Genomic DNA, 72,089 nt, shown 5'->3' with positions numbered 1-72,089 from the left:
CTGAGACATTTTCTGTGAACAGTTTGGTCAAGAGAACTGAATTGTTTGAGATGGGAAATGAGGTTTGACTGTATCATGAATTCAGTGTTACCACAAATAACTGTTGTGTTTTGTTTGTTTGTTAATCCTCACCTGAGAATCTTTCTCCATTGATGTTTTTAGAGAGAGTGGAAGGCAGTGAGGGAGTGGGGTGGAGGAGAGAGAAAAACATTGTTGTGAGGGACAAGTCTATTGGCTGCCTCCTGAGCTCGCCCCCATTGGAGCTGAGGATCAAACCTGCACTAGGTACATGCTCTTGACCGGAAAACCCAAGACTCTTGGGTACATGGGTCAACACTGTAATTGGTGGCACACACTGGCCAGGGCAGAAATAACTGTATTTTAAGACAGAAAGTGCCAAATCCATTGCTGAGGTTTTTCAAAAATTGGAAGTGATTCAAGTTGAGATTTTTACATTTCTTAACCTGACTCTCTCTTTTTATTTTTATTTTTTAAAAATATTTTATTGATTTTTTACAGAGAGGAAGGGAGAGAGATAGAGAGTTAGAAACATCGATGAGAGAGAAACATCGATCAGCTGCCTCCTGCACACCTCCTACTGAGGATGTGCCCGCAACCAAGGTACATGCCCTTGACTAGAATTGAACCTGGGACCTTTCAGTCCCCAGGCCAATGCTCTATCCACTGAGCCAAACAGTTTAGGGCTTAACCTGACTCTCTTAATGTTAAGGATGTTAAGCACTTTCCCTAATCCCCTAGATCAGTGGTTCTCAACCTTCCTAATACCGTGACCCTTTAATACAGTTCCTCATGTTGTGGTGACCCCCAACCATAAAATTATTTTCGTTGCTACTTCATAACTGTAATTTTGCTGCTGTTATGAATTGTAATGTAAATATCTGATATGCAGGATGTATTTAGGCAATCCCTGTGAAAGGGTCGTTCGACCCCCAAAAGGGTCGCGACCCACAGGTTGAGAACTGCTGCCCTAGATAATAGGTGACTAAAGCTGAAACTTAGCCCAGGGACAGAGAATCTAGCAGGAAGCATTCTCACACTTTTGCAGTTACATGCAGACCCACAGTGATTAATGTGGATGTAGGTGACCTGTAGGGCTGGGGAAACGAAATCAATGGTTCCCTCAAAGATGATAGTTAACAGGGCAGGGCCATAAGACAAATAGTAATTTCTTTATTTATTTTTTACATGAAACCATATTTTCTCATCCACAGGAACTAATAGGTACTTAAGAATCATAATTGCTCTCTGACCAAGAGAATTGCTGAACGTGGATTCATATCCTCTTTGCTGTCAAGGACAGTAGTCTTCCAACGACTTTGATTGGCTGCATGTGGGCAGTGGAGCTCCTCTAGACACCTACCTCTATAGCTAAGGACCTCACAGGACACCAAGGGCTGACCTTAATCGATAAAGAGAATTTACACAGGAAGGCCAGTGAGATCTGAAGGTGCATCTGCTTCTCAGTGGAGAGGTTTCACAGAGCTCAACCTCCTGAAGAAACCCACCCACCTCAGTCCGTCCTTCATTCAGGGCCCAATGGCAATTGAAGCAGCTCTGGCAGTACTCCAGACAGAAATCAACTGTCCCATCTGCCTGGATGACCTGCGAGACCCTGTCACCATTGAATGTGGGCACAACTTCTGTCGCTCCTGCATCCAGCAGTCCTGGGCTGATGTGCAGGACAGGTTCCCTTGTCCTGTGTGTCGTCACCCATGCAAAGGCAGGCACATGAGGACCAACACCCAGCTGGGAAGGATGGTTGAGATCACCAAGCTCCTCCAGATCACCAGGGGCAAGATGAAGCAGCAAGAAGAGAGGCGCTTCTGCAAGAAGCACAACAAGTCTCTGACCCTCTTCTGTGAGGAGGACCGAGAGCTGTTGTGTCCCCTGTGCACTCAGCCTCCTGACCACCAGGGCCACCAGGTGAGGCCCGTGGAGGAGGCTGCCTCTCATCACAGGCAAAGGCTCAGCAGTTACATTGAGCCCCTGAAGAAGCAGGTGGCAGACGCTCAGAAATTAGTAGCCACCCAAGACAGGAAGCTATCAGAACTGAGAGAAAAGGTGGAAAACCGGAGAGCAAAGTTAGCCTCTGAATTTGAGAATCTGATACAATCTGTAGAACATGAGCAAGAGGCAGTTCTCTCAAGGGTAGCTGCAGAAGAGAAGCACATTCAACGGAATCTCATTGCAAACAAAACTGCATTTTCAGACCACATTTTCAAACTTAAAGTTCAACTAAAGGAGATGGCAGAGAAGAGTGTGATGTCAGATGTGAAAATGCTGATGAATATCAAGGGTGTCTTCCACCATTGTGAACACCTAGAACCTCCAGGTGTCTATTGCTTCCAGTTTAGGAGAGAAGAATTCAGTCTTCCTCCACAGTGTTCGGCCCTGCAGAAAATTATACAGAGATTTAGAGAAGAAATTACCCTGGATCCCGAAACTGCACATCCTCATCTGGTTGTGTCTGAGGATAAAAAGTCTGTGACATTTGTGAGGAAAAAGCAAAGAGTTCATAAAAATCCGAAGGGATTTGCAGTCGACCCAGTTGTCCTGGGTACTGAAGGGTTTGATTGTGGCCGACATTACTGGGAGGTCCAGGTGGATGACAAGCCTGAGTGGGCCGTGGGGGTCTGTAAAGACACCCTTTCCAAGGAGGAAAAGCAGCCCCTGCTCAGACAGGAGAATAGATGTTGGACGATTCAGCTGAAGGATGGTGACTATGTGGCACAAGGGCCTGTTCCTGTCACCCTTGTGCTGAAGGAAATGCCCAGAGGGATTGGCATCTATCTGGACTATGAGTTGGGTCAGGTTTCCTTTTACAGTTTGAATGACATGTCTCACATCCATTCCTTCAGGGATACATTTTCTGAAGTGCTAAAGCCTTACTTCTATGTCGGATGTGATCCCAAACCTCTTACTGTCTTTGCATTAAAAGATTAGGAAGGATGAACTGTCACTTAGTTTCATTTTCTTCCTGTGATTTACAGACGGCAGAATTTTTTTTAGTCATAATTTTATTTTAGTTTTATTTTTGAATGTATGTTTATTGATTTCAGAGAGGAAAGGAGAGGGAGAAGGAGAAAGAGATAGAAACATCAGTGATGAGAGAGAATCATTCATTGGCTGCCTCCTACATGCCCCCTACTATGGATCCAGCCCCCAACCGAGGCATGTGCCCTTGACTGAATTGAACCTGGGACCCTTCAGTCCACAGGCCAAAGATCTATCCACTGAGCGAAACCAGCTGGACCTTATTTTTATTTTATATATATACTAGAGGCCCAGTTCACAAAATTCGTGCGCAGGGAGGGGGTCCCTCAGCCCAGCCTGCACCTTCTTTAATCCAGGTCCATCGGACATTCCTCTCGCAATCCAGGACCAATGGCTTCTAACCGCTCACCTGCCTGCCTGCCTGACCACCCCTAACCCCTCTGCCTGCCTGCCTGATTGCCCCTAACTGCCCTCCCCTGCTAGTCTGATCGCCCCTAACTGCCTCTGCTTTGGCCCCCACCACCGTCATTTTGTCTGGAAGGAGGCCTGGATGACTGGAAGATGTCCAGTCAACCTGGTCTAATTAGCGTATTACCCTTTTATTAGTATAGATATATTTTAATCTATATTGTTGAAAGTAGTACATAGGTCTTTCTTTGTGTAGGTAGAATTTTGTATGAGTATCAGTGATTTAGCACCAAACATTTTTTTTTGTTTATTTTTAGAGAGGAATAGAGAGAGAGAGAGACATCAGTGTGAGAGGGGATCATTGATTGGTTGCCTCCAGATTGCACCCAGACTAGGGATTGAACCCCAATCTGTATGTGCCCTGACCCAGATCAAACCTGCCCACCCTTTGTTACATGGAACGATGCTCCAACTAACTGAGCTTCACTGTGCTGGGCTAGCACCAAAATTTTGTAAAAAGCACTTCTGTGACCTGAACACTTGGGATATGTCTCTATCTCTCTCTCTCTCTCTCTCTCTCTCTGTCTATCTTTTTCCACCCATTTTTCTTCAAGAGCAAGGTGTGTGGGAACAAATGGAAGTGTTAAATATTTGGAATATTGATTCATCAATTCTTTCTAAAGTGTTTCTGAAATTTTAGGACTCGAATGTATTGATTGTAAGTCACAGCTTCAATAAAGTTTTTGTATATTTACATGTATTACAAATTTTGTGTTTCAGGATTTGGCTTTATGCATAAGTACATTACATATTCCAGGTGGGAAAGAAGATAGAATGGCGGGACTCTCAGTGGGTTTCTAATATTTTTGCATGTGTTGAGAGTAAGGAATTGATTGCTTCCAACTATTTTTAAAATATGTTTTTATTGATTTCAGAGAGGAAGAGAGAGGAGGAGATAGAAAATTCAATAATGAGAGAAAATCATTGATCATCAGCCCACAACCCCGGCATGTGCCCTAGATCAGAATGGAACCCAGACCCTTCAGTCCACACGCTGATGCTCTTTCCACTAAGCAAAACCAGATAGAGCTTCCATCCATTATTATGGATATTTTTATTTTAATATTTATTTTTCCTTTTTTTGTTAATTTTCACATGAGGATATTTTCCCATTGATTTTTAGGGAGAGTGGTAGAGAGAGGGAAAGAGAGAGAAACATGTGAGAGAAACACATCAATTGGTTGCCTCCTGCATAAGCCCTGACCAGGGCCCTGGCCTAGGAGGAGTCTGGAACTAAGGTACATGCCCTTGATCTGAATCGAACCCTCGAATCTTTGGTTTGCAGGCCCAGGCTCTATCCACTGAGTCAAACCAGTTAGGGCTCAATAGTAAGTAAGTAAATAAATAAATATATAAATGGTGCTGAGAGGATCAAAAGAGAATAGCCAGGGTGCAAATTAGATCCTGCATATTAACAGAGATCATCCTTTCTGGACTGATGAAAGCATTGAAAATATGATTCTAGCTAACCCCTCCCTAGTGGGGGAGGAGCCACTGGACTTTGGCAGGCATTGTGTTAATAGGTAGGTCCGCCTAATGGTGTATATACACCAGGGTCAGGTCATGGCTCATGCAGTCCTGAGTAAGACTGTGTAGAAAGATCCTTGTGGGAGATTCGCCTTTCCCTTTTGGCATTACAGACCTGACCGCAGCTGTCTGCTCCTGGTAAGTCGTGATATGGGACCAAGTGAGTGTGGGAGGCTGGAGTGAAGTAGGACCACTGGGTTCCTGAGTGCCAGCTCTGTGCCCTGCTGAGAGACATGTACCTCCAAAGAGAATCCAAACACAGGATTGGCTTATTTTAAAACACATGAAATTAACTATGTTTTCCTGGTCCCGTCAGAACCTTAAGTCACCTAAATGCTCTTTAACATTTTAGATATCCAGGTCTGACCCCCTAGGAGTCAGGAATGGGAACGTTTGTATGGGGTAAAGCCAAGGCGAAGGTCCTCAAACACCCGCTGCACAGAGTTGCCCAGAGCCGTGGGTGGTAAAAACCCCGCTTTGGGTGCAGCTGCTCTCTATGGGGGCCTGGTCCTCACTTTGAAAGAAAATCCTATTTCATATTAAAGTTATTTTAGGACGAATGCTTTTATTATGGTTTGGGTCCTTTGGGGAGTTTTGTACTAAGTCATAGAATGCTTGCTAAAATTTCAGAAACCAGGATCCCAACCTGAACTAAGCAGGTGACAAAAGCCTCATGTTGCTGGCCCGGAGCTGCATGTGGACTACCTTCCATTATGTCTCAGGGAGGCCGGGTTTGTGTACAGGCGGAGATAGGTGAGAGTGTTTGTGTATAGGAGGGCAGGGGAGAGGTTAGAGCCATGGGCCTGAATCCCAGATACTCAGAACCAGTATTGATTTGATCTTCCTTAATCGGCCTGGAGAGAGCCACCCACAGTATAAGCAGGTGGCCCAAAGTCTCTCAATCCCTAAAGGAGACGCAGAGACCTGGCCAGTATTTTAGTTATTCAACAGCTTTAAACAGGGACTGAGGTGATCATTGGAGATATAGCCATGGCAAGGATCACAGGGAGGTTACAGTAATGGGGAATTGAGGTCATCCAAATGTGCGTGAATTTGCAACATGAGTTGAAAAAAATTCATGATACTGCTTTTACTGTTCCTCGACACTGTGGCAACCAAGGACACCAAACATGGAGGTCACTTCAGCCTCTTCTTGGTCTCTACTTAGATCAGTGCTGACTGTAGGGGAAGGCTCAATTATCTTGACTAGCTGTAGCTCACCAACTTCAAAGACTAATGTGTGTGTATCTGCTTCCCAGCTTTTTCTCACATTGAATTCCTGACCTTGAATTGCCTTCTATGCATGTGATAAATCAGTTTTCCTAGGTGGCTTGGAGTTCAGAGTAAATCTAATCTGCTCCGAATCCCACCGACTTAGGTACACAGTTGGATATATCCTGCATTTGAGAAGTGTAAATGAAAAGCAAGTAAATTTTGATATATAGTGGAGCCTGGGTTCCCTAACTTAATTCATCCTGGTAGCCTGTTGGAAAAACGATTTGTTCAAAAACTGAATCCTATTTCTCCCATTAGAAATAATGTAAATTGAATTAATACCAGCAGACCCTCAAATGATTCTCTGTTCTAACGTTTCTTATAAACACAGTACAGGTCTCATGTACTGTTTAATTTATAAATAAACACTTCTTAAATTGATCCAATCACCCCTACTATCCTGAAAGATTTTTTATATGAAGCTGTCTTGGAAATGCTATCACTGGCTTTTGTTTATCTAATTAACAACCAGTTTGTGTACCTTTTCAATTGCCCATGATTATTGTTTTGTGAGCACTTTCACACCCTTAGCAACATTAGCACTCTTTATTACTTTTTTTTTTTTACTCCTCACCCGAGGATATTTGCTCATTGGTTTTTAGAGAGAGTGGAAGAGAGAGGGAAAGAGAGAAAGAAACCTGAATGTGAGAGAAACACATTGATTGGTTGCCTCCTGCACATGCCACAACCAGGGCCAAGGCAGGGGAGGACCTTTGAAACAAGGTAGGGACCCTTGCCGAATGGAGTCTGACCAACCCTTAGGTCTGTAAGCCAATGCTCTACCTACTGAGCCAAACTGGATAGGGCTCAACAATAAAGATTTAAAAAAAAAAAAAAAGTGAGTACGGCCCTAGCCAGTTTGGTTCAGTGGATAGAGCATCTGCCTGCAGACTGAAGGGTCTCAGGTTCATTTCTGGTCAAGGGCATGTACCTTGGTTGCGGGCACACCGGAGGAGGCAACTTAACGATGTTGCTCTCTCATCGATGTTTCTCTATCCCTCTCCCTTCCTCTCTGTAAAAAAATCAATAAAATATTTTTTTAAAAAAATGAGGTAAGAGACTGTTGCATTAGTCATGGAAAAAAAAAAGTGTGGCCTAAGTCAGGATAGTTGTAAAAAAAAAAAAATTGTGAGTATGTAAGTAGGTAAATACCTGGTGCTGAGAGGACCAAGAGAGAATAGCCAGGGGGCGAATGAGATCATGCATATTAACAGCTTTAATCCTTTTTGGCCTCAGGAGTGCACTGAAAATCCCCTTAACCTGGTTAACCCCTCCCCCGTGGGGGACGAGCCAATAGACTTTGGTGGGCGTGGTTAATAAGTGGAGCCTTCTAATGGAGTATATATACCAGGTTCAGGTTAGGGCTCATGCAGTCCTGTGCCACGCTTTGTAGAGAGATCCTTGTTGGAGATTCAGCTTTCCCTTTTGGCATTTCAGGACGGAGAAGAGCAGTCTGCTGCTGGTGAGTCCGGAGATGGGACCAAGTGGGTGCGGGAGGCCGCAGTGAGGAAGACCTGTGGGTTCCTGAGCACCTGAGCAGTGCCCAGCTGAGAGACATGTACCTCTAAAGGGAACCCAAACTCGGGATTGGCTTATTTTAAAACACAAGCGGTTAATTATGTTTTCCTGGCCCCCCGTCCGAACCGTAAGTCACCTAAATGCCCTATCAAATTTTAGATATCCAGGTCTGACCCCCGAGGAGTCAGGAAGGGGAACATTTGTATGGGGTAAAGCCAAGGCGAAGGTCCTCAACACCCGCTGCACAGAGTTGCCCAGAGCCGTGGGCGCTAAAAACCTCGCTTTCTGTGCAACTGCCCTGGAAGGTCCCAGTCCGCACTTCACGGCGGAATTCTAATGCGGGTTCAGGTTATTTTAGGACCCATGCTTTCATTATGGTTCAGGGCCTTCCTAAGCCATCAAATGCTTTTGCTAAAATTTCAGAAACCAGGATCTCAACCTGAATGAAGGGGGTGACAAAGGCCTCACGGTGCTGGTCAGAAACTGCATGTGGACTTCCTTCCTTCCCTTATGTCTCAGGGAGGCCGGGTTTGTGTACAGGCGGAGATAGGTGAGAGTGTTTGTGTATAGGAGGACAGGGGTGAGGTTAGAGCCATGGGCCTGAATCCCAGATGATCAGAACCAGATTGATTTGATCTTCCTTAATCGGCCTGGAGAGAGCCACCCACAGTATAAGCAGGTGGTCCAATGTCATTCGGTCTCTAATGGAGACCCCGAGACCAGGCCGGTATTTAGTTATTTAACAGCTTTAGCCAGGGACTGGGGATACATGGCAACATTCACGGGGAGATGATAGTAATGGAGAATTGAAATCTTCCAAATGTGTGTTAATTTGCAACCTGAGTTGAAAAAATTCATGATACTGCCTTTACTGTTCCTTGATATTGTGGCAACCGAGGTGACCCAACGTGGAGGCCATTTCAGCCACTTGGTTTCTGCTAAGATCAGTGCCTTAAAGGATTTTTGTTTGGTTGTTTGTTTTTTGTTGTGTGTGTTTTTGTTTTTAATATACTTTATTGATTTTTTACAGAGAGGAAGGGATAGGGATAGAGAGTTGGAAATATCGATGAGAGAGAAACATCGATCAGCTGCCTCCTGCACATTGCCCACTGGGTACGTGCCCGCAACCAATGTACATGCCCTTAACTGGAATGGAACCTGGGATCCTTGAGTCCGCAGCCCGATGCTCTATCCACTGAGCCAAACTGGTTAGGGCTAAAAGGATTTTTTTAAAATATAAAACTGCCTTGGAAATGCTATCACTGGTTAACCGCTATCAGTTAATCCAATCAACAACAGTTCTTTTTAACCTTTTCAATAGCATGTGATTGTTTGTGAGCACTGTCACATCCCTAGCAAAGTTAGCACTCTATTCTCTTTTTTTTTCAATCCTCACCTGAGAGTATTATGTCATCCCTTTTTAGAGCATGGGAGAGAGAGAGAAAGACCTAGAGAAACCAGGATGTGAGAGAAACACATCCGTTGGTTGACTCCTCCAGGGCCCAGGAAGGGGAGGAGTCTGCAACCAAGCTAGGGGCCCTTGAATGGAATGGAACCCGAACCCTTAGGTCTGCAGGCTGAGGTTCTATCCACTGAATCAAACCGGATAGGGCTCAACCCTAGAGATTTTAAAAAATAAATAAATGCCCTGCTGGCATGGCTCAGTGGTTAAGTGTAGACCTATGGACCAAGAGGTCACTGGTTGGATTCCTGTCAGGGCCAACATCAGGGTTGTGGGCTCCATCCCCAATGGGGGGTGTGCAGGAGGCAGCAAAGCAATGATTCTCTCATCATTGATGTTTCTGTGTCTCTCTCCCTCTGCCTACCTCTCTGAAATCAATAAAAATGTATTTAAAAAAATACGTAAATAAATAAATGGTGTTGACAGGATCAAGAGAATACCAGGGGCAAATTAGATCATGCCTATTAACAGTTAATCCTCCTGGGCTTCAGGAAAGTACTGAAAATCCTCTTACTCTGGTTCATCCCTCCCCTCTGGGGGAGGGGCCACTGGACTTTGGTGGGCGTGGTTTATAACTGGGTCCTAATGGTGTATATATACCAGGGTCAGTCATGGCTCCTGCAGTCCTGTGCCAGACTGTCTAGAGAGCCTTGTGGGAGGTTCTCCTTTCGCTTTCGGCGCTTCGAACCGGACAAGAGCCGACTGCTGGTGAGTCCAGAGATGGGACCGAGTAGGTTCGCGAGGTCAGAGTGAAGGAAGACCTGTGTGTTCCTGAGGGCCTGCTCTGTGCCCCGCAGAGAGACACATACCTCCAAAGGGAATCCAAAGTGGGGTACCGCTTATTTAAAACACATGCGGTTACTTATGTTTTCCTGGTCCCTGCCGGAACCTTAAGTCACTTAAATGCTCTTCAAATTTTTAAATATCCAGATATGACCCCTAAGGGGTCAGGAACAGGAATGGGAACGTTTGTATGTGGTAAAGCCAAGGCAAAGGTCCTCAAACACCCGCTGCATAGAGTTGCCCAGAGCCGTGGGCGCTAAAAACCATGGTTTCTGTGCAGCGGCCCTGGAAGGGCCCATTGGGCACTTGGCCAGGGAATTCTCATGCGGATTCAGGTTATTTTAGGACCCATGTTTTCATTATGGTTCGGGGCCTTCCTAAGCCATCAAATGCTTTTGCTAAAATTATGGGAACCAGGATCCCAACCCGAACTGAGGGAGTGACATAGCCCCTAACGGTGCTGGCCAGGAGCCGCATGTGGACTTCCTTCCATTATGTCTCAGGGAGGGAGGGTCTGGGTAGAGGCGGCGATCGGTGGTTGTGATTTTGTACAGGAGGGCCTGGTGAGATTAGAGATATTGCCTGAGTCCCAGATGCTCAGACCCCGTGTTGACTGGACTTTCTTAACAGGCCTGCAGACACTCAGAGTACAAGCAGGTGACCCAAAATCTCTCAGTCCCTAAAGGAAACCCCGAGTCCTGGCCAGTATTTTCGTCATTCAACAGCTTTAGCCAGGGCAGCTGCACAGAAACGAAGGTTACATGCAGGTTACGGTAATGGGGAATTAAGGTCTTCCAAATGTGTGTTAATTTGCAGCCTGAGTTGTAAAAATTCATAATACTGCCTTTGCTGTTCGGTGACATTGTGGAAACCAAACTGACCCAACGTGGAGGCCATTCCAGCCTCTTCTTGGCCTCTACTAGGATCAGTGCTGACTGTAAGGGAAAGTTCAACTGTCTTCTCAACTGTTTAGGAAATGCTGTGACTGGCTATCTGCTTTTCACTTATCCAATCAACAAGTTTTTCTCCTTTTCAATTAGCTCTGATTGTTTTGTGAGCACTTTCACACCCTTAGCAACAGTAGTTATCTTTATTATTTTTGTAATACTCACCCAGGGATATTTTCCCATTGACTTTTTGAGAGAGGGAAATACAGAAACATGGATGTGAGAGAAACATGTTGATTGGTTGCCTCCTGAACATGCCCAGACCAGGTGCAGGGCCCAGAGGAGCCTGCAACCCAGGCACATGCCTTTAAATGGAATAAAACCTGGGACCCTTAGGGCCTCAGGCCAAAGCTCTATACACGGAGCCAAACCGAGGAAGCTTGCATTAGCTCTCTGGATGGTCACTTTAGGTTTTAAAATTGTGCTAATTATTGATTTAGCCAGAAACAAAAAAGCACACTTTCTTTCTTTCTTTCTTTCTTTCTTTCTTTCTTTCTTTCTTTCTTTCTTTCTTTCTTTCTTTTTGGTCTGAGACACTTTTTGTCATGCCAATGTGTCAGTATGAAAAAGCTGTCAGGTGGAAAACTGAAGCTTTGGTCGACAACTGAGACATTTTCTGTGAACAGTTTGGTCAAGAGAACTGAATTGTTTGAGATGGGAGATGAGGTTTGACTGTATCATGAATTCAGTGTTACCGCAAATAACTGTTGTGTTTTGTTTGTTTGTTAATCCTCACCTGAGAATCTTTTTCCATTGATGGTTTTAGAGAGAGTGGAAGGCAGTGAGGGAGTGGGGTGGAAGAGAAAGGGAAAAACATTGCTGTGAAAGACAAGTCTATTGGTTGCCTCCTGAGCTCGTCCCCATTGGAGCCGAGGATCAAACCTGCACTAGGTACATGCTCTTCACCAGAAAACCCAAGACTCTTATGTACATGGGTCAACACTGTAATCGGTGGCACACACTGGCCAGGGCAGAAATAACTATTTTAAGACAAAAAGTGTCAAATCTGTTGCTGAGGTTTTTCAAAAATTGGAAGTGATTCAAGTTGGGATTTTTACATTTCTTAACCTGATGTTCAGGACTTCCCCTAATCCCTTAGTTCAGTGGTCAGCAAACACATTAATCAACAGAGCCAGATATCAACAGTACAACGATTGAAATTTCTTTTGAGAGCCAAATTTTTTAATCTTAAACTATATAGGTAGGTATATTGTTATTAATTTAATTAGGGTACTCCTAAGGTTTAGGAAGAGCCACACTCAAAGGGCCAAAGAGCCGCATGTGGCTCGCGAGCCTCAGTTTGTGGACCATGGCCCTAGATAATAAGTGACTAAAGCTGAAACTTAGCCCAAGGACAGAGAATCTAGCAGGAAACATTCTCACACTTTTGCAGTTCCATGCAGACCACAGTGATTAATATGGGCGTAGGTGACCTGTCGGGCTGGGGAAAAGAAATCAATGGTTCCCTTAAAGGTGGCAGCTAACAAGGCAGGGCAACAAGACAAATAGTAAGTAGTCTTATTTTCTTCTTTTTACATGAAACCGTATTTTCTCATCCCCAGGAACCAATCGGTACTTAAGAGTCATCGTTGCTCCATGATCAAGAGAATTGCTGAACTTGGATTCATATCCTCTGAGCTGCCAAGGACAGTAGTCATCCAGCTACTTTGATTGTCTGCAGGTGGGCAGTGGAGCTCCTCTGGGCACCTACCTCTGTAGCTAAGGACCTCACAGGACACCAGGGGCTGACCTTAATTGACCAAGAGAAATGGCAGGTGAAGGAGCTGTGGCAAAACTCCAGACAGAAATCAACTGTCCCATCTGCCTGAGTAACCTGGAAGACCCTGTCACCATCGAATGTGGACACAACTTCTGTCGCTCCTGCATCCAGCGCACCTGGGCTGATCTGCAGGACAGGTTCCCTTGTCCTGTGTGCCGTCACCCATGCAAAGAGAGGCACCTGTGGAGCAACACCCAGCTGGGAAGGATGGTTGACATGGCCAAGCTCCTCCAGATCACCAGGGGCAAGATGAAGCAGCAAGAACAGAGGCGCTTATGCGAGAAGCACAACCAGGCCCTGACCCTCTTCTGCGAGGAGGACCTAAAGTTGTTGTGTCCCCTGTGCACTCAGCCCCCTGACCACCAGGGCCACCAGGTGAGGCCCATGGAGGAGGCTGCCTCTCATCACAGGCAAAGGCTCAGAAGTTACATTGAGCCCCTGAAGACGCAGCTGGCAGACCTTCAGAAACTATTAGCCAATCAAGACAGGCAACGATCAGAACTGAGAGAAAAGGTGGAAAAGCGGAGAGCGAAGTTAGCCTCTGAATATGACAGTGTGATAGCATCCATAGAGTGTGAGCAAGCGGCAGTTCTCTCAAGGCTAGCTGAACAAGAGAAGCACATTCTATGGAATCTCACTGCAAACAAAGCTGCATTTTCAGACCACATGTCCAAACTTAGAGTTCTACGAAAGGAGATGGCAGAGACGAGTGTGGTGTCAGATGTGAAATTGCTGATGAACATCAAGAGTGTCCTCCACCGCTGTGATAACCTAGAACCTCCAGGTGTCTATTGCTTGAAGTATAAGAGAGAAGAATTCAGTCTTCCTCCACAGTGTTCGGCCCTGCTGCAAATCATGCAGACATTTAGAGAAGAAGTTACTCTGGATCCCGAAACTGCACATCCTCATCTGGTTGTGTCTGAGGATAAAAAGTCTGTGACATTTGTGAGGAAAAAGCAAGGAGTTCGTCGGAATCCAAAGGGATTTGCAGATGACACAGTTGTCCTGGGTTCTGAAGGGTTTGACTGTGGCCGACATTACTGGGAGGTCCAGGTGGATGACAAGCCTGAGTGGGCCGTGGGGGTCTGTAAAGACACCCTTTCCAAGGAGAGAAAGCAGCCCCTGCTCAGACGGGAGAAGAGATGTTGGACGATTCAGCTGCAGGATGGTGACTATGTGGCTCGAGGGCCTGTTCCTGTCACCCTTGTGCTGCAGGAAATGCCCAGAGGGATTGGCATCTACCTGGACTATGAGTTGGGTCAGGTTTCCTTTTACAGTTTGAATGACATGTCTCACATCTATTCCTTCAGGGATACTTTTTCTGAGGTGCTAAAGCCTTACTTCTATGTCGGGTGTGATCCCAAACCTCTTACCATCTGTGCTTTAAGAGATTAGGAAGGATGAACTGTCCCTTTGGTTCATTTTCTTCCTGTAACTTATAGGCAGTAGGTAGAATTTTTTTAAATCATACTTTACTTTTATTTTTATTTCATATCTATTTTAAATATTGTTGAAAGTATTACATAGGTCCCTGTATAGGTAGAATTTTGTGCAACTATCAGTGATCTAGCATCAAAATTGTTTTTTGTTTGACTGATTTTTAGAGAGGAAAAGAGAGAAACATCAATGTGAGAGAGAATTATTTATTGGTTGCCTCCAGAATGGACCGAGATTGGAGACTGAACCCTAATCTAGGTATGTGCCCTGACTGGGAATCGAACCTGCCACCCTTTGGCTCATGGATGATGCTCCAACTAACTTAGCCACACTGGCCAGGGCTAGCACCAAAATTTTGTAAAAAGGCACTTCTGTGACTTCAACACTTGGGACTTTTCTCTCATTTTTTTCTCCCCATTTATCTTTAAGAGCAATGTGAATGGGAACAAATGGAAGTGTGGAATATTTGGAATAATGATTGATCAATTCTTTTAGAAGTGTTTCTGAAATTTTAGGACTAGAATGTTTTTTGTCTATGTTTTAGGATGCAGCTCTATGCGTAAGTTCCTTATACATTCCAAGTGGCAGAGACAATAGAATCATGGGGGGACTCAGTAGTTTGCAGTTATTTTATTTTTTTTATTTTATTGCTTCCAGTATTACAAAGGGTATTACATATGTCTTTTTTTTTTCCCCTGCCCTTGACAATCCCCTGCAGTTATTTTATTTTTGCATGTGTTGAGAGTAAGGTACTGATTGCTTCCAACTATTTTTTTAAATACATTTTGATAGATTTCAGAGAGGAAGGGAGAGAGAGATGGAAACATCAGTCATGAGAGAATCATTGATTGGCTACCTCCTGCACACCCGCTACTCGAATCAAGCCTGCATCCCAGGCATATGCCTTTGACAGGAATCGAACCTGGGATTCTTCAGTCCACAGACAGATGCTCTATCCACTGAGCCAAACCAAGCAGGTCTTCCAGCTACTTATAAGCCTATTTTTAAAAATGGTGTCTTGATCAGACTTTTAGGTCTCATCTTCTTTCATACTCTTTTCTCACACCTGAGACAGCTGAGAGTTCCAGGTGTTCCACCCTTTGGTGTAACTAGGAAGTTGAACCTTCCAAGGAGAGCAAGACTTATACACTGAAAACTATAAAACATTGCTGAAATTACAGACCTAAGTAAATTGAAAGATATCACATTCTCATGGATTGTTGGAAGTCTTTATATTACTAAGATAGTAATACTACCAAAAGCAATATACAGAATCATTGCCATCAAAACCCTAATGGTCATTTTAGGCAGAAATGGATAGCTGATAGAATTTATGTGGTGCTGTAAGAGACACCTAATAGACAAAATAATACTGGGGGGAAAAATAACAAAGTAGGAAGGAAGAGGTGAAATAAACGTCGATGTGAGAGTGCAACATTGATGGGCTGCCTCCTGCATGGCCCCCCACTGGGGTCGAGCCTGCAAGTGGGCATGTGCCCTTGACCAGGAATTGAATTGACAACTTCCTGGTTCATAGGATGATGTCCAATCAATTGAGCCACACCAGCCAGGCTAACCTTTCATTTTCTTGAGTCATGTATTATTATTATCGTATGTCCTTGAACCCTTACAGATACGAATCATAATCCGTAATGTTACAAATATATTTTGGCACTTTTGTTTAAAGTCAAACTTTTGACAGTGTTGTATGGCTTTGGGGTTTAAGGGAATATATATATAGTCTTCCTTCCTCAGAAATTAAATAAATATTTAAAATCTTCCTAAATGCCTTCAGTGTATTTTTATGCTTACACTTTAAAGGTGGGATTCAATATTATATGACACATGGAATATCAAGAATCAGAAGTAATAGCCAAGTCATCTATACAGATTAATTCCTTTAAAAAAAAAAATCCTCACTGGAGGACATGCTTAGAGAGTTAAAGATAGGAAGAGAGAGAAAAGCAACCATCAGATGGAACCCACAACCCAGTTCTAACCGACCAGAATCAAACTGACAATCTCAAGGTGCACAGTCAACTGAGCCACTCTGCTGGGCTTTTTTCTTTTGTTAGATTAATAATTTCATGCTTAATACAACCAGCAGATTAAAATAAAAGGAAATACAAGTGTAAAAATTAAACCAAAATTTGAAGTATGTTACACTTATCTGCCTAAGATACTCTAGTAGATCAAGGGCAAATGTGCCAAATGCTGTGATTAGGTTTATGCTAAATGTTCACAAGTCAGAAGGAAACCCAGGGGGCTGTTACCATCGTTTGCTGGTATCCCTGACAGTCTGGGAAGTTTAGTAATCTTTTCCCTATTAGACTAGTGGAGCCTAGAAAATCTCACTTGCAGTGTCTCACTGAAAAGCCTGTTCTTTCATCAACCTTAGATTGGGTGACAAGGGAGGCCTGAAAGAAGACCTCTGAGCCCAGCCGGTGGGCTCACTGGTTGAGCATTGACTTATGAACCAGGAGATCTCCAAGGCATGTCCAACCCATCTTGCTCAGTCCCAACCAGTCGGACCCCAGCAGCAAGCTAACATACTGGTTGGAGCATCTGCCCCCTGGTTGTCAGTGCATGTCATAGTGAACAGTTGGGTGGCCTTAGCATATCATTAGCAGATTATGGTTTCATTGGTTGAACAGACTACTGGACACATAGCATATTAGGCTTTTATTATATAGGATTATATAGGATATAATGAACATGGCAGCAGAGTAGGGTGCGTTGGATGTGGGGAGGATCCACTGTGGTATTAGAATGAGATTTAAGGGTGGGACCAGGAATCTGTGCTAGGCTGGAAGGTGGCAGAGAATGTGCACAATCCAGCAGGGGTGGGGACAGGCATCAGGAAACAAATAAAACTACCCTGGGGTCCGTCAGAGTGCAAGGATTCTTGCTCATAGGAGGACCCTGTGCCTCCTGCCCATGGGTCAGCAGCTCTGGGGGCTCCTGGTGGCCAACCTGTGATTAGCAGTGGCACACAGCAGGTTCTGGGTCTGGGCTTCCAGGTGAGACACAAGGAGGTGGATGGAAAGGCACATGGGATGGGCAGAAGAGCTGTCCTCTTCATCCTGGACTCAGCGCCTGGAGAGCTGGCCATGCAGGGTCAGCTGGGTGAGCACTGTGTTGTCTGCTCAGGGCATTGAGTTAGTCGTCTTGACAGACTGTACTTGAAGCATGGCAGCCTTGACTGGGCCTGTTCTCAGAGGCCCACTGACAACCATGTGGCACAACTGCCACCGCTCTTGCAATAACCTGGGAGAAGCTAAAAGCTTTCTCTCCCAGCCTTGTCTGCTGCTCACTATGCTGGGAGGAATTTTATTACCGACGAGAGGCTGGGGAGCGGGCCTAAGCCGGCAGTCGGACATCCTTAGCTCTGCTGCGGAGGCAGGAGAGGTTCCCACCACCACTGCTGCAATCGCCAGCCGTGAGCCCAATTTCTGGCTGAGAGGTGCTCCCCCTATGGGAGCACACCGACCATCAGGGGGCAGCTCCTGTGTTGAGCGCCTGCCCCCTGGTGGTCAGTGCGTGTCATAGTGCCTGTGGGAAACTGATATAGGGTTAAGCCTCGGACTGACCTGTTGGCAAAGTCACAAACAAGTCTCAGCTTAGAGGGCACAGTCCTCTTAGCATAATTAGGCTTGACCTTATAACACTCCCTAGATCTTATCTGGGAAGCTAATGGGCTGAGGGAAGTGCAGGAAGTGTAACTATGGTCAAAACAAGTGAAACTTCAAGAACTGTGTAACTATGGTAACTACCTACCTTGTTTACCTCTGACTATAAAAGGTTGGTGCGGCCTGAGCACCAGTGGAAGTCCTTCCTCTTGAGTTGGACTTACCCACCTGGTCCCTCAATATTCCCAGATTATCTCTTGTCTTTTCTCTTTCATTTGTGTGCGGCTCCTCTTCCAGATCCTGAACCCTGAACCACGCGGGACGTGGAGGGAAACATTTACCGACAAGTGACCAGTGGTTCTGCTGTTCAGTTGATTTGCATATTAGCCTTTTATTATATAGGATACCCTGACAGATCGCTGAGATTGCCAACTGATTCCAAATAGTAGCATGAGGAATGGCCCGAAGGGAAATACTATGAGTCTAGCTTTTTGGGGAGGACCTAGAGGGTTTGTCTGCAATAGAGTTTCCTACTGGGCTCACCTGTTCTTCCACAGAGCAGCTGCCTCAAAGAGGCAAAAGCCCAAAGAGTATTATTATACTCTATTATAAATACATTAAAGCTGCAGAATATTAGAGAGATTAAACTCTGGTTTTGAGCAATATATGCTCTTATTAGAAAATGAGCAGGCTGAAGCATCGAAAGCCTTAAAGTATAAAAATAAGATATTAGATCATTTTTGTTTCATACTCAAAGCTCTAATAAGTGAGATAGCAGAGGAAACAGCATCAGTCAGATTGACAATATTGATATTAAAGTACCCACAATAGCTATTAAATGATAAAAACTCCAGGGCATTTTAACTACAGAATGATGATTACAGGCTTTTGTCACATTACAGTCTACAAAACTATCAATTCATGATTAATTTGGTTCTAGATCCTGAAACAGCTACAGCCTAATTTTACTAAGGAGAAGAAAAACATTGAAATTTGGAAATACACCAGAAAACTATAATCAAAAGACATTCTGTCAGGGTAGCATCATTCAGAGCAAGAGATGGAGGGAGAACAACATCAAACATGACTGGGATATAAGAGTTTGTAAAAATTACCTTCCCAGAAGAAGGAGGAAGACACTAGCACAATAAGATTTATGCTATAGAATCTTCAGCTACAGAACTGTGATAGCTTTCCTGCACTAGTTACAGGGGCAATCTCGTTTCTGCTAAAAGTAAAACCCAGTATGACTGACATTTTTCTGGGTTAAAATTGGAAAGGTTTAATTTTAAGATTTGAATGGCAGGTTTCATATCTATTCTTCAAGTGATATATTTATCTTAATATTTAGCCTTATTTTATACTGGCTATAATTGATAACTTCTTGCAATCTGTACAGTAAGATTATGATGAAATATTTAAAAACTATTGTGCATTCTGCTTGATTTTATTTAGGAGAGAAGCTATATGCTGTATAATTCAATCAGTAAATATAGTCTTTACAAATCTTAATTGTCTTTACCACTTTTAAGTGGAAAACGCTTTTTCGGTGATTTTTTTTTTTAAAAAGTGTCATCTTGCTCAGCTGGCATAGCTCAGTGGTTGAGCATCGACCTATGAACCAGGAGGTCATGGTTCAATTCCTGGTCAGGGCACATGCCCCAGTTGCAGGCTCAATCCCTGGTGTGCGGTGTGCAGGAGGCAGCTGATCAATGATTCTCTCTCATCATTGATGTTTCTATCTCTCTCTCCCTCTCCCTTCCTCTCTGTAAAAAATCAATAAAATATATTAAAAAAAAGAAAAAAAAAAAAAAGAAGGCAGTCGCGATCTGGCCTCTTAAAAAAAATAAAATAAAATAAAATAAAATATCCATTTCTTCATTTTTTAATTGCCGAAGAACAGTCTCTCACTCATTTTGGAGAAACAACTTCAGTTGTTCAAATTCAGACCTTATTTCGTCTCTCCTATACTCTACCTTCTTCTTCAGTTCCAATGATTTTCTGGTTTGCATAGTTATCACTTTTTCAACTTGTTCCATTTCCTCCTTCCATGGTTCAATGCAGAACTCCAATTTTTCCCGATGATAGGGGGCAGCTTTTTCTATGGGCCAAATGTAATGATTCTGGTGATCACTGGAGAACCTGCACTGTGGACATAAAACCTCTAAGTCCTTTTGATAGAAAAAAACTCAAAACGTGATTGTGTTTTTTACATAAAAGCTCTTCTTGTTTCTTCCTCTTGCTTCTTCTTACCTGGAGTCGCTTAGCAATTTCAGTCAAACTGCCCAGCTGGGGGTTGCTTGCAAATTTCCTTTCTAGACAGCAAAATTGGCAAAAGGGGCAGGGGAAAGAATCAATTAGAACCTTCCAGGACATATTGATGCAGGAGAGACAGAAGTTATGACCACAATGAAGGGTCACTGGGTCTTTCAGTAGTCCGAACAGATGGGACATCTAGCCCCTGCTTGAAAGTTTGCCAGAGCTGTTTCAAACTCCACTGAACTGTAAACAAAGGTGGTGGTGGATAAGGCAATGTGTCCTTTAGGAAGGCCAGGCTTTAGCCTCAAGACAGCCAGCAGTGGATATCCCCCCGCAGGCCTCACAAACTGACAAGCGTGGTTTGACTGGCTTGGCAGATCGATGGCATCTTCTAGCTTGTCTACCCCTCTGCCACTTAGCTTTTGCCAAAGATACACCACAGGCTGCACCAAGTATGCACCACTTTTGCATCTTAGAACATATTGGCTGGACTGCTGCTCTTCCCATTCAGTGATATGAAGTCAAAGTTAACGACTTTCTTGTTCAAGAAAGTAGACTTGGGTCTAGGACAGGAATCCTTTCAACGGATGAGAAAAGACATTAAATTAAAAATATGATCCTACAATCACCAATGTATTAAAACATTCACACACAAGAATCATCAATGAATGCTAAAATCATTGGAAGTTCTTTGAAAAACAGGAATTCATATTTGTAAAGTTCACCTCACACATTTCTTATTAATCAAAAAACAACAAAAAATATTGAACAAATGGGCCTTATTAGCTTCCTGATGTGATGCAGTATTAAATACATAGCATTGTCTATAAAATATTCTTGCCCCAAATATTCCATTTCAAGCTAATTAAAGAAGTTCTAGATTTAAGGCTATAAAGCTATGACAAATGAAAGGTGCAGTCCCTGATTTAATCTTAAAAGTTAAACATTTTGAGGTCAAATATGAGAATTTTAGTACAGATATTACATCAGTATTGTTTTTAATTTATCACATTAATTATTATAGGTAAGAAATAAAATGTCCTTTTACTTAAGAAATATATATATGGGATGGGAGACATCTGTAATACTGTCAACAATAATAAGTGGTTGAGGGTCAACTTATGAACCAGGTCATGGTTTGATTCCCAGTCAGGGTACATGTCTGGGTTGTGGGCTTGATCAGTGTGGGGTGTGCAGGAGGCAGCTGATCAATGATTCTCTCTCATCACTGATGTTTCTATCTTTCTCTCTCTCCCCTTTCTCTCTGAAATCAATAAAAAAATATTTTAACAAAGAAAAGAAAAATATACTGAAACATAGTGGGGTAATCATCTTGGTGACAGAAACTTACTTTCAGAAGGTTCAATTTAAAAATGTATATACAGCAGGTCCTTGAATAACATTGTTTTGTTCAATGTTGTATTGTTATAATGTTGATGAGATGCCACAGGAACTTAATTCTTTCCTTTTAATATATATGTTTTATTTTACAGAAAGGAAACCAGAAGGATAGAGAGTTAGAACATCGATGAGAGAGAAACATTCATCAGCTGCCTCCTGCACGCCCCCTACTGGGACCCATCAGTCCGAAGGCAGACACTCCATCCACTGAGCCAAACTGGTTAGGGCCTTAATTCTTATTTATATTAATTAGCCTATGGTAAACTGGTTTTATTATATATCATTTTGCTTCAAATTACAGAACCTATCAACAACATTAAGTGAGAACTTACTGTATAAATAGAGAAAAAGCAACTATATAGCAAAAAGATAACAATTGGTAAATCTAGCCAAAAGGTATACACAGGTATATCTATGTTTACTGCAATCCATTCAACTTTTATGTAGGTTTAAAAATTTCAACATAAAAAGTTAGGGAGAAAATGTCCTGGCTTGTTTTTAAGATACCCACCTACACCTCTTTTAAGCCAATCAAATTCCTCCAAGCTTCTGAGCCATTAACACAGTATTCTTTCCCTTCTCACACTAACACTTTCTCAACTTTTGCTTTTACTCTCCCTTTCCTCATAACCCTATAATATGGGTATGACTTTGACATTTGAACTTGGCTTTGTCTTGGTGACCTAGCAAGTTCTTTTACTATACAGATTTTCTCTTCCTACCAGCAGAATAGGAAAAATGAAATAGTTGTATAAAATCTCCATCAATAAAAGCTATTATAACAACACACTACAGGAGGCAGTGTTTCACAACATAAGGGCTAACAGTAAAAGGATATTGACTCCCGGATATTTACTGAGTATTTTTAAGAAAATGCATGGTTTTCTTTTTGAATGCCATTTCTTTAACCTATAAAAGGGAGATTACGCCTTTTAAAAATAAGGATATCATATAAATGCCAGCTAATACATGCCTACTGTTCTTTGCCAATGAAGACCTATTTTACATTTCAATAGATTCAAATATAGCCCATACATTGCATTTGATTAGTGCTTTTAAATGCTGTTCAGTGTAGAATAGTGTCCCCTGCCTCCACCTTTGTCCTCCAGACTCTCTCAAGTTTTTTTTTAATGTAGTTCATATTTTTATAAGCTATTGCTTCTTGATATATTTTAACTCACCCTTCAAGCCTTCACTTTTTAACTAATTAACTCTTTCCTCTATTTAAGCCTGTCAATTACCAAGAGGCAGGACCAAGTGCTCCATGCTTAACTAACCATTCAGAGTGCTTCATACCTTATTATACCTTATTATCTTCTTCTGGCTATGGTCTTCTGAAGTACTGGGCAGTTATTACTTTTTTAATGTTTTATTTTTCGTCAACCTTATTTCCATTCTGTGTCATGCTATTCTTCCTACTCATAAACCACACTGCTTATCCTTTCCTCACTTCCTTCTTGGGACTAAGGTTTGCTCCTTTGGGAGACTCAGATCAAAAGATGGTTTTTTATATGTGAGGCACTAAAGGCAGATCTTTCATACAGTCACTAATTCAATTAAGCTCTTAGAACAACCTTATAAGTTAGGAGCTACCATCCTCAATTAGAGCTGTAAAAATTGAGTCAATAATAATTTGAATATACAGTGCTGCCATTTAACATATGTACAATAAAAAGTATTGTAAGACTATCTTTTTTTAAAAATATATTTTATTGATTTTTTACAGAGAGAAAGGGAGAGAGATAGTTAGAAACATCGATGAGAGAGAAACATCGATCAGCTGCCTCTTGCACATCTCCTACTGGGGATGTGCCCGCAACCCAGGTACATGCCCTTGACCGGAATCGAACCTGGGACCTTTCAGTCCGCAGGCCGACGCTCTATCCACTGAGCCAAACCGGTTTCGGCAAGACTATCTTATAAAAGGCAAAAATCTCTAAGAAATCTAGCTAAATCCACATACCTATACCATAAAGTGTTACTTTTTTTACATTACACATTACATATATGTTAATTTACTTACATATAAAGAGAAGTTCCAGAATGTTAAAATACACTCAGCTTTTGATAAATACCAACACAGAACTACATCAAATAAAGCCTTAAGTCTCTTCCAAATTAGTCTCCCTACCTGCCCACACTATGTGTAATGATAGGTATTAAGGCTTTGGTGACTTTTAATCCTTACAACATTTTGATCAATGAGGGACTGCACATACAGGATGGGGCAAACATAGGTTTATAGTTGTGAGTATGTTAAAGTTTATTTTTGTATTATTATTTATTACTAGAGGCCTGTTGCACAAAGAGATTCGTGCAATAGGCCTTCCCTTCTGGCTGTGAGCACAGGTTTTCCTCCGGCACCCGGCACCCAGGCCTTCGCTCCAGCTGGAGCCGCCTTCAGTCTTCTGTCTTCCATCTTCTGTCTTTGTGGCTCCGGCTCACCTTCAGTCTTCCCTCTGCTGCTTGGAGCCTACGTATGCAAATTAACCGCCATCTTTGTTGGCGGTTAATTTGCATATCGTGCTGATTAGCCAATGGGAGGTGTAGCGAAGGTACAGTCAATGACCATGTTTGTCTATTATTAGATAGGAGGATTGTATTATTTCCCTTAAGAACAACTATAACCCTACTTTTGCTCCACCCTGTATTATGGTGGTCCCATAAGATTATAATGGAGCTGAAAATTTCTTATAGCCATTAGCACAAGGCATTACACAAATACCACTGTGTCACAACTGTCTATAGTATTCAGTATAGTAACATGATGTACAATTTATAGTCTAGGAGCTAGAGGAACAGATTTTGTCACCCCAAAATATGCCTCTTTGGCATAAGGATTATTGCAGGCTAGTTAATTTTAAGAAAGAGTGCACTTAGGAGAAGCTCAGAAAACAAAATAAAAGTTACCCTTTGAAAAAGATATTTACATTTGTAAGGGAAACCTTCATTTGTAGATGTGTCTACCTGGGCTGGGCTAGGATGACTTTAGCTCTAGGAATTTTTATCAGTGCAGAAGACAATGACTTAAATCTACACAACAATCGTACCCGCATTAATCCTTTTACTGTACCCTCCCATAATTGACCCCCCCCGCCCCCCCCTCATCTTTTGTTTCCAGTTATTTTGGTGAGTTACTCCTCAGTTTTCCTGGGTCTCTCCCATGTATATAGCAGGTATACATATTAAGAAAAATGGGCACATGAACCAGGCTAAAAGCCTTGAATTTTCTCTACTCTTTGCGTGGGCTGCACATAGCAACTTCCTTCTTAAGAGGAAAGTTTGAAAAGACAGGAGGAAAAGAGTAACTCTGTCCTGGAGAAAAATGACAAACACTACCTCAGCCAGGTGATCAAGGTCAAGATCAAGAGTGAAAAGTCATGTTGAACCCAGCTGGTGTGGCTCAGTGGTTGAGTGTCAACCCATGAACTACGAGGTCACCATTGGATTCCTGGTCAGGGCATATATCCAGGTTGCAGGCTCAGTCCCCAGTGTGGGGTGTGCAGGAGGCAGCTGATCAATGATTCTCTATCATCATTGATGTTTCCCTCTCTCTCTCTCTCTCTCTGAAATAAATAAAAGTATATATATTTTTAAAAGTCATGTTGATAGTACACCCCCTTAATATGATGTGATGAGAAAGGTACTTTACCTCTTGTGGTCTTCCTCCTCAAAATCCACAACCCTAGTGTAACTACGAGAAAAACATCAAACTCCCCAAATAGGGGGACGTTCTACAAAATACTCCTCAACACCGTCAAGATCATAAAAAACAGGGAAAGCGAGAAAGAGTCAAGAGGAGCTTAATGAAACATGACAACTAAACGTAAAGTGCTCGGTGGGATCTTGGAACAAAAAAAGGCATAAGGGAAAAGCTAGGAAATCTGAGTAAAATATGGATTTCAGTTACTGACAATGTATCAGTACTGGTCCATTAGTTGTGACAATGTGCCATACACATATAAGATGTAATAATAAGGGAAACTGTATGTGTGGGGGCGGATATGGAAGCTCTCTGTACTATCTTTGCAAATCTTCTGTAAATCCATAACTCTTCTAAAAGGAAGTTTACTTTTTAAATTGGAAAAGAAAAGATGGGGAGTGCATGGAATTGGAGGTGAGGTTGCATAGAGTAGTCAGAGGTTAGAAAATAGAGGCTGAGAGATATTTTATGAAACTTGCCCAATATCATGCAGCTAGTAAATTGCAGAGCATAATGGGAAAGCTAAAATCAAAAGAGAAAATATGTAACTGCTAGATATTCACTCCAAGTATCATTGTGCCCTCCATTTCCCAAGCTCCTATACTAGCGGTTCTCAACCTGTGGGTTGCGACCCCTTTGGCGGTCGAACGACCCTTTCACAGGGGTCGCCTAAGACCATCCTGCATATCAGATATTTACATTACGATTCATAACAATAGCAATATTACAGTTATGAAGTAGCAACGAAAATAATTTTATGGTTGGGTCACAACATGAGGAACTGTAATCAAAGGGCCAGAAGGTTGAGAACCACTGTCTTATACAAATCAGCCTTCCCCACTTTTCATAAATCAGGCCATTAACAAAATAGACCATGAAGTGAACACAACTGGTTTCAAAGGCACTGCTACCATTCTACTCCTTTTTCTACCTTAAAACACAAATGGTGCCTCCAATTAATTGGGCTAAACTGATCTCTCTAAGTGCAAATATAATCCCTTTATCTTCCAGTTTAAAACATTCCCCTGGTTCTTTATGAAAATTGTCCTCAAACCTTAGCTTGCCTATTACCTGTAGGTCTGGTTAAAAGGTTGCTGGGCCACAATCCCCAGCAATTCCGTTTGACTCAGTTGGTGTGCAGTATTTCTAAAAAAAAGTTCCCAGGTGATGCTGCTGGCCTTTCGAACCTTACTTTGTGAACCACTGCTTAAACACAACCTAAAACAAAAAAACTGTGGTAGCTTGCTAGCCCGGTTTCAATCATTGCCATACGGGATGATTCTTGACTTGCCTAACCGAGCTCATCTGTGAATTTGTAATGATGATTCTTAACTAAGATCTCTGGGAGGACTAAGGGATGTTTACATTGGCCAAGAGGTGGAGGTAATGTAGGACAATGTAGGGTTCTCCAATGGTGGCTACTACTCCCTTCGCCCCCCCCCCCCCCCCCTTATCCTCTCTCCTCCCCAACTTTCCTCCACCAACCACAGCCATTCTTTGGCGATAACATGGCAATTCTCAAATTATTGTTCAGATCAAAATCTCCTTGTCTAATTAACTAAACGTTAATTAAATGTTCTGATTCCACAGGTCTGGGAACGGTAGATTTCACAAGATCTTTGCCAGGCCGAGGAGACCGACTCGTGGACCAGCGTGACTTCGAGTTCTGGCGCCCATTCGCCTCCACTGTGCTCAGCTGCGCCCCAGACAGCCGCCCGGCGCTGCAGGCTCCCGCTGACGGCCCAGGACTGAGTCGGTGCAGGAACCCAGTGCAACGCAGGACTGACACCAACCACCGGGTGTCGGGTGTCGGGTGTCGGGGGTTCCCAGTCGGGGCGCACACTGGGCCTGTGCGCTGATTGGCGGTTCCCCTGAAAGTGGGCAGGTAATAGACACGCGCCTGCGCAGTGACTCTGAGGGGGGGTGGGGGTGGGGGGTGGGGAAGCGCGGGAAGAGAACTGGAGCACAGGTGTCTGGAGTTGTTGGCTGGAATTGGCCATTTCACTCCCAGAGAATGGCAGGCTTTCCAGATTCTTCCGGAGCAACTTGAGGATAGAAGTAAGGTTCCCAGGTTGGTTTTAAAGCCGCCACCGCCACCCGCTCCTGCTCTCAGACACGAGGGGATGGGTAACCGGGGGTGGAGGCGCTGGTTCCCTGGGCCTGTGGTGGTTGGTAAGAGGCGGTAAACCTGGAAATGAAGTGGGGACAGTCGCCCGATGGGTCAGTTTGCCTATCAGTGGATGAGTGGGTGGGTCGGCCCCACCCCGCGGAATTATGCCACGCGTCACCTCTGAGATCTTCTGAGGACGTGACATTTAAGGTGAAAGTTGAGTTTTTGTGTTGGTTACATGACACAATGATAACATTTTAAGTATATTGTGCTAAAATAAATAAAATGCTAGTATTTTTAATGCTAACATTTTAAAAGAAGGTAAAATTTGTCCTGGTAGATGTGATAGAGTGTAGGCCTGGGCACTGTGGGGTCACTGGTTCCATTCCCTGTCAAGGGCTCATAGCGAGGTTGCAGGTTCGATTTCTAGGGTGCATGGGGGAGGCAACCCCATGTGTGTCTCTCTCTCACATCGATGCTTCTTTCTTCCTTCCTTTCTCTCTCTCCTCCTCCTCTCCTTTCCCTCCATCCCTTCCACTCTAAAAAGCAATGGAAAAAATATCCTCGGGCGAGGATTAACAACATATTTTTAAAGGTAAAATTTGAGGAATGAATTTGAGCGAACTGGACAAATTTGCGGATGGAAGTCTTCAAGGATGAAGGAAGAGCCAGTGAGAAGGCTCTTAACTCTAAAGAACTTGGTGTTTGAGGGACTGACTAAAAGAAGTTGATTTGGCTGACACCTCAAGGGGAAGTGAGGTGCGGGAAGTAGAAAAGATTAGAAACGGCTTTTGTGAGGCTGATGAGATAAGCAAAAAATGCTGCTGCAAGACCATTTAGGCAAAGTTGAGGATTTTGATCTTTAAAGGAAACACGTGGAGCATTTTAAATAGTTAAAGGCTATACAAGCATACCTCAGAGATATGGGTTTGGTTCCAGACCAATGTAATAAAGCAAGTATTGCAATAAAATAATCTTTATTGGTGGTGGAGGGTCTTGCCTTCAGTTTGTGTAAAAAAAAAAAAATGCAACACTTATGAAACACAATAAAGCAAAGTCTGCCTGTAATAAAATTTGAAATTTGAATGGATTACTAGCTACAATTCAGAAAACAGATCTTTTGGTGCCTTTAAGAAGTCCAAGAAGTAGTGCTTGGTGAGTAGTTAAATACTGGTGTGAATTAGAGACTCCACAATAGATAAAGTTGTGACGTGACGTCTAAACCTTTTGACTTGCTGGTGGCAGCAACTGCCTCTCTTTTTGTTTGTTCTTTTACTGTAGGGTGAGTATATGTTACTATAAGCTACAAAAATATGAGTCATTGCTCAAGACAGGAGTCCCTTGGTTGTGACACTGAATTCTGAAAGGCTGCTGTGCTTTGTAGGGTATAGCATAATTCAACTGGATGTAGCCAGCCTACCTGCTGGATGCTAATTACCCCAATGAGTTGATTGTTCTACATTGGATTCTTCCTCTGGATCCATTGTGTTTAAAGAATCATTTTCTTCCCTATAAGACTAGCTCAGAAGCAATCTTATTTTCATCCCTACTCCTCCTGTAAAAACGGAAACTGTTCGAAGTTGACCAGTGATCTAGTTTCTTAGCTAAGGAATATTTTTCAGGCCATTTTTCAGGCCTGTTACTCTCTGAGATGCTTTGTAATCTTCGTCTCTGAATACCCCCTCTTGTGTTAGCAGTTGCGCTCTCTTTCCTGCCCCTCATGCTGATAGGTAAAGGTCTTCAAGGGCATCTGATAAACTTAAAATGTAGCATGAAACATGCATGTGGATGTGTATCTGTATGTGTACACACAACCAGTCTAGGTCCTGCTGCATGTAGAGAGGAAGCTAAAGAGCAGTGGATAAAGCCTGGCTTTGGAATCAGGCTCCCAGGAGTTCAAATCCAAGCTCTGCCCTTTGGCAGGTTATCTTTTTGTGCCTGTTTTCTCATCTAGTAAAAAAAGATTGGGGGCAATAACAGTACAACTTGCCTCTTAGAGTTGTACTAAATGACTTTTCACAAGTTAACACTTGGAACAGTGTCTGGCATAGTAAATGTAGTGTAAAAATAAGTAAAATGTGTTTATTTATGTATGTATATATGAACATACACATTATAAATTCATCTAAAAATGTCTATTTCTGTTCCTCTTGGGGCAGAAGGGAGATTTAGAGGGAGCTGGTGTGTCACCTTTTGCTTTATATCATTTGTAAGTTTCTTCTCCCCCTCCCCTCTCCCTGGCTCTTTTGATGCTATATTGTGTATTGGTTTATATGATTTTAAAGCCACTTGTTTATGACTTATGTGAAGTTGTTTTAATCTACTCGTTTATGACGAAGGGAAAAAAGTGGCTTTGATATAAGAACGAAGTAAGTTGTGCCAGGATGTCATCATTGCATATCTATGTCATTGATAAGCAGTCCGAAGCCCAGCTTCTGTGGGGACCCGCTGGGGGATTATCATAAGAACACATGAAAAGCCACTATGGCAAGGGGACATTTAGACTATAAATACTGAGAGTTTGTGAGGACTGTTTGAGTTTTGGTTTGGGTGAGGCAACTATTCACTAACCTAAAAACTCTCTGAAGATCCTTGGGGCATTTGCTCCTGTCCTGGGGAGGTACTCCTTGAAGACATTGTTGATAAACCCACATTAACCTGGTGAAAGAGGTAAGCCCACCTACCAGCACTGATGTCTTTATACCCTAGCAACATGCTCTAGCAACAGGGATCTTTTACTTCCACCCTGCCACCTGGAAATCAGCCCTTTGGTTGGTGGTTGCTGACTCTCAGAGTGCCTCCTCCTTTTAAAAAAGACACACTTCATATGAAATTTAGACTTCATTCCTTCACCTCCCCTTGCCTGGAAAAATAGTGTGATTAATCTGTCATTTGTTTGGAGTATGCTATTTTTCTATTTGGCTTTACTAATATAGCATATTTGGCTTTATTAATAGCATATCCTGTATGCTATTGGCTTGTGAAATTATGATTCCCACACCATCCTATGCTAAATTAATTTTTGGCAAAGACAAAAAATAGTTTCTGGAGCAAAATTTTGCTACCTTCCCAAAAGAAGAAAACCCATACCATTATTAGAGTAGTTTGAAATATTCTGCTTAAATATGACAAACAAAAAGGGATTTTAGTTTATATATGTACTGTTTTTCTCTTTAAAAAATAGTTAAAGCATAAAAAGAAGAAAACAAACAAGAAATAGTTAAAACAAAAAATACTTTTTAAGTTTCCTTAAAAGGAGGGAAGCTTTGGTTGGGAGGGAATGAATCTAAACTTTGTTCAATTGAATCATACACATTTTCAGGTTGCAGGTCAGGAAACTTTTTTTATTCCATTACGAAATATGTGGTTTTAGTAAAAAAATTTAAAACTCCTCTTATATCATAGTGGTTAAAAGCATATTTTGGAAGACATGTGGAGTTGTGTCCCAAATATATCAGTTTACCAGCTGTGATTTTAGATTACTCTTAATTTAAAAAAATTACGTGTGTGTGTGTGTGTGTGTGTGTTTATTTATTGATTTTAAGAGGAAGGGAGAGGGGGAGAGAGGTGGAAACATCAGTGATGAGAGAGAGTCATTGATCAGCTGCCTCCTGTGTGCCCCCTACTGGGGATAGAGCAGGCAACCCGGGCATGTGCCCTTGACCAGAATTGAACCAGGCATCCTTCAGTCCACAGGCTGACGCTTTATCAACTGAGCCAAACCAACCAGGTACTCATTTCTAAGTCTGTTTCCTCTTCTAAAGATGGGCAAAGGAATACTCAATCCTCCCAGGATTACAGGAAACTATTTTGCAGAGGCTGAGGCCCTTTCTTCTGTTCCCGCCTCCTTTCCCTTCCTTTCTAACAAGTGCACTTTTTACATTAAACAACAACAAAACCCTGAATAATTTAAAAAGAGAGGCTCAGATACTTTAAAAACAGAACTATAAAAATTATAATTTATACAATGCCGTGCACAATCTCATCGGAGGGAAGAATGAATATATATATATTTTAGAGGCCCAGTGCACAAAAATTTGTGCACTGGTGTCGGGGGGTGGGGGGTCCCCTCAGCCTGGCCTGTGCCCTCCTGAAGTCTGGGACCCCTTGGGGGATGACCACCTGCTGGCTTAGGCCCGCTCCCTGGGGGATTGGGCCTAAGCTGGCAGTCAGACATCCCTCTGGCAGCCTGGGAGCCCTTGGGGAATGTCCACTTGACAGGAGGGAGCAGGTCTAAGCTGCAGTCGGACATCCTTAGTGCTGCTGAGGAGGTGGGAGAGGCTCCCACCACCACTGCTGTACTGGCAGCCATCAGCCTGGCTTGTGGCTGAGCAGAGCTCCCCCTGTGAGAGCGTACTGACCACCAGAGGGCAGCTCCTGCATTGAGCGTCTGCCCCCTGGTGGTCATTGTGTGTCATAGTGACCAGTCATTCCAGTCTTTCTGCTGTTAGGGTCAATTTGCATATTGCCCTTTTATTATATAGGATAGAGGTCTGGTGCATGGGTTGGGGCTGGCTGGTTTGCCCTGAAGGGTGTCCCGGATCAGGGTGTAGGTCCCACTGGGATGTCTGGCCAGTCTGAGTGAGGGGCTGAGCGCTGTTTTCAGGCTGGTCACACCCCCTTCAGGGTGGGGGGTCCTGCTGGGATGCCTGGCCAGTCTGGGTGAGTGGCTGATGGCTGTTTGCAGGCTGGCCAAGCCCCCCCAGTGGGGACCCTCACCCCATGAAGGTGTGGCCATCCTGGGTGAGGGACTGATGGCTGTTTGCAGGCTGGCCACAGCCCCCAGCCACCCAAGCTCCCATTGGAGGCTGGCTGGAAGCAGGTATCTGGGATTTATTTATTTTCTATAATTGAAACTTTGTTGCCTTGAGCAGAGCCCACAGCTGGCCAAGGCAGGTGGGAAGCTTGGCTTCCTCCATTGCTGGGGCAACCAAGCCTCCTGCTTGCTCCAGCTCCGTGGCTGCTGGCCGCCATCTTCTTTGGGTTAATTTGCATATAGTCACTCTGATTGGCTGGTGGGTGTGGCTTGGGGTGTAGCAGAGGTGCAGCCAATTTGCATGTTTCTCTTTTATTAGATTAGATATATATATGTGTGTGTGTGTGTGTGTGTGTGTGTGTGTGTGTGTGTATATATATGTATGTCAAATTCCAATTTTAGAATTTATTTTTTCATTTTTCAAAGCTAATGTTGTTAAAAGTTTACCAAATAATGAATAATTGGAAATATTTTTGCTTTGTTTTAGTGCAATATTTGAACTTCTCATCCCACATATGGCTCAGTTTATGCAAGTTGTATTTAGTTAAGCATTAACATTATTTGAGTTATGAAACACATTGTCCACAACCTACTGGAGGAGAAAATAAAATAGTGTGAAAACTGACAAACTGATGCATTCTACCAGGCAGCATTACATTAAAAATAGGAAAACCAAGAAATGGCTGCATACTAAAATATTCCTTTACTATTACCCATTAAAGTTAAAAAGTTAGAAGGCGTGCTCCTCCTCCTGGGAGCATGCTCAAGCCTTACTCTTCCTCCTTTTCTTTCCCCACAGGTGTGCATCTCCTAGACTCTGAGAGACCCCATGAGACTTGCAACCAGGGGAGCAATGGACAGCTAACCCTCCTCTACCTGTCTCCAAGGCCCCCTTTTCTCTGACTTCCCAGTGAGCCAAAGCACCACTGCCTAGGCTCTCTCCTGTTGCTTCGTCTATCCTAAGCCCTTCCTTGTTTCACTGTCTCCAGCTTTAATAAACATATTCTCAAAATCCAAACAAACAAAAATACTTAGAATGTTACACAGTCACTTACCTAGCAAGTGCCACAAAACAGTTAATCTGAGGTATAAGAACTTGCAAAAATAGAGTATTGTGCCAAGCAGATGTGGCTCAATGGTTGAGCATCGACCTATGAACCAGGAGGTCATGGTTCATTTCTAGGTCAGGGCACCTGCCTAGGTTGCCGGCTCAATTCCCAGTGTGGGGCATGCAGGAGGTAGACGTTTAATGAGTCTCTCTCATCATTGATGTTTCTATTTCTCTCCCTCTCCCTTTCTCTTTTAAATCAATAAAATTATTTTTAAAAATAGAGTATTATAATAATCCTAATAGTATAAGAGATAGTTGTAGGTAGTTCTTAAGTATACACTCAGATGACAAACTTCCAGATGAAACTGATAGGACTTTTCTGTAGAGCAATTATCAACCTCACTAGCTCTAACCAAGACTCCTTGGAATCCAATCATTTGAATTTATAGTAAGATGTGAACTCAGCTGTAAAAAGCCAGGGCTAGAATTCAGTGTTCTTCTTTTTTTAAAAAAAAATATATATTTTATTGATTTTTTACAGAGAGGAAGGGAGAGGGATAGAGAGTTAGAAACATCGATGAGAGAGAAACATCGATCAGCTGCCTCCTGCACACCCCCCACTGGGGATGTGTCTGCAACCAAGGTACATGCCCTTGACTGGAATTGAACCTGGGACCTTTCAGTCTGCAGGCCGACGTCCTATCCACTGAGCCAAACCAGTCAGGTGAATTCAGTGTTCTTTCCATGAACACTCTCCCAGGTGGAAGCCAAAAATGAGAAATGGGATAAGATCTAGGGAGTTTAGGGAGTGAAGTCATTTTGGGAAGTGAGAAGAAGGGAAAAATCAAAAGGCTGGAACTCAGCCTCCACTATGCCTAAAATAAGGCTCTTATTAGTGACAGGATTAGTATTACTAATTTTTTCCTTTTGCCTCAGGCTATAACATGGTTTAATTGATCCAATTTTTCCCCCTAAAAGTTTGGTATTTTGTTCATCCTACTTGATTTTTATCTTTTTCAATAATGCTGTAAAAATATTACTAATCTTTATTACTAAGGCTTTTGGCACACCCTTATATTTTTTACCTACTCATTTTAGTCCTGGGTTTTCAAAGGAGAGTGAAAATGATGCAAGAATAGGACCAAAAACTTATTTCAGAGTTTGGAAGGAACTGAGCCAAGAAAGAAGGGATCAAAATTTATAATCGTTCTTTGGTCTATCACTCCATCTGCTCTACTTTACTGACTCTCCTCACAGCCCCAGGCTAGGGTGGCGCCATTACCGCTGATCTTGGTTAAACTATGTAAAATCTCTTTTCTTTTGTATTCTGAAAATATTAGCTATTACAAAGATCTTTTAATAGAAAAATAATAAAACACCAAATCATAAAGATGGTTAAGTTTAAAGTACACATATTAGACACGCCTCTGATCTATGGCTCCACCTTGCCAGTGAGTAAAATATGATTCCATTGTCATGGACTTATTCTGTTATGCACTTTCAGCATACAAACCACTGGTTGTTGAGTTTTTATAGATTTTGAGAATCTTTGCCCTTACTCTGATAATCTAGAATTAAGTTAAAAATCTTCTGTGGCAGGATACATGATAAGGCTGTTCAGTCTAAAATGCTTTAATTAAAAGGAACAAACAGTGGAATACAAATAAATGTCAGGGAACATTTCTATCATGCTGTGCTCTGTACTCTGAACATTTCTTATACAAACTAAGGACAACTAGACACTCAAATCACTGAGTTTTGTGTTTTTTTAATATGCACTGAGTGGCCAGATTATTGTGACCGGCCAGATTATTATGACCACCCCATCACAATGAAGTGAATTAGTTATGCAAATAATAATAATAATAATAATAATACCTTGAGAGTATTTGCTTAAGAAGTTTTCAATATTCAGTATTTTTGGAAGTGTCAACGAAGTACTGATGGGGTGGTCATAATAATCTGGCCACTCAGTATATATGTGTGTGTGTTTGTGTGTGTGTGTGTGTGTGTGTGTGTGTGTGTGTATACACACACACTAGAGGCCCGGTGCACAAAAATTCGTGCACTCAGGGGGGTCCCTCAGCCCGGCCTGTGTTCTCTTACAGTCCAGGACCCCTTGGGGGATGTCTGATTGACAGCTTAGGCCCGCTTCCCAGGGGATCAGGTCTAAGCTGGCAGTCAGACACCCCTCTGGCAGCCCAGGAGCCCTTGGGGAATATCCAACTAACGGCTTAGGCCTGCTCCCTGCTGTTAGTCGGACATCCTTAGTGCTACCACGGAGGTGGGAGAGGCTCCCGCCACCGCTGCTGCACTGGCCAGCCATGGGCCAGCTTCTGGCTGAGTGGTCCTTCCCCTGTGGAAGTGCACTGACCACCAGGGGACAACTCCTGCATTGAGCCCCCGGGTGGTTAGTGTGTGTCATAGCAATTGGTCCTTTTGCCATTAGGATCAATTTGCATATTACCTTTTTATTATATAGGATTTTATTGATTTCAAAGAGGAAGGGAGAGGGAGAGTTAGAAACATCAATGATGAGAGAGAATTACTGATCTGCTGTCTCTTGCACGCCCCCTATTGGGAATTGAGTCCATAATCCAGGCATCTGTCTTTGACTGGAATCAGGACCCTTTAGTCTGCACACTAATGCTTTATCCACTGAGCCAAACCAGCTAGGGCTCACTGGGTGTTTTTTTTATTATTATTATTAATAAATATATTTCTTTGTTGATTTCATAGAGAAAGGGAGAAGGGGAGAGAGAGAGAGAAGCATCAATGATGAGAATCATTGATTGGCTGCCTCTAGCAGGTCCCTTACTAGGGTTTGAACCCGGAACCCAGGCATGTGCCCTTGGCCGGAATCAAACCTGGGACTCTTCAGTCCGCAGGCCAATGCGCTATCCACTGAGCCAAACCAGCTAGGGCTCACTGGGTGTTTTATTGCACAATTATTTAAGTGGTTTGAGCAGAAATCTATAACCATTACTTTACAATGGTATAGGTGGATTTTAACTTTGTAGATGTATCTGAACTATATATTATTTTTCTTTTTGTACAAAATATATAAACAGATCAATAAGTACATGTTTTAAACATAAAGATAATTGATAATAGCTTATGTTTCTACTAAAATGCATTTGTGTAGAAGAATTATAATTTATCCAGAAAATAATTTAGAACTTCCCCAAATATCTAATTTAAATAAGAGGCAATACATTTTAGGAAACATCTTTTGTTTGTATGTAAATTTATTCACAGTGCTTTTTACAAGCACCTTCCATTCTAAAATACATCATTAATAAGCTATGAAAGGGAGATAAACTCCATGAAGTCAGAATTTCTATATCAGGTTCTTTATCAATCCCAACCTTTTATTTTTGCACAATAAAAGTTAATAGTTTATGGCTCCTCCTACTTTTGTACAAAGTAAAAATTTTAATCATGATATGAATTTGTAAATTTTATACCTGAATTAACTTATAGCAAAATAATAGAAATGTTATGACACCGAGTTAACAGTCTTTCAATAAATACAAATTAAGAGCATATTCAATAATTTGGGAACATCTAATTATCCATACAATTCAGAATTAGACAGGGTACTGTCCTTGTTGGGTAATCATTCATATTCCTAAATTCCTCTGATTTTTTTTTTTTTAACAAGTCTCACCACCACAGGTTGAACAGCACCACAACAGAGCCTAGCAGAATGATGAACACTCATGTTAGATATTGTCCAGCTGGGACTTCATTGGCATAACTATATTTTAAATGTCAACTTTAAGTGAGCCTTTTAAGAAACTACTGGTATACAAGTGAATCAAGGACAATAAACAGAACTTCAAAGGAAATCAAACACTGGCTTCTTGTAATTACATGATGAGAAAAAGATTCAGAAATGAACATTTCAGTTTTAAAATAAAATGAGCTACAATCAGTATTTCAAACGTCTTTTTACAACTTTAAGTGAATATTATTCAAAATAAAAATTCTTTCATAAACATTAAAGGCTATAATATAAAACTGGTAGCAATTAATAGCTTCTTTCTTAGTCTTTTTATATAAGTAACCGATGAACCAATTATTTTCTCTTCTGCAAAGCCAAATAGTCTTTGAAATTGATTCCAGATTTAGCATTTTAAAAAATAATCATTCAAACATATACAACATTATTTTAATATTTTTGAGGATTATAGGACTATGAAAGCCAAATTTTATATTCTTGCACTTTTTACTATTCAAAAGTCCAAAGACATTACAAAGTATTTTTCTTGCTAACCCATGTAAGAATTATAATGTGCAGAAAAGATGAGAGATTTTTTTATGCAGGTAATAACTGTGCTTCAGACTGTAATTGCTTTTCAATTCATGTTATTTTCCCTCTAAAAAGAAAACAGAAGAGAATCTTATGAAACTAATAAGATATCCCAGGTCCTTTCAAAGGATTCCTTTTCATATAGGAACAAGCAAGCACACGATTGTGTGGGTGGGTATTTTTCCTTCAATCCTCTTCTTCTGGCAGACCGGGTGAAGTCAGTAAAAGAAGATCTATATTTGAAAAGCAAAGGAAAAAGAACATATCAGAATAAGAAATGCAATCCAGCACACTAATTTACCCATGCTTATTTTTTTCAAATAGGCAGAGTTATGAAAATTTCATAATTTCAATAGAATAAAGGACAAAAACGCTCGATAATCTTAATAGACAAAGAAAAAACAGTTAATAAAACCCAACACTCTTCTTTCATGATAAAAACATTCAACACTAGGAATAGAAGGGAACCCCTTCAAATTGATAAAGAACATCTACAAAGACCCATAGTTAACTTCACGCTTAATAGTGAAAGACAGATTGCTTTCCATGTAAGATAAGGACTGAGACAAGGATGCCTGTTCTCACCACTTCTATTGAGCATTGTATGGGAGGTTCTAGTTAGGACTGCTAGGCAAGGAAAAGAAATAAAATACATTTAGATCAGAAATGAAGAAAGAAGTAAAACTATCGCTACTTGCATATAACATGCTTGTACATAGCAAATCCTAAGGAACATAATGAATCAATAATTTAATTAAGGTTACAGGGTATAAGATCAACAGCCATAAATTAATCATATATCTACTAGAGGCCCGATTCGTGCACTGGTGGGGTCCCTCGGCGTGGCCTGCGGGGATTGGGCCAAAACTGGCAGTCCCACGCCGCCTGCCACTTCAGCTCATCCGGGCCCCGCTGTGCCTGCCTGCTATGCCAGCCGTGGGCTCATGCCCAGTCAGTCCCGATCAGGAGAGGCTGGGGCTGCCATAGCAGCGCTCACCAGCCGTGAGCCCTATGTCTGGTGCCCTGTCAGGTCAGCTAAGTGGTGCTCCCACTGTGGGAGCACACTGACCACCAGGGGTCAGCTCCTGCATTGAGCATCTTCCCTTTGGTGGTCAGTGTGCATCATAGCAACTGGTCAACCGGTTGTGCATGGGTAGGGTCCCTAGACTTGGCCGGCGATTAGGGCCAACCGGGCCTTCCTTTTCCCAGCTGCTGGCTGCCAGTCAGGGCCTTCCTTCATTTTGTGCTGCCCCCTGGTGGTCAGCACACATTATAGCGAGTGGTCTATCTGTGTATCTACAAATAAATACATCTAAGTTTAGTGACCTGTAAAGAGACAAGGTAATATACAATTTGCATATTAGCCTTTTATTATATAGGATTAGCAATGAATACTTAAAAATGACATGAAGAAAATTTCATTTATAATACCAGCAAAAGAATAAAACACTTAGGAATAAATTAAACATCAAATGTGTAAAACTTGCATTCTAAAAATTATAAAACAGCCCTAGTTGGTTTGGCTCAGTGGATAGAGCAATAGCCTGCGGACTGAGGGTGCTGGGTTCGACTTTGATCAAGGGCACATGCCTGGTTGCAGGCTCAATCCCCAGTAGGGGGCATGCAGGAGGCAGCTGATCATGATTCTCTCCCATTGAAGTTTCTGTCTCTCTCCCTCTCCCTCTCCCTTCCTCTCTGAAATCAATAAAAATATGTTAAAAAAAATAAAAATTATAAAACATTTTGTGTGTGTGTTTTTTTTAAATGTTTTTATTGATTTTAGAGAGGGAGGAAGAAAGAGGGAGAAAGAGAAACATTGATTGGTTTCCTCCATTACCTACCTTGACCAGTGACTGAACCTGCAACCTGGGCATGTGCCCTGACTGGGAATCGAACCAGCAACCTTTCAGTGCACAGGACAATGCTCAACCAACTGAGCTATACCAGCCAGGCATAAAACATTGTTGAAAGAAATTAAAGTAGATATGAATAAATGGGAATATATATGCCATGTTATAGATTTAAAAATTTAATTGCCAACATAACTATACTTGCCATATTTATATACAGATTCAACACAATCCCTATCCAAATTACAGCTGGCTCTTTGCAGACATTGACAAGCTGATCCTAACATTCATATGGAAATTCTAGGGAACCAGAATAATCAAAGCAATCTTGAAGAATCCCAAAATTGGAGGATTCACAGTCTCAGCTTAAAAAATTGCTACAGCCCAGCCAGAGTGGCTCAGTGGTTGGCCTGTGAACCAGGAGGTCATGGTTCAATTTCAGGTCAGGGCTTGATCCCTAGAAGGTGGCATGCAGGAGGCAGTCAATTGATATTTCTGTTTCTCTTTCCCTTTCCCCTCTCTGAAGTCAATAAAAACATTTTGTAAAAAGAAAAATCATATTATCTAGCAATTTAACTCTTAGCCTTAGGAATATATACAAGAGAATTGAAAATATATGTTTTGTGCATATATTACAAATTTGCACATGAATGTTCTTAGTAGAACTGTTCTTAATAGCCAAATAATGAGAACAATAGGTGACAGGATAAACAAAATATGATTTTTCTATATGATAAAATTTTATTGTCATTAAAAAAGAATTATGTACTGATACATGCTACTACATGGATTGACCTTGAAAACAGTATGGTAAGTGAAAGATGGTATTGTTCAAAATAAATAAAATATAAGTATTTATCAATAGAGTCAAGTTAAATAAATTAAGGCTGTCCATACAATGAAATACCAGTCATTCAAAACAACTATCTGTGTATCTACAAATAAATGCATCTAAGTTTAGTGACCTGTAAAGAGGCAAGGTAATGAATACATTCCACATTTCATATGATACATACATATATATAAGATACATACATATATGTGTGTATGACATACACATACACACACACAATTTTTGTATACATAAAATGTTACTGTTGCCCTAACTGGTGTGGCTCAGTTGGGTGGAGCATCGTCCCATGCACTGAAGAGTCAAGGGTTTGATTCTCGGTCAGGGCACATTCCCAGGTTGTGAATTCAATCCCTGGTCGGGGTGGGTACTGGAAGCAACCAATTGATGTTTCTCTCTCACATAGATATTCATCTCCTCCCTTCGTCTGTAAAATCAATAAAAACATATCCTTGAGTGAAGATTAAAAAAATGTTACTGTTGGAGAAAAATGAGGAGTAAATGTAAAGTTGAAAGCTCTAACACAATTTCAATATAAATAAAATATGAAACCAAAAAACCTCAAAGTCCCCTCCCAAAGTTACTTGGGCCAGTGTAATGAGAAAAGTTGTATGTGGTACTCATGCACATGCACTCCTCCCACCCCAACCCCAAATGAAGTGACATTTGATTAAAGTCTAGATTGAGTAGAAATAACTAAGTAAAGATAAGAAAAAGCCTATCCTAGATTCTAGACAGAGAAGATAATGTGTGAAGGCCCTGAAAAGGAACAGGACACCTTTGGTAAACTCTCATAGCCACAGTGAGTCAGATAGAATTGGAGAGGTAGAGAAGTGCTTGATTGTGCAGTTTTATAGGTTACATTAAGAATTCTATTTCAAGATCTAGAGACAGAAGCATGGAACAGACTGTTGAATCTCAGAGGGAAGGTGGGGGTTGGTGGGTGGGTGAGGAGAGATTAACCAAATAACTTATATGCATAACCTATGGACACAGATAATAGTACAGTGAAGACTTGATGCAGGGGAGAGGGTAGAAGGGGTTGATGGGGAAAAAAAGGGGGGGGGGACATCTGTAATACTTCTAACAATAAAGATATATTTTTTAAGAAAAACAATTCTAGCCCTAGCTGGTTTGGCTCAGTGGATAGAGCCTGTGGACCAAAGGGTCCCGTGTTCAATTCCAGTCAAGGCATGTACCTTGATTTCAGGTTCCTCCCGGCCCTGGCCCTGGTCTGGGCTCCTGCAGGAGGCAACCAATTGATGTGTTTCTCTCATATCAATATTTCCCTCTGTCTTTCCCTCTCTCTTTCACTCTCTCTAAAAATCAATGGAAAAATATCCTCCGTGAGGATTAGGAAAAAAAAAAGAATTCTATTTTATTTTATTTTTTAAAATATTTTTTTATTGATTTCAGAGAGAAAGGGAGAGGGAGAGATAGCAACACCAATGATGAAAGAATCATTGATTGAACTATCTCTTGCATGCCCCCTACTGGGGCTGGAGCCCTCAATCCCTTGACCAGAATCGAACCTGGGACCCTTCAGTCCACAGGTGATGATCTATCCACTGAGCCAAACCGGCTAAGGCAAAAATTCTATTTTAATCCTAAGAGTAATGAGAAATCACTAAAGGGTCTTAAGCTGTATGAAGCTATAATATGAGGAATAGATAAAAGAGGAGCAAAAGTGGATGTGAGGAGTTTGGTGCAAAGTAGACAGTAGTTAGGCTTCCTCTCTCTAAGAATGTGCTCACGTGAGGATTAAAACAACAATAATAGCCCTAACCGGTTTGGCTCAGTGGATAGAGTGTCGGCCTGCGGACTGAAGGGTCCTGGGTTCGATTCCGGTCAAGGGCATGTACCTTGGCTGCGGGCACATTCCCAGTGGGGGGTGTGCAGGAGGCAGCTGATCGATGTTTCTGACTCTCTATCCCTCTCCCTTCCTCTCTGTAAAAAATCAATAAAATATATATTAAATAAATAAATAAATAAATAAATAAATAAATAAATAAAATAATAAAGAATCTTAGCGGGGAAAGGGAAGACTAGAGAAGACCAATCAGTGGATATGGAGAGAGGGGGTCAATATTCTGGAAAGCCTATTAGGTTGCAATAGTGGCAGTGGACTGAAAAATTTCAGAGGGAAGGTGGGGTGAGGAGTGGGAGGGGAGTGATTAACTGGGGAACTTATATGCATATACTGGTATGCATAGCCCATGGACACAGACAATAGAGTGGTGTAGTCCTGGAAGGGGCAGGTATGGGGTGGAGAGGTTCAATGGGAAAAAACACACAAAGCAACAAAGGGGACATTTGTAATACTTTAAACAATAAAGATAAACAAACAAACAAAAAATACATCCAAGTAAAAAATGTTGAAGTACTTAATTAAGAATGATTGTTTTTTTCTAAGTCACCTAAAAAGCAATAAATACTCCTTTGCTATTATATAAGAACTAGAGGCCCGGTGCATAAAATTTGTGCAGGGGGGGGGGGCAGGCGGGAGGCCCCTTAGCCAGGCTTGCGCCCTCTCACAGTCCGGGAGCCATCAGTTGGACATCCTTAGCGCTGCCATGGAGTCAGGAGAGGCTCCTGCCACCGCTGCTGCGTTCACCAGCTGTGAGCCCAGCTTCTGGCTGAGCAGCGCTCTCCCTGTGGGAGCGCACTGACCACCAGGGGGCAGCTCCTGTGTTAAGCGCCTGTCCTCTGGCGGTCAGTGCACGTCATAGCGCCGTTTGGTCTATTTGCATATTAGCCTTTTATTATATAAGATAATGTATTTTTCAAATATATTATTTTATTTTTTTAATATATTTTATTGATTTTTTTACAGAAAGGAAGTGAGGGGATAGAGAGTTGGAAACATCGATGAGAGAGAAACATCGATCAGCTGCCTCCTGCACACCTCCCACTGGGGATGTGCCCGCAACCAAGGTACATGCCCCCGACTGGAATCAAACCCGGGACCCTTCAGTCGCAGGCCGATGCTCTATCTACTGAGCCAGACCAGTCAGGGCTCAAATATATTATTGCTATATAATAATAAAGTTAACCGAATAGTCTAGGTCACTAATTGAATACACAACTGAGGACAAAGTAAAGACAAAAGATTTATGCTAAGAAGAAATTTTAGACCCCTGAACAACTTGATAGGGAGCTGCTACTTTAAGTAAATATTTGCAGAAAGAATTATTACAGACTTTGTAATGAAAATCAGTTTCCAAGGTGAAGAAAACTTTGAAATGAGGATTTAGTTCATCATATACATCAGTACATATGCAGAAATATGCATTTATTAACATAACAACTATACTATATTTTTTATATTCAATACATAATATATATTATCATTAAGGCATCATAATCTTTATACAAAAGTTTTATCTTATCAGTAAATTAAAAACTTTAGGGATTTTCTCTGAGCAGGGTCTTTGGACACTGGACTGTGATTGAGAAAACAATAATTTTCTGTTTAATTTTAAGGAAGATATACCAGATATTATAGCCCATGAAGGAATCCCCTATACTTAACGCTACTTTCAGGCCATTCACACACTGTAAAGATGTATACTCTAAACTTTAGGGGCCCTATCTTATCTTCAATGTGCTCACATTCAAATATGAATAAAATTTGACAAAATAAAGAAGAATATGATAATTGTCAACAGTCTGGCCCAAATAAACTTATCACACAAACAAAAAAGAAGAATATGATCAATGGCTTTTAAAAATATAGTGGTATTTTTCCACCATCTTGGACCCTATGGAGGCCTGCTGGGAACAGGACTTCTATAAGGACAACTATGGAAGGCTGTGGTCCAAGGCCATTTTTGCTGGCTAGAAGCGGGGTCTCCGGGACCAGAGGGAGCACACAGCTCTTCTAAAAATTGAAGGTGTTTATGCTGGAGATGAAACAGAATTCTATCTAAGTACAACACAGTGACTCCTGGTGGCAAACCAAACAAAACCAGAGTAATCTGGGGAAAGGTAACTCATGCTCATGGAAACAGTGGCATGGTTCTTGCTAAATTCAGAAGCCACCTTCCTGCTAAGGCCATTGGACACAGAATCTGTGTAATGCTGTACCCCTCAAGGATTTAAACTTACTGAAAATAAATAAAATGGATTTGTTTCCTGTGCTTTGGTTTAAAAAAATTATATGGTGGTAAAAAACAAAATAAAACCTACTGATTAAAATGCTGTGATTGTTAAGAGAGTAGAAGATTATTTTACGTTAGTTGGATCAGGGTGGGCCTTGTATAGAAAATGGGATTTGAAAAGAACCCCAGGGGATGGAAAGTGTTATAATTTGATGAGATCAAGGAAGCAATTAATTCCTGGAGGAGGAAACACTTCCAGCAGAGATAGGAAATCAAAGTTCAGTTTGGCAGTTAGTATTAGGAGATAAAAAGATGAAAATGTGTGATGGGATCTAATGATGGCAAGTTTTAAATGCTAAAATAATAAAAGTTTCATTTCACTTCTTTTTTTTTTTTTTTTAAGGGAAAGTGTGAACTTCTTTTTTTTTTTTTTTAAATATATTTTATTGGTTTTTTTACGGAGAGGAAGGGAGAAGGATAGAGAGTTAGAAACATCGATGAGAGAGAAACATCGATCAGCTGCCTCCTGCACACCCCCAACTGGGGATGTGCCCGCAACCAAGGTACATGCCTTGACCAGAATCGAACCTGGGACCCTTCAGTCCACTGAGCCAAACCGGTCAGGGCTCATTTCATTTCTTTTAGCAACATTTGTGGAATGCCTGCTATATTTTGGGCACTTTTTTTTGGCTGAAGATACAAAGGTAAATACAGCCATTGTTGATAGTTTAGGTAAGCTACTCCATGTTACTGCTGCCTCAGCATTCCTTTTGTTTGGCTTAGAGGCCTGCAAAGACCTTAGATGAGACTAGCTCCCTTATACAAATACATGTCCTGGACAGCAGTCACAGAGTCACAAGCAAATGTAAGTTCCTGATTTTGACTTCTCCAACAGCCCTTGTGATCAATAGGCTCCCCTGCCTCCTAGGGCAAGTATACTTTATGTATCTCTTAGATAAGACCCTTTTGGTACTTACCAAAACCCATCTCTTTTTATTTGAATTTACCAATCCAACCCTAGTTCAGGAATGCCAACACACTCTATCCACAAACTCTAATACAGGCATGTGCCCCAGCCCCCTATCTTTAGCTCTTGCTTTTGCTGGCTGTCTCCATTCTGCCTTGGCCTCCCCATTTGGCCCCTCCAGGCATGCCATGAGTAATACTTTACTGCAATTTATCTCTAGTCAGCTGTTGAATTAAGGCTTACCATTCTGTACTCTGGGTGCTCCACTTAACAATGTTAATTTAACAAAGTCAGAACACCACACTCTGCCTTCTGCCTTCAGGAAATTTACAGCACACTGAGGGCAGAGGGGAAGAATGCAGTCAGTTATTAACACATTACTACTATAATGCAGTGAGTCAAGTACTCTGACAGAAGTACACAAATGGTGCTGAGAGAAAAAGTGGGCATCAAAAACAATTGGTAAGATTTCTTGAAGGATGAATTGATAATGAAGGAAAGAAAAAAGGACATTGAAGGCAGAAGTGCAGCAAGAGGTGAAGAATTGATTGACTTTAAAGTAATGGTAATAATAAAAATTTTAGCCACTATCTATTTAGCACTTAGTATGTGCTAGGGATGCTTATGATAAGGTTCAGTACCATTGCTAGCTCCCTCTTACGGGTCTGGAAGTGGAGGGAGACTTAGAAAGGATAAGTGGCTTACCAATGATCACCAGTGAGTGAGCTATATGACCAGAAAGTCTAAAACAGTCTCAATTCTTTCTTATTCCCTTTGGGAGAGGGAGGGGGAGAAGCGGTGACAGATGATGCTGAAGAGGTACAATTTGTAAGGTGCTTTTTGTTAAATATGGGAGTTCTAATTTTCTGAAGGCTACAGGGACACATAAGGATTTTAATCTTGGATTTAGTTTGGAAAGATCAGATGATAAAAATAGACTTTCCAGAACCAGAACTGGAGGCTGGAGTGATCAGTTAAAGTATTGAAGTCATGCTGGGGAGATATAACAGGCACTAAGACAGTAGTAATCGAGATGAAGAGAAGGGAACATTGAAAAATAAATATTTCAAGCCTAGCCAGCATGGCTCAGTGCTTGAGCATTGATCTATGAACTAGGAGGTCATGGTTTGGTTCGATTCCCTGCCAGGGCATATGCGCAGGTTGCGGGCTTGATCCCCAATGTGGGGCATGCAGGAGGCAGCTGATCGATGATTCTCTCTCGTCATTGATGTTTTTCTCTCCCTCTCCTTTCTTCTTTTTCTAAAATCAATAAAAACATATTTTTAAAATATTTCAAGGTAGAAATGATAATCCTGGTAAGCCAACTAGAATTAAATATTAGGGCACTGTGTTCAGATAATTACATTGAGACAGTAACATGTGTATTTCATAGAATATGGTATCTTACATAGTAAACATCTAAATATGGTATCTTTACAATTCTCCAAATCTTGAGAAAACAGGAGAAATATTTTAGTGGGAGGAATTGAAGAATTTACTTTTAGGTGTTCATTTACATTAATTGGATCAGGGTGGGCTCATATAGAGAATGGGATTTGAAGAGAACCCTATGCGGGGAAAAGGTTTAAACTTGATGAGATGAGCCCTGCTAAAGTGGAGATTCTGTGCTGAAGGCAAAGTTGGCTTTCAGTTCAGCCAAAAAGGCAGAATGGAGCAAGAAGGGCCAAAACAATAGGACACTTGTGAAAAGAAAGGGGAGGCAGGCCAGGTCAAGGAAGTAGGAGGTCCATAACTTTGAGAGGTAAGAATAAGGCAGAAAATAGAGAACAAGACATTTTGAATGGTAATCAAGGATAGCAATTATAAAATTGTATACCTGAAACCTATATAATTTTGTTAACCAATGGCACACCAATAAATTAAAAAGAAATTTAAAAAACAGGGGCAAGAGAATATTATCTGGTCTCAATTTATAAAAGGTAACTTGACCAAATTTCTTTTCATAGCATTACTTCTGGTAAGTGAAAATGGGCAAGAGAGTGGGAAGATTTTGACTTTACATACTTTCATACTGTTAGAAAAAATTTTACACCATGAAAATGTATTATAATTATTAAAAAGCTAGATGGAGCATGTACTAATAGGGTATGTAGTTATCTAAAGTACACATTTAAATAAAAGTATTACTGTAGTAAGATTTCACTGTTGGAAAGGGCAAATCATTAGAGTCTAAAACCCTACTCCATTTTCCACTCTAGCTCTCATATTAACCTGTAAGCTTGGCATTCCTGACACCCTTTCTCTTGCTTTCCTCCACTCTAATTCACTTATGCTGAAATATTTCTGTGAGAAAAAAATAAAAATCAAGAAAATGAATTGTATGCAGCGTAGGTTTTCTATTTGATTAAGTCTATTTCTTTTTAATTGTTAGGAAATCTTACTGAGGATCGCTGAAGAGGACTCTAGGAGCTGAAAAAGTTGATATTCAAGGTAGTAGAACGTTCCTATTAAGTGAGTTGAAAGTCTAAACCATTGTAAAGGGTTAATCTGGAAAAATTCCGGTTAACTGTTTACCTTACCTATTCTTTTACACTTTTACTTGACCCTAACTGAATCAAGTAGCCCCATGTGATTTTATCTAAAGCGTGCAGGAAACAGAGGGGAATAAATGAAAGGGCTGTTCTGCCTCAGAGTTCCACTACCTCAGTCTAGTGTGCCTTTACCCAGTATACAAGTTGTCAAAGATGTTTTGTTGCAAGATATATAAAAAGCGTGCAAAGATGTAGGACAGTGAGAATTGTGCTACCAAATTTGAAGGTAGCACTTGTGATAACACTGGTTCAGCAAGATCTTGGAAAATTATCTAATGTTTATCTTGCATTGGTTCTTATACTATCTCTGGATTCCAAAATAAGGCTTTTATATCTTCTTCAAAGAACTGTGGCTGGAATGTAGGACTAGTCTAAACACTGACAAAATGAATGCTGTAAGCTGAGCAGTTCTTTAAGGGAATCAGCCTAATTTTATAAAGGGTTGCTATTATTAAATGTTTTATATGGCCTCCACTGAAATTTCCCTTTGGTTTACAAATTTGGTTTGTAGGTCAGAATTTTTCCTTAACTTTGACAATTCAAATTTCCCAACTCTATCATGTTTACTTGAAACACTAGTTTTTATGGCATGCGGTTTGTAGAGAAAGCCAATATAACCTGCGGCTAACTAAGGGCTTTTATTCGCAGTTATGTAAGGTATCTTGCTCTGTATATGCAGGAATTCCCTTGCTATTGTGAAATAGCTCCTCTCCCCTTTGTTATTTGTGGGGGAGTGCTGGGAAAATCTTGAACTTCTCCACTCCTCCTCAGCACAAATTTTACCATTAATTTTTAGATGTGAGAGAGAAATGCATTATTAACACACAGCAAAGGATTCTTTAAAAATAAAATCCTTTTAAAGCATGTTTGAGCCTCTACTAATTGTTTTCTCAGGAACTTATTGTATCTTTATGGATTCTTCCACCAAATTTATTTTTCAAATGTTGATAGCAATAGTAATTTGTTATAGATTACAGGCATAGAGAACTTGGCGTTTTGTCTTAGTTCTCATGATAAATGCTTACTAGTGAAATGCTCATTACTGAATTGCTCTTCCTTCTTTTAATGTTCTACTCAGGACTTTCACTGGGTTTGAAAACCACATATTAAACAATAGGTATATTTCTTTCATGAATAATGCCATAAACACTACAATCTATTGGTCAACTAAATAAGCAAATTCAGCAATTGCCTATGTGTTAACCAGCCGAGGAATATTTCTATGGCATTTTTTTAAAGGAAGAATATACTTAATGACTTAACTAGCTTAAAATAATTACAATGGAATGCCAAGTTATTTATTTTTGGTATGAAATAACTTAAACTTTGGGCAGTGTTTGAAGTTGAGTGATTCAGATGGTATTACTGGTGGTGGTGGTGGTGTAAAATCATAGGTCTTTTAATTATCTTTTTTTTTTTTTTTCAATGAAAAAGAAGGGGGAGGAGCAAAAATCTATTTGGAATTTATCCTTAAAGATGCAACCATCACGACCAGTCCTGTGAGTGAGGCTGTAAAGTTGCTGTGCCATTAATATTAAGTTGATTTTACAGATGAAAAGAAATATTTTCAGGAAAAATAAACTGCATATTGAGGCTAGCACATCATTCACCTAGTGTTGTTGGGCAAATACACCCATATGCTGAAGCACACAGTGGCCTTAATGGGAAATATACTTGTTCCGGATAACTAAGGAGCTATTAAATGTTTTTCAAAACACATATTTAAATAGATACTTTTATAATTATATTATCCTGGTGCCTGATATTTAAATAATAATGGTCAAACATACATAATAGTATTAATCCCCATATAACTCTCATTCGGATTCAACTATTATCAAGATTTTCCTCATCTATCCCATTAAATTATTTTTAATCATCATGTCATTTCACTCTTTTTTTAAATAATTCTTTATTGTTGAAAGTATTACATATGTCTCCCCTTTCCCCCAGTTGGTCCCCTCCAGCTTATTTCACTCTTTCATCTGTTAGCATGCATCTCTTACACTGACATTACCATAAAGCATTATCACCTGTAACAAAATATGAATACACATTCTTTGGTACCTATTTTCAGTCTGGAATGCTGCCTAAATGTAGGAAAGCTATTTTCCATCAGAAATACCTCAGGGGAAGGGCACTCGTGAATGGAGAGGCATACATCTCCTCTGATGGCAGCTGAGTCTGTGTAGTTTTCTTCTCATTGCCAAATTAGCTGAGGGGATAAAAAGAGAAGTATTAGGAGCATTTTTCTGAAAATGAACTGTTGTTTAGTCTGGGGGATGCAAGAGAATATTTAGAATTCAAACTATAGTGTGATTTGCTACTTGTTCAGATGTGATTATGATATAAAAAATTAATGTGATGCAAATACACAAGGTATATTCCCAGCAGTTCATGTTTATAGCAATATCCTCCTCCTTCTACACGTCTTCTTCCTAAATGCTCCTGGACCTTTTATTTTATGTAGTGAATTAATCACAAATGTTTTACAAGAACATTATCCAAGGTGTTACATATTTCAGAAAAGTAGAAATGGTTTGAATAGCAATTGCTGTAAACATTAAGAAGGAATGCTTTCTGAGTTTCTAATTAGGAACATTTTTCTTATGTATGTAAAAGGGCACACCAGGGGATTCCATTTGAAATAACCTCAGTGATCAAACTTCTGATTAACTAAAAGGCAGAGACTGACTTTTTAACCAGTTACTTACCATTTTCTGTCCTAAATGGAGAATTACATTATCAAGTGAATAATGGAACATATTTGGATATAAATATAACTACCTTTCTATTTATATTTAGGATTGCTTGTTCCTGAGTCAGAAAACGTCCTAATATTTTTTCTTGCCAGTGCTTTGAAACCTTAGATATTTGGTTTTGAAGTAAAAGCACATTAAAATAACTGTTTACTAAATTTCTGTTGGATAAGAACAACGCAAATGATATCATTTTTGAAAAATATGTCAAGTAAATTAATATTTATCTTGACCATACATATTTTTGACACTTTTGGGTTTATTAGCTTAATAATACTAAATTGTACTTTCTTGTTTTAAGTGACACATCAAATTATATAACTGGAAATAATAGCTATTGATCCATTTTAAGAATTCATCTACAATTTGCCACATTATGATTTTTATATGCTGTGAATTCAGTTAACATTGACCCATTGCAGCCAGCAACATGCTCTTTTAATAAATTGCTTGGGATTTGCATTTTACCTAAAAATCTATAATAGACCAAACATTTCCGTTCCTTTTTACTTGTAAGAACAACATATCTACAAAAGCTAAGGGGTCTTTACATTAGAAAAATAGTGGTAAAATATTTACCATCATTTTAATATCCCGCAATTTTTTAAATATCCAAATAATGGACCTAACAAGATAGAAAGAATACTTCTGAAGTCCTACACAACCCCAGTACCCTCAAGCACACCTAAGAGATTTTCAACATAAACATAATCATGCTCAGAGACTCATGAACAACAACAGGCATAAAAACAAGTTACTCTTACAAATATATCAAAGTCTTACCTGGTCTCTGTCCATTGATAAGAAGAAGACTCATCATAACAATTAAAAATACAAAAAGTAATTGTTGAAATCTCATTTTTCTGCCACACTAAAATGGAGCAGTAGCTCTCAAAGTAAATCAAACTCCTTTGAACAGCCTGTGCAATATCTGTGTGGCTCTTCTCACATTCTAATGACAAACCTCGGAGAACTGCCAGCTGCCTTTTCCAGAAAGGTTAATGATCACATCAGACAAGGTTACTGGTGTGTTGTGCTGCGGTCAGAGCCTCCCCCGGCCCCAAACCCCTCCTCCACTCCCCTCCTCCTTCCCCTCTGCCACGCCCCTTCATTTCCATAAGCAAATATTGGTGAAATAAACCATTCAAGTGTGCTGTAACTTCAGTGGAAGCCTCCTCTGGAAGCTTTTAGGAGAGACTGATTTAATTCCATCTGGATTTGGCGAAATATGTAAAACTAGGCATGGCTTTGCCTCCTCCCCTCAACACTTGCATCTGTTTAAACTCTGTGTTGCCCATATTGGTCCCACGTGCAGAAACCAGTGGCAATGACAGGAAGTCTCTCCTTTGTCCTTTTTCAGAAGGAATTCTGAAGCTCTAACTCGACTCCCAAATGCTTTGTGGCAGAATGTGCTGAATTGCTCTCCCATTACCAAATCTACGGCAAAGTGGTGCCTATTCATCTTAAATCTCTAAAATGCTTAATCTATGCGGGTTTATATCAATAAACATTCCTGGGGTTTAGAATGTTCTGCAATCAATCTGAAAAGAATTTATACTTTTATTTTGTAAAGTGCCATTTAAAAAGTAATGATCATTTTTATCTGCAGTATGTCTAGGATTTTTAAAAAAAGGAAGTGTAGACAAGTCACAAACTCATGAAATCTGTGTTCTGTTAAAAATTTTATATGTGGTGAAATACCAGGCTAACAGAATAGCACGGTCACAGAAATCAGAGCTCTCCCGACACATTCAGAAGGCACAAAAACCATCAGTGTTGTCTTCTCACACATGCACCAACATCTCTTCTTGCTTAAAGTGCTTCCTTCTCCGTGATGAACTGAAGTTACTATACTTACTATAAAGTAAACCAAAAGAATCATGAAGAGACACTTTTGAAACACTTGTAGAGCCAAAACACCAAATCTAGAGCATATGCAGCATATGAACTATCAGCAATTTGTGACATTTGGTCTCTTTAGATTCAGGTAGTTGGTACACAACCCTGGGCTTACTGAGTTTTGAAATTAATGTATGATTTGTCTTGATCTTGCAAGTCAGTTTGTAAAATTCCCTGCCTGCCTAATGTGGATACGAAAGGGGCCATATACTGAACCTGACAAGCTCAGGGAGGCCTACATAGTGCCTGACCAAAGCAGTTCTTGGTGGGTTGTCACGTGCTCGGCCGGTATTTTCCCCTAACAAAGGTCAATCTTTACCTCAACTGAGCCTGCCTGTTGCCTTTTTTTTTTTTTTTTTTCATCTACAATAACATACCTGATAATGTACCTTTGGAATATCAAAGTAATTTCCTTTTTTTTTCTGAACCCCTCAAAGCACAACCACTGCACCAGAGCAGAGACCACAAATCCTCTCATTGTTATTATTATCATGTCAGTTGTTAACTGTTAACCACTCTATACCCACCTAAGTAAAAGAAGCATGTGTCTACCCTCTTCCTTTTTATCCTTTCCCAGAGATTTCCCAGCTTTGCTTTCTCTCCCCTCCCTTATCTATCACTAATGCACTTCATGTAAACCCCCTTCCGTCTTCCCCTTTGATTCTGATGTATAAAATAAGTGGTAATACTGCCATTTCCTGGAGCATTTTCTCAATCCATTGAGATTCTGCTTCCTGGCAATTGTCAGTTTGTCTCAAATAAACTCATAAAAAATTCTTATAGATTTGGATGTTTCTTATATTTGTGGTAGGCAGTTAGACAGACATGAACAGTGCAAGGATGATGGGCCAGGTCCAGAAGGTTACCAGGGAGGAAATTCCTGGGTGCCTAGCAAAGGACAATTGTAGGTGGGACCTCATCCCCAGGGTGACCTTTCCTCCCCTAGTATATCACTGGTCATTCGGTTTGGACCCCCTGATCTTTTCTACAATAGAGATAACATCTAGGCCTCAGTTGTATTTCAGCTTCAGGCCCAGATAAGCAGCAAAACCAGACACCCCCTCCCCTCCCAACACGCCCCCTCCTACACCCCCCCCCCCCCGCCCCAGCTGACCTCAGAACCAGACTAATTGAATAATGAGCCCCTGCCCAGGCGCTGACCAATAAATCACAACCCTGAAAGGACACACCTGGAAAGCTGCTGAATATTCTATTGAGATCTTCCCCTAGGACCTCCCCTAAAATCTCTACCTTTAAAACCCTTAAGACAGCCCTAGCCGATTTGGCTCCGTGGCTAGAGCATCGGCCAGGGGACTGAAGGGTCCTGAGTTAGATTCCTGTCAAGGACACACATCTTGATTGCAGGCTCAATCTGGCCAGGGTGCATATGGGAGGCAAACAATGGATGTGTTTCTCTCATCTCTCTCTCTCTCTCTCTCTCTCTCTCTCTCTCTCTCTCTCTCTCTCTTTCTCTCTCTCTCTCTCCCCCCCCCCCCCCTTCCCTTCCACTCTCTCCAAGCATCAATGGAAAAATATCCTCAGGTGAGGATTAACAAAAAAACCACCACCACTACCACCAAAAAACAAAATACCCTTAGGACAGAGGGAGGATCCAGTGCACTGTCCCTCCAGGAGTACACAGACGCCTTTTCCTTCCCCTCCCTAACCTGCCTCCACAGACATATCACCTTTACCTTCCTTACCGCTAAGCTCCTTACCTCTATAACTTATTTCCTAAGCCTATTTCTTCTAGGAATTACTTCTTCCTCTGTGATTTTCCCAATGAATGTTCTCTTATAGTTTGAATCTTGGCTTTGAATTCTTTTCCTAGCCAGAACTCCAGTACCAAGGTTGCTGAACCCAGGTCCCGGTCTGATCCCATGTGTCTAACACCTGGTGCTGTTTTTGCCACCCACAACACCTTGTCACTAGCTATGCATGCACCTCATAAAAGGCAATAGCATTCAGAAATTCTTAAAATCCAAAGAATATTTGCCTGTTTGGAGACTGGAAGCATAATGTTAAAGGGTACTATATTACCATGCTGTATTTGTGCATCACTACATACAGTTGAATATAACACTTTGGACTCATAAAAATGTTTTATGAATGGCAAACAGTGCCTCAGATCATTACTTCCCCTGCAAGGTTCTCTGTACAGTCACAATGGAAAACAGTAAGCTAACAAGGTTGAGTGTTAAATCAATCAAACTAACGAAGACCAGTATAGATTTTAACAATATAATTTCAAGACAAGTTTTAAATCTACTCAAAGGTTAGGTTATCTATGGATAAAGCAGTGACCACCACAGACTGCACACATAGATTACAATGTTTATATTTTATTATCAGAAGATCAACGATGAACTAAAATGTGCCGAATATAAGCAAATACTGTGTAAGACATCTCCAGAGGGTGCAGCAAAGTGTTGTATTCGTCATGTAACCACTTTGAAGATCAATTTTCTCATTAAAAAAATGAGATAAAATACCTGGTTTCCCTCTTACAAGAGTTGTAAAGGTTTAGCAAGATAATGGATTAAGTTTATGAAAGTTAATAGATTATTTATGTATACATTTTAAAATTATTCTTTCAAAAAACAACTTAAGGAAGATGATGGTGATGATGTTTAAGCAGTTGATTGCTGGAGTATAGTAGTAAAGTGTTATAAAATTGAGGGGTAAACTGTAATTCTAAACATTGAAGGACAATAACAAATGATCCAGCATTTCTATGGAATGCAAGTCAACAATTGCGGTAAATCATTCATGTTAGTATTGAGCAACCGGGCATGGCAGAATCTTGGTAGCAAAGTGGTAAGTCAAAACGATGCAAGTGGCTCTGCAAACAGGATGTTTGGCCTGCAACCAGATGAAAATGATAAATCATCTTTGTTTATGTGAACAGAAGCCCTAACTTCCACCCCAACTACAGTAAAGGTCAGCCTCTTTGAGAGTAATGCACTGTCCCTCTGGGCCAGGTGCCATGCAAAAATGCATCACATATATTACAGCACTTAATATTCCTCAAAACATTCTGAAACATTATTTCCTGTTTACTAAATGAGAAAACTATCAACTAAAGAGGTTGTAACCGCCAAGGCAACGCAACTGGGAAGAGGAATAGATGGAATTCAAATACCATGACCTGAGCTTTAATCCATTTGCCTATCCTCCTATCTAAGGTCAAAATTCTAATTCTTGTAATAATGGCCTATTGAAGCTAGCCTATATAATAAAAGCGTAATATGTTAAGCGTCTGATCGTTCATTCGACTGTTCGTTCAACCATTCCACCAGTCGCTGTGATGTGCACTGACCACTAGGGGGCAGATGCTCTGACCTGTAGGTTAGCTTGTTGCTGGGGTCCGGCCAATAGGGACTGGGCAGAAGGACCGGACACACCCTGGAGCCCTCCCATGGTTCCTCCCTGGCCGGCCAACTTCCTGCGGCCCCTCCCCGGCCAGCTGATCCCCATCAGCCCTGATCCGGGACTGGGTGAGATGATCCCGATTGGCCCCGATCACTGGCCAGGCCAAGGGACCCCACCTGTACACCGGGCCTCTAGTTATAAACATAAGTTAGGGAAATGCTTATACTGGGTTGAACAGTGTCTTCTCCAAATTCATGCCAACCTAGAACCTCAGAATGTCACCTTATTTGGAAATAGGGTCTTTACAAATGTAATTAGTTAATATTGAGGTCACACTGGAGTAGGTTGGGCTCTAAATCTAATATGACTGGTGTCCTTATAACAAAAGAAGAGGCACAGAGACATACAGGGACATACAGGGAGAATGCCATGTGACAGCAGAGCTAGAGACTGGAGTTATGCTGCTACGAGACAAGGATTGCCAGCAACCACCAGAGTCAGGAGAGAAGCATAGGACATATTCTCCCTCTGAATCTCCAAGAAGGAATTGAACCTTCTGACACTTTGATTTTGGACTATTTGCCTCCTGAATAGTGAGAGAATAAACTTCTGTTGTTTTAATCTACCTGGTTTGTGTTTCTTTGTTGTAATTGACCTAGGAAACCAGTACTGATGCATATATTACATAATTAGATTATTCTCTATGTAATTTTATAAAAAAATACTAGGGGCCTAGTGCACGAATTCATGCACCTTGAAAGGAACTGTGGGCCATGAGGCTGTGGTGGGCAGAGGGGCGGGTCTCGGCCCATCATCCACGCTGCGCCCGGCCCCTCCCACCATGGCCCCCTGGTTCCCTGTCTGCTGGCAGCCCCGCTCCCACACACTGACAGTGCCGGCCCCTCCCGCAGCTGCTTCTGGTGCCAGCCCCAATCACTCCATGCTGTCAGTGGATGCAAGCGGCAGCTGCTGCCCTGATCACTCCTCAGGAGCAGGGGTAGGTGGAGAAGCCCTCAGGGGTGATCAGGGTCAGCAGCTGCTGCTCGCACCTGCTGACAGCACTGAGCAACTGGGACTAGCGCTGGGTGCTGGCAGTGGGTGTGAGCAGTGGCTCCGGCTCCAGCGCCAGCAGTGGGTGTAAGCAGCAGCTCCAGCCCTGGCAGTGGGTGTGAGCGGCAGCTCCGGTGCCAGCAGTGGATGCAACTGCTGGGCAGGACCACGGTGCGTGGGAGCAAAGAATTTTCAGTAGACACCAGAGGCTCACCCTGATGACAGCGACTGGCACCCTGCCTTGGTCTGGCGCCCCCACTCACCTGCTCCACCATCCTGCCATGGCCAATGCCCACCATGTTCTGCGCACACCCCCTGGAGGTAGTGCACGTCATAGAGACCGGTTGTTCAGTTGTTTGGTTGTTCCCCCGTTTGGTCTATTTGCATATTAGGGTTTTATATATATGTAGATATATTTTATGTTGGCATACTATAGTAGTATATGCCAGGTATTAACAGAAGTTATTTTATTTAGACATCATAATCTTATCATGTAAGTTTCATCTCTATTTTACAGATGAGAGAACAAACTAAGTGACTTACAGAGAATTAAGTGACTTGTCCCAACTTAAATGAAATAGCTAATAGCAAAGCAAAGATGAGGCCTGTATTTATCCAGTCCTGTGCCTTTTACTCCTTTGAATTTGATCCTATGCCCTCATTTTTCTAAAGAAAGCTTGCCCCATCTCACTTGCATCTTTTTTTTCTCTCTTCTCACTTGCATCTTAATCTTTCCTTCCCTATAAACATGCTCTTCCCAATCTAAAAATTCTCTCCTTTTGCCCATTTTCTTTCAGCCACTACTCACTCAGCTGACTGAAATCAAGATTGTTCTGCTCCCTCACCACCTTCTCAGGATACATCTCCTTGATCTTGGACTCCAACTTTCACCACACTACTGACACTGGTATGCCTCATATAAAAAATAAAAAAATAATAGAAATAAATCATTAAACTGTCAAAGAGGGCCTTTTTGTGAAAACTTCAATCCACTCAAATTAGGTAACTCTGCTTACATTTTCCTCTTTTCTTGTTTTTGCTCATGCCATGTGTTTCTTTTCTTTGGAAACATCTGCTCTGTTTGTGCCAATTTTACTTAATTGAAGTCCTACTAGTTATCTAGGATTTAATCCAGTCATTTAAATCAGTTCAACAGATATCTGTTGAGTACTTAAATTATTGCAATATTCCAGGCTCGGTGATAGATATAGGATAAAATGAGGAATCAGAAATGGGCCCAACTATTGAATTTAATGTTTATTTATTAAATTTTATCTAATTTAACTCTTAAATTCCCTAGATTTCCTCTATAAGCTTTTTCTCATTCCTGCAAACTGAAAGTGATTTCTTTTAAAAAAAACACAACAAAACAATTTCATTTATTGACTTTAAAGAGAAGAAAGGAGAGAGCAAAATTGATTTGCTGTCCCACTTAGTTATACATTCATTGATTAGTTGATTCTTACATATGCCCTGACTGGGGATTGAACCCAAAACCTTGACATATCTAGACAATGCTCTAACGAACTGGGCTACCCAGCCAGGTCTGAAAGTGATTTCTGTTCTGTTCTGGAGATCTGGAAAATTCCCTCTGTTATCATAGCCTTTTCATCACCATAGCACTTAATTCCTCCCTTGTGGGCCATAATACATTTACCCTGGTCTGACAGTTTCTTGAGAACATATGGACTCCTTGAATGGAGAGACTTGCCCTTTCTCATTTTGATGTTTTCTCCAGGGCCTAGAAATATTAAATTCATATTGAAGTGAATTGAATATGGAAATCATGAGATATTAAAAAATGAATGGGTGAGAACTTAAAACCAGGATGGCTTCAGAAGTGAATATTGAATAAAGAGAAGGAATATGTAAAAAATATGTATCTGGAAAGGTGAAAAAAAAAGAGAAATAAATTCAGGAATTAATTAGAGCAAATATAAGGATAGCGGTTTATGAAACTTAACCTAGGTAAGGATAGAAATTAGGTTACCTTTCAAGTTTGAAAAGCTGGTTATGTAACTAAGTTTCATAACCTGTGATTTTATCTACCATGAAGGTAGGAAATTTTATGTTTTCTTCCTTTCCATGTCTTCATTATCTAATTTATTATAGAACTAGAGGCCCAGTGCACAAAAATTTGTGCACTCGGGGGGGAGGGGAGTCCCTCAGCCCAGCCTATGCCCTATCACAGTCTGGGACCCTTCAGGGGATGACCACCTGCTGGCTTAGGCCCGCTCCCCTAAACTGGCAATCAGACATCCCTCTGGCAGCTCGGCAGCCCTTGGGGGATGTCCACTTGCCAGCGGGGGGCAGGCCTACACTGCAGTTGAGCATCGTTAGCGCTGCTGAGGAGGCAGGAGAGGCTCCCACCACCACTGCTGCACTGGCAGCCGTCAGCCTGGCTTGTGGCTGAGCAGAGCTCCTCCCATGTGAGAGTGCCCTGACCACCAGAGGGCAGCTCCTGCATTGAGCATCTGCCCCCTGGTGGTCAATGTGTGTCATAGTGACCAGTCATTCCCAGTCTTCCTGCTGTTAGGGTCAGTTTGCATATTACCCTTTTACTATATAGAATAGAGGCCTGGTGCACGGGTGGAGGCCCGCTGGTTTGCCCTGAAGGGTGTCCCGGATCAGGGTGGGGGTCCCGCTTGGGTGCCTGGCCAGCCTGGATGAGAGGATGATGGCTGTTTGCAGCTGGTCACACCCCCTTCAGGGTGGGGGTCCCCACTGGGGTGCCTGGCCAGTCTGGGTGAGGGGCTGAGGGCCGTTTTCAGGCTTGCGGGTGACTGAAGCTCCCAACCTCTCCTTTTTTTCTTTTCTTTTTTTTCTTCTGGGATTTATTTACCTTCTATGGCTGTCACTGGAACTGAGAGCCGGCTTTAGCTCTGAGGCTCGGCTCCAGCTCTGAGACTTTGCCTGCTGAAAGCAGGTATCTGGGTTTGTTTGGGTTCTATAATTGAAACACTGTTGCAACTCCAGCTCTGAGGCCCGACTGGCTGAAAGCAGGTTTCTGGGGTTTGTTTAGCTTCTATATTTGCAACATTGTTTCTTAGAGTGCAGCTCAGAGGCCAGCAGCAGTAGGCGGGGAACCTTGGCTTCCTCCATCACTGGAGCAAGCAAGCCTCCTGTTCGCTTCAGCTGCCTGGCTTCCAGCTGCCATCTTGGTTGGCATTTAATTTGCATATCTCGCTGATTAGCCAATGGGAAGGGTAGCGAAGTTACGGTTAATTACCATGTTTCTCTATTATTAGATAGGATAAATGAATTAGTATAATTCCACTCTAAGTATCCTAGTATAGGAAGTAGATCTCTTTGTGGAGGAATTATTTAAGTGGAAACACTTAAAACCAATCTGGTGGAGACAGATTATGGAATAATTTAAAGTTTATCTTCCCAAGAATATTTCCTATTTGATTCCTGATTGCTTGGATGTTGTTGACTACCCCTTCCCATCACCTTGCTTTGGACCTCAATTATCTACCTGAGGCCTTATTACCTTCTGGCTTCTCTTTGCTTTCTGACTCTGAATTTCAAGCCAAAACATTTATTGACCTTTGGTTTTGGTACATTCATTGTCATTTTCCTTTTGGTCCTTGGTTTCAGTTTTAACCTCTTCTAGGTCTAGATCAATCCTATGCTTTTTTTAGTTTTCATTCCCTATTCTAGTTCTCCTAGGGCTCCCTTAATTATCTACTGCCATTCTTGGGTCCAAATTGATACCAAAGAGAAAACTAACAACCAAAATTATAGAGAATTGAATTGTAGTAAATAAAAAATTATTGGTTTTGCAAATGTGTGACCACAATTAGCATTCTTTCTACTTAGAGGAAATGGTGAATTAGACATGTTGGAGATATCAAATGTATAAAATTAGAATATTGAGTGTGGTAAAGCATTTATTCAGTACAATGCCCACTCAAAAACTTTCCCAGGATCTTCTTGGGCACATGTGCTGGTTGAAAAAACATTAGTGATCATAAATGATGCATCAAGCTAATATCTGAGCCAAAACATATATTTTCACAAGAAACCATAACTCCAAAAAAGGCGCACACTTTTTGAGAGTATGAATATCTTCCTAACCCTCATATGCCTGGCAAACTTGAAAAAAATAACATGGTCATGGGAGTAGTAGACTCTCATTTATATGAAGTACAAAAATAATAAAGGTCACTGCATATGTGGAGCATTTAGATACCCCTGTACATTGTGGTAATTCTTACTCTGGGTTAAAGTGATTAATCAAATGATGCCAAGAAGACTTTTTTGTTATTGATTAAAAGCAATATTGGTGATCTTTACATAGTTTTCTAATGAAGACCAAATTAGGTAAAAATTATTCAATTGACAAAAGAGAGATCCCACTTAGTAATATCACTCTTAGAAAAAAGAATACCACATACAAGTGAAAGATTTTTTTAAAAAATCTTCAGAGAGAGAGAGAGAGAGAGAGAGAGAGAGAGAGAGGGAGAGAGAGAGAGAGGAATTGATGTGAGAGAGACACATTGATTGGTTGGCTCCTGTATATGCCCTGACCAGGGCTGGGGATTGAACCTGCAACCCAGGCACTGCAATCCACGTATGTGCCCTTCAGTTCTTGGGCTGATGCTCTAACACTGAGCCACACTGGCCAGGACACAAGTGAAAGATTTTGAGTTCATCTTCTCTACCCCTACTTTTAACCTTATTTATCTTCTTCTTCTTCTTCTTCTTCTTCTTCTTCTTCTTCTTCTTCTTCTTCTTCTTCTTCTTCTTCTTCTTCCTATTATTATTTTAAAATAAAAAACAATCTCAGGAATTTTCATAATAAATGTGAGTGGCTGCTGGGCAATAATTATTGTTTACTGGATGAATTATATATGACATAAAAACTGCTAGTAAACCTTGTGTAGGAATTCTTTAAGGACATACTTAAGACTTTGAGATTCATGCAATTTTGAATCATTTTTCAACTACAAAGCTGGAATGGTCTGGAGTTTAACATTAAACTAAAAGAATAGAAATCTATTTGAATTTTGGCTTGTGATGATTTTGTTCGTCATCAAAAGTGAAGGTAGTTTGGTCTAATGCAGTGGTTGGCAAACTCATTAGTCAACAGAGCCAAATATCAACAGTACAACGATTGAAATTTCTGTTGAGAGCCAGATTTTTTAAACTTAAACTATCTAGGTAGGTACATTCAACTTTAAATTCATGGCTTTTGTCTTCCGTTTTTCTTTGCTTCTTTTTTGTAGCCATCTCCAACAGGGCACCTACAAAAATGTTTCATTTTATAATAAAGCCACCAACACAAAAGAATTACAACTCTTAAATTGATGACAAAAATACCTGTAGGATTTGCAGCTGGTTGGAAAAATACAGGTAACTTTATGGTTCGAGTAGGTACTTTTGTCACCCACGCGCGATTTGCGGACGCAACTAGCACTAACCACTGCACATGAGACTGCTGGCTGACTGGCTCACTCAACTCGTGCATGAATGGCGTGCGCCTTCCCGGCTCTGTGTATCCCCGGCCCGCCTGCACCTCGTCTCCTGTCGCCCGACCGACCGACACCCCCCACTTCTTCTAACGCCGCTTCTTCAAAATAGACTCGCCCAGGCTGAAAACCGACTTCTGCGCATGGGCCACGAAGTTTCAATCGCACTGTACGTGTGCGCCCGCACGTGGTATTTTGTGGAAGAGCCACACTCAAGGGGCCAAAGAGCCGCATGTGGCTTACAAGCCACTGTTTGCCGACCACTGGACTAATGGAAATAACATGGTCTTAGGAGTCAGGCAACTTGAATTTTTAGGTTTGGTTCCTGTCACTAAGTCATATGGATTTGGTAAGGTTATTTTACCAGATCCTTCATTTTAAAAATGAGATATTTAGTTTTTAACTTTACAGATTCTTAAGTTCTCTGAAAACCTAATTTTTGACTCTTATTTAAATTTCCTTTGGCTGAAAATTTAAGAGGTTTCCTTAACTCACTTAATAAACATGAAATGAAAACACTTAGTATATGCAGGGATTTTGTTGCATGTTACGAGAAAGAAAAATATAAGCTCAAAGCATCCATGTCTCAAATAGAACACTAGGTTGGTAGCATGCTAATTGACATATGGTTGACAAAGTACAGAAAACCTTGTTGATCGATTTCCCAGCATTTCATCCTTTCAACCCTGACCCTTATTTCACTCCCTGGTAACATCCTGCAAAATATCATTTCTCTTTCCCAGAGAATCCAGTCCAATTAGTGTTATCCAAGGATGCTCAGCCCAGTTGTCTAGCATTGCTCTACTTTGCTTGACTTTTTTCCTGATAACTAGTCAAGAGCAATTTTCAAAGCCGTCCTTTCCACAGTGAGCACCCACATGGGATATTTAATAAGAATGTTGGATACAGTTCTCTGTCAGCGTCTTGACCTAGCTGGAAGGGGTATTTTATTATTATTATTATTATGTTGTTACCTCTGCAATCCTCAAATTTGGCACCTGAACTAGAAATGTTTGTGATCAATTAATTACTGTGACTGTTAAGTCCATATCACACACAATATTTATTTATTTAAAATACATGTTTTTATTGATTTTTAGAGAGAGAGGAAAGGAGAGGGATAGAGAGATAGAAACATTGATGAGAAACATCATTGATCAGCTGTCTCTTACACACACACACACCTGCCCCCAGCTGGGGACCAAGCCTGAAACCCAGGCATGTGCCCTGACCAGGAATCAAATTATGACCTCCTGGTACATAGGTCGAAGCTCAACCACTGAGCCACACTAGTCAGGCACACACACAATATTTAAACTAGGTTATGTGCTATTGAAGTCCAATAAAAGGTCTAAGAAATACACATTTATAAAGTTAGAAATGAAGTCTAATCTGTTTCCTTTATACAAATGAGAAAACTGGCATTAAATCGCTTGCTGAAGGCCAAAGCAAGTTAGTAATAGAACAACTGTGCACCAGTAATGGTTCTTGTTAGAAGCAAATTTAATGTGGAAGATCCTCTTTGTATCACCTACTATATTTCAAAAGTTAGTGTAAGAATTTTACTAATTTGCCGAAACCGGTTTGGCTCAGTGGATAGAGCATTGGCCTGCGGACTGAAAGGTCCCAGGTTCGATTCCGGTGAAGGGCATGTACGTGGGTTGCGGGCACATCCCCAGTGGGAGATGTGCAGGAGGCAGCTGATTGATGTTTCTCTCTCATCGATGTTTCTAACTCTCTATCTCTCTCCCTTCCTCTCTGTAAAAAATCAATAAAATATATTAAAAAAAAAAAGAATTTTACTAATTTAATCTGTTTTTTTTTATTGCTTAAAGTATTACAAAGGGTATTACATATGTGTCCTTCCCGCCCCCTCCCCCCCCCCGTAATTTAATCTTTATAATAACCTTCTTATGTCTGTTTTATAAATTAGGTAACATATATATAGAGAAATGTGATAGTTTTCCAAGATTGCATAGCTGGTAAACAGATGTAGGGCTTGAACCCAGACAGTGAGGCCCCAGAGTTCCTGTCCTGAGTTGCTAGCTACCTCTCCACAGCTTCAGAATAAAACAATCCTTATCATATGTGAAACTTTGTGGAGCCTTCCTTAATATTTACAATGAAATCTATTTTAATTTTAAGTTTTCTTTATGCTCTTGCCTTCAAATGAACAAGTCATTGGATTTCTGACTCCACTAAATTCCCAGTCAAATGCTATAGACCATTATAGAAATATAATGGTTATAGAAATATGTACATGTAGAGAATTTGTTTTTATGTATGTATGTACTTATAGGAATTTAATTTTTAAGTGAGGTTACTATTTTCTTGTGAATAGCTTTAAAACATCCAATGACTCTATAACACAGGCACAAAACTCTATGCTATAACATAAGCACAAGTCTCTATAAGAGATTGGTATGCTGCTTTCGAGGAAGTAAACTAGACTAATAATTGTAGGTGTGTCCTTTCTTACAGAAATCAGAATTCCGCGTTGAAGTTAATTTCTTTTTAAAAGCCTGTAAGCTAGCACATATGGATCCAATTATTTAATTGTCTGCAGAATTGTAATGACAGTTGCTTCTACCCATTTCAGCTAGTCTGGCAGATCTCTACATGCAAACTGAAGGATGGCTCCTCTAACTGACCCTTTGTCCTTTTGAAAGAAACCAATCAGTAGCAGATGCAGTTGGGTGAATGGGGTGTGTGTGTGTGTGTGTGTGTGTGTGTGTGTGTGTGTGTGAAGGAAAAGATTTATGGTAATCTAGCCATTTGAAAAGGAAAAGAATAAAGTAGAAAGTGAAAGGGAAAAATGGGAAGATGTAAAGAGAGAAAGAAGTAGAGGGAGTAAGACAAAGTAAACTGAAAAGAGAGCTTGAGCGTCAAGGAATTTCAATAGAGTCTTTATTTGTTTACTTTTAGGAAAATCTGCTTTGTAAATTTAATGACCACACAATGTGATTGCTCCTGGTAAAAAACATTAAATCCATGCCGAGTTAAATGCATTTAAGGAAATCATAGAGCTGGAATTATTATCTCATGGAAACAATTTGAAAATACTTTGCTAATCACACCTCAGCATGAGAGGCAAAGAGGGTAGTTAACATATCAATGTTTCTTCCTGATTGTAGTAAAGAACAATGGAGTGTTACTTTCCTTAAAATCTCACCTTAAAAATAAAATTGGGAAAAGTAATCAACCTTTTCACTTTGTTTTCTGCTGAATCTCTGCTCTATTTCTGATTTTTTAGTGTGTGTGTGTATGTATGTATGTGTGTGTGTGTGTAGGAGGATTTTTATCAGCAAAATAGGGTGGAAGGAAAATGTTAAGGCAGAATTTTAAGGAGATGGTTTTTTCCTCTCTACCCTTTTGGAGACCATATTCTTTTACCTTTAGTGATTTTTCAATGCTATCTACAGGTTAGAAGTGAAGCACAGATCATCGCTGTGTGTAGCCCAGATAAACTATCGCTCAGGTTTTGTCATGAAGGTTTGTATTAGCAAGATTTCTCCTGCTCTCATTTGCCCACCACTGTTGATTAATGAAAGGTAGTAAGGTTGTTGTTTTTTGTTGTTGTTGTTTGTTAATCCTCACCCGAGGATATTTTTCCATTGATTTTTAGAGAGAGTGATGGGAGGCTGAGAGATAGAGAAACATCAATGTGACACATTGATTGGTTGCCTCCCGCACGCACACACCTGGACCCTGACCAGGGCCAGGGACTGGGCCGACAACCAAGGTAGGTGCCCTTGACCAGAATTGAACCTGGGCCAACGCTCTATCCACAGAGCAAACCTGGTTAGGGTGAAAGATAAGTTTTTATTCCCACACCAATGGTTGTTTCCTTCCCCAACCTGGGAGTGAAAATTAATCAGATAGTAGCCATCCTCTCTTAAACACAGACTAAGACCTATTTAAGTAACATATTATATATGATACCCAAAATGATAAATAAGAATGCCAACATGGCATTATGGTTTAACTTCAACTAGTAACTTAACAAGCAAATGTGCTTTTTGAGTTATCTATATAATAAAAGCCTAAGCGACCATTATGGTGGAACAACCGGTTGCTATGATGTTCACTGACCACCAGGGGGAAGACGCTCAATGCAGGAGCTGTCCCCTGGTGGTCAGTGTGCTCCCACAGGGGGAGCGCCACTCAGCCAGAAGCCGGGCTCATAGCGGGTGAGCACAGCAGTGGTGGCGAGAGCCTCTCCCACCTCTGTGGCAGCGCTAAGGAGCAGTGAGCAGGTGGGCAGTAAGGAGCGAGGGGTCCCAGACTGCAAGAGGGCACAGACTGGGCTGAAGGACACCTCCATCCCCCAGTGCAAGAATTTCGTGCACCGGGCCTCTAGTATATTTATAAGACAGTAACTTTCCACAGGTGCTGCATATTGCTTTATGGGAAGTTAAATCAATATTCTTTATATTTTATCATTTGGCAGAAAACTTTAGTTCACCAATAACAAATATGTTAATAATAAGAATAGCAACTATTTACTGAGCTTATGGTATGTGATATTAAAGAGAAGACCATATGCCCCAAATGGTGTCACTTATGCCAAAGCCCATGATACCAAACCTAAATTTAATACCTAATCTTATTGATGTTTCAACCTCTCCCAGAAACATAATCTTAATTAATCAACCAGTCTGGAATTTTCTGAGCAGCGCTGATACTTGGGTCCTCTCATCCCCCACAGGAAGAAGAGGTAATTTCCATGATAAAAATTCTTGCCATCCCCTCCCCCGAAAAGATGTCCTGGTCTAAAAATAATATTTTCTTGCCCCATCCTTCATCCTATAAAAGCCTTCCATTTTGTACAACTCTTTGGAGAACGCTTCTAGTTGTTAGATGGGATTGCTGCCACATTCATGAGTCTTTTAATAAAGCCAATTAGATCTTCAAATTTACTAGGTTGAATTTTTTTTGTGTGTGTGTGTGTGTTTTTAACAGTGACAAGCACCATGAGTACATACATTGTTCTACATTATCCACAATGACACTAAAAGGTAGAAACTATCGTTTCTCCATTTTACTAGCAATAAAATTGAGCCACAGAGAGGTTAATCATTTGCTCATCTCACCCAGAGTCCGCATTTCTAACCACTGTGCTAACTGCAATTTCCAACTATGTAGATGATTTATCAATATGTAAACTACTCTTAAAACAACATAGTTCTGCTATGTTGGATATGTAGAAAGGATGGATAAACATTAGGAATGTCAAAATAAATGTGTCATGAGCTCAGGTGAAACAGAGAATTCCATAGGAAGGGGGAGAGAAGAGTAGAACAAATGGCTTAAAGATTACCTAAGCTTCCAAAATAACATGTTCATCATGAACTCATCTTGACAACAAGAAACAAACAAAAGAAAGACCACATAATATGTAAATGCATACATGAAAAAATCCCGGAAGGAAATGTAGCGTTATGCTGCGGTTATTGGTGGCTATCTCTGTGTAGTGGAATTTTAAGTGCCTTTTTTCCCCTCTGACTTTTTAAATTTTATTTCTATACAATTGCCCACTCTTCATTAAACCTAGCTTAAAAGTACTCAGGTTTAACTGTTTCTTTGGGTCTTTATTTTCTTGGGAAGGCTCCCCTGTCAGATAAAACTTGTTAAATTAATGTGTATCTATGCTTTTCTCCTGTTAACTCTGAGATTAATTTTCTGACCCTATAAGGTCAGAAAATGTTTCAACTACCCCTCTACTTAGATTCTCTCATATTGTTCTGTTTCCTTTATTTAATACAGTCTTAAATTATTTAATATATGTGTCTAGAGCAGCGGTCCTCAACCTTCTGGCCCTTTAAATACAGTTCCTCATGTTGTGACCCAACCATAAAATTATTTTCGTTGCTACTTCATAACTGTAATGTTGCTACTGTTATGAATCGTAATGTAAATATCTGATATGCAGGATGGTCTTAGGCAACCCCTGTGAAAGGGTAGTTCTACCACCAAAGGGGTCGCGACCCACAGGTTGAGAACCGCTGGCCTAGAGAGTCTCTCCTCATTAGATTATAAACTCTTTGAAAGGGGGGTGTTGTCTCTTATGCTCCTCATTCTATGCATAGACCTTGGAATAGTGCCCGGTATATAGTAGGCATTCAATAAATCCTTGATCAATAATTGAATGAATGGCAAGACAGTATCTGCATGAACTCTACCATCTGCTGTTCTGGATTTACCCGTTCAATCAGACTTGAGCACTCAAGCTTCACTGCAAGAACTCCAGAGTGGGGAGAAGGGGAATTTAAAGACGTTGTTATCACTGCAGCAAACCCTTTGACTTTTGCAGTATATACTTATAAATAACATTGCATGATAATAACTTAACCTGTGTTCATAAATGCTAACCATTGTAAGTCCCAAAAACTTAACTCTGAGTAACAAAATATAAAAAAGTTAACATGCACATGAGGGAAATCATTTATGTTTAATAGGGGGAAAATAAAGTTATAGGATTAAAAAACACAACCCAATATAATTAATCATTTCTGCAATAAACACCTAACTTTTAAAAAAAACATATTTTATTGATTTTTTACAGAGGAAGGGAATAAAAGTTAGAAACATTGATGAGGGAGAAACATCGATCAGCTGCCTCCTGCACACCCCCTACTGGTTATGTGCCCGCAACCAAGGTATATGGCCTTGACTGGAATCAAACCTGAATTCAGTCCACAGGCTGACATGCTATCCACTGAGCCAAACCGGTTAGGGCTAAATACCTAACTTTTGAGGGCCTTTACCAGATTGGGAAATGACATACAGTGGGGCCTTGACTTACAAGTTTAATTCGTTCCGAGACCGAGCTCGTTAAGGAGCTCATTAAGGAGCTCATTAACTCAAATTACTCTGTCTACATAATGCAAAAAATCAGCCGAGAGACAGCTGGTATCTCAAAAAACTCGTTAGTCGGGACACTCGTAAGTCAAGGGCCCACTGTATTCCAAAATAGATTACATCTTCTTTATGTATACTTTTATATTCTGACCACCCATGCTACAAAGCAGTTTTATGACTCAACTATATTGAATTTAGGAGAAACGGTTTATTTTGTAATGTAGTTGGGAAATTATTTTTCTTATTTTGTGAAAGCATTTAATTTGCCTGACCTCCCGATAAACAAAGGCAAGGGTTAAATCCCCCAAGAGTACTCTGTCTCTGCCCACACACAACAGAGAATACAGCCCAGGCCTGGCTCATTGTGTGCTGAAGACCTGTCAGGTGGATCACAAAATACCAGACTGAGGGAGCCATTCAAATATAGGCCTACTCTCTTGTGTTCAGAGAATCAGAGAACACCCACCAACTGACAAAGGTCACCTCTGGATTAATGACTGGTAGGTTTAATTTATGCAAATGTATAAAGCTTCAATCTATGTGCTTTATACATTAGACCAATAGTACCCATTTCAGGGAGTTTGTTAAACCCTGAGAAAGTAAAACACCTTGGTGTCAAGGAATCAATTACTTTGGTTTGAAAACCGTGTTCAGATTTTCAGATGATAAACTACAAAAGGGTATTGAAAAGGCCCTTACATATTATTTCTATTACTCTGAAATCTTAGGGTTCAAACACAAGAAAGTATTTTAATTCAATTATTATTTTATCATGTTGTGAAAACTGCCTGTATTATTCCCCATGAAGGTTGCCTGACCGACAGAAGAGAATGTATGATAGTAGTTTAGTTTCCTGGTTTGCCCCCAGCCAATAACATCTGAGCTCCCTTCTTTTTGATTTTGGAATTTTAAAACATAGGTCTTTCTGCACCTACTTCAAACTTATTAAGTCTCATAGAGTATAGAAGTATGAGAAAGAAGAAGAGAAAAAGATGACTCATAATCCTACACACTTAAAGGCAGGTACTATTAATATTTTGGAGTATCTTTTCCCTTAAAATTTTCCCCATTTTTCTCATTTTCAATTTCTGGTCAGGCACATGCCTGGGTTGTGGGCTCGATCCCCAGTGGGGGACTTGCAGGAGGCAGCCAATCCATGATTCTCTCTCATCATGGATGTTTCTGTCTTTCTCTCCCTCTCCCTTCTTCTCTGAAATCAATAAAAAAACATTTTTTTATTGATTTCAGAGAAGAAGGGAGAGGGAGAAAGAGGGAGAAATGAGAGAATCATTGATCGGCTGCTTCCTGTAGTCCCCCTACTGGGGATCGAGCCCACAACCCAGGCATGTGCCCTTGACCGGAATCAAACCTGGGACCTTTCTGTTTGGAGGCCGACACTCTATCCACTGAACCAAACTGGCTAGGGCAAAATAATTTATTTTTAAAGCAACACTTTTCAGTTTGGGAATGTAGACAGTAATATATAGTATTAGAGGCCCAGTGCACGAAATTCATGCACTCGGGAGGTGGGGGGGTCCTTCAGCCCAGCCTGTGCCCTCTTGAAGTTTGGGAGCCCCTGGGTGATGTCTAACTGACAGCTTAGGTTTGCTCCTCATGGCAGTCGGACATCCTTAGCGCTACCGTGAAGATAGGAGAGGCTCCTGCCACCTCTGCTGTGCTTGCTAGGGCTCAGGGCTTCTGGCTGAGCGGTGCTCCCCCCATGGGATCATACTGACCACCAGGGGGCAGCTCCTACATTGAGCGTTTGCCCCCTGGTGGTCAGTGTACATCATAGAGACTGGTCATTCTGCCATTCAGTCGATTTGCATATTAGCCTTTTATTATATAGGATGATTTCCCCCCAAAGACTGACAATGTTTATACCTTTCTATTTATTCTCTGTGCATTACATATTTTGATTCTTGAAACTAAAACCGTAAGCATTAAAAACTGCAACTTGCAGTGAGAAATAAGATATTATTTTCCAGTGGAAATTAAGTAGAGGAGGGCACTAGAGAGTCTTCATCTCCTCCAAACCATCAGTGGCAGTGGTCCCAGTTGGATGCCAAGTTCACCCAACTGCTGGGGCAGACATGCATGCAGTGTAGAAAATGTTTTAGCGACATCATTTATAGTGACATCTTGTGTGTATGGCAGGAAACATAATCTACATATTTCACGTGGGAATGGAATTCGCCTTTTCAAAAGAATGTGCATAAGATCTCTTCTTGCATTTCTTTCTTTTCTATTCTCCTTCTCTCTTTTCACTTTTTTTATTTTTTAGACACCCCATTCATTTCAATAAAGACAGTATAATATAGTAGTTAAGAGCCCTATAAAATCTGGCTTCAGAAAGATTGGATGCAAAATTTAATTCCAACACATGTTAACTGTGTTGCTCTTAAATTTATTTTCTGTAAGTAGGGATAAAGTAACAGGAAAGATGTGAGGAATAAATTAGCATGCAGGTAAAGCACTCAGTGCAGGACCTAGTGAGCAAAATTCTGGCTTTTACTATTAATGGCAGTCCTACTATATTTTAAATTACATTCAAGTTGAGGCAGCAGTGACTGATGAATGACAGTGTGTGAACATAATCTTATAAGATGTCCAGTTTCTTTAATTCTTTGTTATTCCCCTGCAAAAAGCTTTATTGTTTTATTTGGTCCAATGCATGGGAGAGGGCTTCAGGGTGGTTGAAAGAATGGCTAGTAGTTTCGGGGAGAGGCTCTGGTAAAAGCCAGACACCAGGGGGATGAAGAGGGGCCTCTCAAAGGCCTCTAGGCTCCAAAGGCTTGAAGGCGAGCCTTTCGAAGAGATACTTACCCAGCCCAGCCTGGGGCTGGTCAGCCTGTGGATGTTAGTCAGGTGGTCGCCCATCTTCTTCTTCTTTTTCTCAAATATATTTTTATTGATTTT

At 41.0% G+C, this 72,089-nt stretch overlaps 4 protein-coding genes and 2 pseudogenes across 6 annotated transcripts in view; 3 read left to right on the top strand and 3 right to left on the bottom strand.

The window, feature by feature from the left end:
* Positions 1–1,557: 1,557 nt before the first annotated feature.
* On the top strand, positions 1,558–2,964 carry LOC308520606 (tripartite motif-containing protein 75-like; the record flags this gene model as incomplete). The annotated part of the gene is made up of 1 exon (XM_081093211.1): positions 1,558–2,964. One exon carries the CDS (start codon positions 1,558–1,560, stop codon positions 2,962–2,964), a length of 1,407 nt encoding a protein of 468 aa, XP_080949337.1.
* Positions 2,965–12,763: 9,799 nt separating this feature from the next.
* Positions 12,764–14,170, top strand: LOC308519970 (tripartite motif-containing protein 75-like; the record flags this gene model as incomplete). The annotated part of the gene is made up of 1 exon (XM_081092347.1): positions 12,764–14,170. The coding sequence occupies one exon, from the start codon at positions 12,764–12,766 to the stop codon at positions 14,168–14,170; it is 1,407 nt and encodes a 468-aa protein (XP_080948473.1).
* Positions 14,171–19,748: 5,578 nt separating this feature from the next.
* Positions 19,749–24,557, bottom strand: TRIM61 (tripartite motif containing 61; the record flags this gene model as incomplete). The annotated part of the gene is given in 4 exon segments (XM_081092757.1): positions 19,749–20,018; positions 20,020–20,273; positions 20,276–20,543; positions 24,552–24,557. Coding segments are annotated over 4 exon segments (798 nt in total).
* A 12,415-nt stretch (positions 24,558–36,972) lies between these two features.
* Positions 36,973–51,373, bottom strand: APELA (apelin receptor early endogenous ligand; the record flags this gene model as incomplete). The annotated part of the gene is made up of 3 exons (XM_081091750.1): positions 36,973–37,669; positions 49,881–49,970; positions 51,298–51,373. The coding sequence occupies 2 exons, from the start codon at positions 51,371–51,373 to the stop codon at positions 49,882–49,884; spliced, it is 165 nt and encodes a 54-aa protein (XP_080947876.1). The 3' UTR covers positions 36,973–37,669; position 49,881.
* LOC308520241 (large ribosomal subunit protein eL33-like) lies at positions 43,900–44,237 on the top strand (annotated as a pseudogene). Its single transcript has one exon. The product of its transcript is annotated as a large ribosomal subunit protein eL33-like (transcript).
* A 20,567-nt stretch (positions 51,374–71,940) lies between the features above and the next one.
* Positions 71,941–72,089, bottom strand: part of LOC308520240 (ferritin light chain-like) — a 785-nt pseudogene continuing 636 nt past the window's right edge. The window contains exon 2 of the transcript in view: positions 71,941–72,065. The product of the transcript in view is annotated as a ferritin light chain-like (transcript). The remainder of the gene's footprint in view (positions 72,066–72,089) is intronic.

The sequence above is a fragment of the Myotis nattereri genome (genome assembly GCF_964212035.1).
Source record: "Myotis nattereri genome assembly, chromosome: 5".
Lineage (NCBI taxonomy): Eukaryota > Metazoa > Chordata > Mammalia > Chiroptera > Vespertilionidae > Myotis > Myotis nattereri.
Note: the sequence above shows the minus strand (reverse complement) of the source record. Positions and strands in the feature narration are given on the sequence as shown.